The following is a 72,089-nucleotide window of genomic DNA, read 5'->3' on the forward strand; positions in this document are numbered from 1 at the left end:
CTTTCCTTTCGATAAAAATAAGAGATAGATATTAAATAACACATTACATCGTCTCGAATTATATACTTGAACCCGTTGTACGGGGCATTATTATTGATCTCCCTCTTTTTTCATTAACCTCAACGAAAATGGTTTGCAAAGGTATGGAATAATATCTTAAATCATCCAAGATTTATTGAAAAAACATATGAGGTGGGTATACAGAACAAAAACTATCTAATATTATCCAAAGGCACATTCGTAGGACATAAAGATATATACACAAAAATCTGTCAGAAGTTAAATCTTCACAAGAAATGTGTTTTGTTGAGGAAAACATCAGGTTGTTTTTACAAGAAATGCATTACTTCGTGGAAATGAGGAAATAAGCTACCTGTTTGTTTTGCTTTTTTTCTTTTATGAGAAGAAAAAAATATGCTTGTCATTGATAACTCTGTGTTGTAGTTATTTTACTGGCTAGTGTGGGTTAATACTAATACTATAGATTGTTATATCAGTAATTCACATTTTTATGTTGATAGTGTATTTGACATACACGAGGCATATATTTATAATTAGGTTATTTTTAATTAGTTCGCGTAATGTATATATATATAGACATTGTGAATACCTTATCGAATTTTGTCGTGATCTTTTTATTTTTTTATTTTGTACTACTATTAATCCCTATTGAGAAGAAAATGGGAAAACAACCTTCCCTTTTAGTTATCACCGAATTTCTGTCTAATATTTGATCTGATTCTTATTTTAATATATAAAATCCTATTATATATTTTATTATCTTTCTATTCATAGATAAAAACTCAAGGTTCATACAAAGCCTTGGTTGGTAACCTACCAACAACTAAATTTTCTCAAATTTATGATTATTCTATAAACCATTTGATGATGAAGATTAATTACTTTTCTAAATTTTTTTATCAATTTAAAAGATGTTAATGATTAAAAAACCCAAAATTTTATATGATTAAGTGATTTTTTAGTTTTGTAATTTATCATACACATTTTAACTATTACTTTCTCTTAGAAAAACAATTTATTCAAAATATTTTTCTTACGATATTGTGTTTATTGAATTGTGCGTTTGTTTCACGAGTCTCTAAATGATTTCCTATCATAATGACAATGATTCCTGGCTATCACACATATCTAGTGATTAACTATTTTCTCCAATTCAAGTAAAACAGGATAGAAAGATATGCATGGTCCAAACTTGTCAATACCAAATTTTTTATCAATCAAAAAGATTACCTTTTAAAAAATATGTTAAAACAAGTGCAAAGAAATGAAGCAAGAGGGAGGATTCATGAATAATGTTATTCACATCCCATCTCAAAATATTTGCGTCAATTTTTCTCTAAAGCTCGAACGACAACGATTTTTAAGCTAATATTTTGATGATATGTTTTTCTTACAAAACCCTACATTCCATTATGAAAATGAACAAAATCCGAAATGTTTAACGTCGACATCTATCACTTTGAATATCAACAATGGAAATTAAGATTGGTGGGTGATTTTGTTGTACCAAGTAAAATTGGGACATAACTTATTGCTCCAGGGAGGTTTACCGAGTAAAATCAAAAAATTTGAATGAGTATATGATCGCAACCAGTAAAACAGTGGATACGACCACATTGAGAGGCATTTTTTTGGAAAATAAATGTGTTTAGAAAAAGAACTGTCGAATGAGATTTGAACTTCATCTATTGATCTCTTCTTTTATTTTATAAATTCATTGTCCACCTCATTTATTGGTCTTTCTAGTTCGAGAGATACTAAAAGAGTAATTGGATACATTTGTTATAAGGAAGTTTACGTAATCAGAATTAAAAACAATTTATTTTACAAAAGGTTTTTTTTTTTTTTTTTGGTTTTAGAAGTCACTCTGAAATTGAGTGTCTAAACTGACTTACAATTTAGAGGAATTTTTTTCAACTGGTCACATGATCGACTCTCTACATCTACATCTAATTCTCCATCGAATAACATTTATACTTAAATTATAGAAATTTCCAAATTCTTAGTCTTAAGGTTCAACTACTACTTCTGAGGAAAAACTAGGATTGGATGAAAAAAGTGAAAGGACACACTCACCATTACCAAAGTTTGAAGCACCATGGCTAGTGATTTCATTTCAAGAAGAAAGTAATCAACAAAATAAATCATTTTTATAACATTTGTGAACCAAACAGCAAAACATGTAAAAAAATGTATACCTGAATTGAGTAGTATAGTAAGATGTTTTATTGGAAACCATCTCATCAAGGATGGTTAGTTATTTGTTGTTGTGATGAAATATGTCATAAGCATTGATGATTAAGTATATATATGGTAGTTCGAACGTCACTAGAAATCTCTATAAAGAAATAATATGGAGTTAAATTTCTAACAAAACGACCAATAAATTGGGTCTCAAAATACTCTATTGTTTCTGATGGTTTTTTGGTCAACGTCATTTTTCGTACATAACAAACTTTTGAACATCGTTCTTCAACATATAGCCCGTTGTGGCTCTCTTTTTGGTTAGGAAGCCATCAGTTCCCAGGTGAGCCAATATTTTATGGCATTCCCAGATTTGACGATGTACTTTTCTGCAGCGGAACATGGGTGAGTAGGAGGTAACTAATAAGAGGGTTTGAATGAATCAATAAACTCCGCAGTCTTTTCACCGAGGCCCAATAGGATTTTGAATACTGGGACCGAATCTGTGAGTACTCTTGAAGGATTTTAATCATAAGGGTGTAGAACCAGCATACTCATGGATTTCAACTACTCTTAGGAAAATAAGACCGAGAAATTCAGTTTTATTATGTTGGTATACGTTCGCATCTCTTGTGGAGTCACGCATTCTTATTTATCGAATAAATGTGAAATGTGATGAAGAAGAAGAAACCATCTTCTCAATCTCAATAATAATAGTAGTTTCTAAAGATGGAGAATAGGTAGTTTATGGAGATGATGAAGAAGAAGAAGAGATCAACTTCTTAGCAGTAGCAGTATCTGAAGATGATGGAGATGGAAGTGAATAAACCTCTTGCAGTTTTATGAAGCCAAAGAAAAACATGTAATTTTTTATCTGCTAACCTACCTCCTAACCGAGAGATCGAGTGGAAAATGATCATTTTAATAAATATGGTTGATATGAATTATTCATCTCCCTATTTATAACATATACCCAATAATATTTTTTAGAAGTCGCTTAATTTTTTGAGAATTCATTTTTCAAGCTACTTCAGTTTAAAATGAGTTTCCTATTCCCGTCCAGTAGACAAGTTTCTAACTTGAGTATCAAATTAATCATCAAAATTTAAGTGCGATTATAGTCTTCTGTTATGAGGGTGGATGATAGACACATTTTCGTGTCTGATATGATCTCAATTGTATGTATTTTTAATGCTCAATTTTGTATTTATTATGGTTTTTTATGTCTTTGTAGGTGTTTTTGAAGGAATAAGCATTTGCGGTGAAATTGGCTCGAAAAGTGGTATTTGCGCTTGTGAGAGAAAATCACTAAAGGCACCCCAATTTGGATAAGGGGCACACAACTGTTAAGGGGCACTCCACTGTTATTTTCACCCCAGATGTGCTATTTACACCCAGTGACTAAATGGAGTCCAGCGCTGCATAAGGGGACACCCTTTCTTCACCAACTCAAATCGAATTTGGCGGGAAGATTTTATACTCGTCTGTGTCGCGTCTGCATACTGCATGAATTTTCTGGATCGAGTTGATGAGTTGTTGTCAGATTTTTCTCGCTGGAAAGGATTGGTTTGGGCTTGTTTAATCCAAACAAGATTGGTAATTGGATTGGGTTCGAAAAAAGAGAAGACTTCTACAGAATCTCGACGAAACAGGGAAGGATAAGAAACTCAGGTTTATGTTGTTGAGGCCGTGAGACTTTGGAGCCTTGGAGGATTTTTAATCGGATTGGCTTCTTTGCCTGGACCTAAATCAACCTGTTATCGTTAGACAGGATATTCAGTGGGAATGGATGCGAAAAAAGAAGAAGATGATAATCACTGATTCTCGACAGGGCAGTGAGGATATCTCGGGATCTCTTTGGTTATATTTTTGGAGTTTACGTGTACTTGGGAGAAGATATACTCTTTTATACCAAATCTGGAAAGTTTATATACCACAGCAGACGCGTAGGAGAAAAGAAAAGGAAATATTGTCGTGACTTGGAAGAGAAGGAAAAGAAGAGATTTCGCGAGATTTTATAGCCCTGTTACGTATAAAAAGGGTTGTTTGGAGTCACAACGAGGGAATCGGGAGTTAGGGGTCTGGTCAGAGGCCAGAGAATCCAAGAAAGAAGACTTGCAGAGAAGCTCTCTGCTGCTGTTGAAGCAGGAGGAAGAAGACGAAGCTGAAGAACATTGGAAAGACGAGGACAGTCGCAGAGGCAGTCTTTTTCAATCATCATAATAGAAGTATCGTTGTTCAACAATAATAGATAACATATATCATAAGCTTGTCATCTTTTCTCTGTAACAATTCAACCCGTTGTAACAGTTGTTTGTAACACCGTTGCAGCGTTGCAAACTGTCTGCTTTATTAGTTTTCTCTTTTTTTTCACCTATTTGAGCTATGAACAACTATTTTGAGCACGTGAATAATACGAGGAGCCAAACCCCAACACTGGGATGACGGAGGAAGCCATATTTCATGTGTGTGGTAATTATATTTAATTCTTTCATGACTTTTTGTATGGATTATTAATTGTTTTATGGTTTTTATTGAACGGTTGTGATTTCAATTGATGGTTTATACTTAGGTTAAGTCTTTTGATATCCCATACTTTAGATTTACAGTCGTTGCTTTTCAAAAATCTACCTTGGCAAAGAAACAGAGTCCATATTCTATTTGAGCTATAATTATCTAGAATAACTATATGAATCGCATGAATGGTTTATTGGTGGAATCCTGAGTCCCAGTATCTCGTAACATTAAGTGAAACCAAAATTAAGTCTGAAATCAAATCTTTACAAGTCTTTGAACGAACTTCTACTTATCACTTTCAAAACTACATCAATTTTTGTCTATCATTAAACTTGTCCAGTAGACAAGTTTCTAACTTGAATATCAATTTAATCATCAAAATTTAAGTGCGATTATAGTCTTCTGTTATGAGGGTGGAGGAATGAGTTTGTCATATATTCATGTATTGTAGTGAAGGAGAGCCAGTTTTCCAGTTGAATACCAGGTATGTGTTTGCGGAAATGCCTCAACATCTCTTTCTTCTTCTCTTCATTTCCACCAGTTTTCAGCCACTTTCGTTGGATTGCTATGTTAGGGCTTTGTTTTCTATGATATATAATTAGGCGTAATAGCTGACTGTGTTTTCAAAAAGAAATTAAGGAGTTGTTTTTGTTTCTACCTAGAAATATTTCCATGGATAAAATGAGGCAGTGTGTGGTTTGGATGGAAACCTATGTTAGGGATTTGGCTCGACCATAGACAATAAAGATTAGTCCTACATGGTATAGACATAATTCTAGGCGGAGACTAATAAGGTGTAGAATCTTCTACATGATACCGAAGACTTTTAGATTAAAACCCCATACTTGCTGTCAAAGTTGTTGAAAGTGGGGACAATATCAGTACTGTGTAACGTCCGTAGGATCATTTAATTGGTATCAGATCTAGGGCTACTAAAAGATCAAATTGTCATGGATCTCAACCCTAACAGATGTCGTGCAGAAGGTGGAGTAGTGCGGAACACTTTACCTCCGGTGGAATATTGCAAGCCGAAACCGGGGCTCATGGTGGAGTTAGATCGTCTCCCTCTCTAACTCAGGTGGAGCAAGATCGAAGTGGCATCCAAGGACCAAAGAGAGCATATTGAATGTAACCAGGTTTGATGATAGTATACGGATGGTGATCATGTATGGTAAATCGATTTTGCATGTATTACACCTAAGTGGTGTCATTAAATGTGGAGTTGTAATTATGAAGGAGCAATGTGTACCTCAAGATGTTGCATAACGGTGATCGTAGGACGATAGTTTGTGAGATGGCTCTTGATCTTTCCAAGGTTTAGGATTCGGGGGATGGAATGGTGTTTAAGAAGCAGACGGATTATGCTCATATTCTTACAAATACAGACTATCACGGTCATCTACCTAACCAACCTTTGTTCATGGTCATCTACCTAACCAACCTTGGTTATGAAATGTTGTTACTGTTTGGGTAGATCTAGTTGTGAAAATATGTATTACTGGATAATTCATGGGTAGATACAAAGAGTGTGAAATGTACAAGTTACTAAATAGGTAAGAGGCTCCAATGTATATAACAGACCTCACTGTTTAAAAAGTAACTATAGAAACGATGGATCCCACAATTTATTATTTTTTATTTACCTTTTTCTTATATCAAATCTCAATAAAATTTCTTTTTTCAAGGTTAAATGAAATTCCTCACAAAAATCGTGGTTGAGAAGGTCATAATAGCAAAAGCCATTGGAAAATTTATTTTATACATCAGAAGAATCAGTTTTTTTTATTGATATATAGACTGGGGGGAAAAGAATGGCCGAAAGAAAAGAATCAATTAGTTAGTCATCAAAGTTTCATTTGATTCAACAACCAGAACTAAACGAGGATATATAGCTCAGAGACATCGAACAAAAATTCTTTCATTTTCATCAACCTTACGAGGAGCGCATTCAAGGTTTACTCGAACTATGACCCAACATAAAATGAGAGATTTAGTTTCGGCTCATCAGGATAGGGGATGGGAAAATGGAGATCTTCATCATTTGTGCATCACTCGTATAAATGCAATAATTCGTGAGAATATGATATCCAATAGTTATAATCGATTAATACATGATCTGAACAAGAGAAGTTACTTGTTAATCGCAAAATAATTGCACTAATAGCTATATCAAATAGGAATTGTCTTTACATTATTTCCAACGAGATCACTAATAAGAGGATTGTAAGGAATCCACCAGAATGATCTAAACGTAGTTCCCATGAGAGAACTCTCGGAGGGTAAGGTACTACAAATTACTATATATAATAAAGTGCTTAATCTATTCACTCTTCTAGATAATATTTTTCCTTATTCATTAATAAATCGACTAATTAAACTCATGTTTCTATAATGGATTTGATCCCCGATATAATTGGTGTCGAACTCCTACGAAAAGATCGCTTGGATTTTTCCATTGTTTATTCTTTATCCCGAAACTCCTATTTCTGAATTTGAATTCATTATAATCCTACTTAAATGCGATTTGAATTCATTATTCTTTTAATTGATTATTATTAGTATAAGAAGTATGTATAATTTGATAGCCATATTCATATTCGTTATGTAGATGTTTTAAAATATCCGTTATATAATTTGAGAGAAAAATCATTTCTAAATTTTACAAAATTTATACATAAGGTATAGTCGTAAAAATTACTCTTCTCTCCTACTTGCCTTAAAAATTATGCAAACTATAACCAGGTCATCTAATTTGGGACGGAAGGAGTATTGTTTTAGCGAAGTTATTAACGTAAGATTACTTTAATGGAGTTCTACTGACTCAACTATCTTAACCAGAAAATATTGAACTGAGACGAATTTATCAAAGCCCATTGGGCTCCGTTCAATCATTTTGAGCCCTAGTAGTACTCCATTTGAGAAAGCCCCTCTGAAAAAGTATTTAGGGGCACTTTTAAGACAACACCGATTTCTTGTGTGTGGTGTTTGTGACTGGATGCCACACATATCACATATGGTTGAAGTTCGACTGCTACCTTCTCCAGAAGACTCTCATCATGACCACACTGTCTAAGTTTTTCCAGCCATGCGGACATCTCGAAGACTATTGTGCATTGTCAAAAAAAAGTCAGTGACTACTTATTGTGTAACGTTGTACATGAAGTTGAAGGTAATTCAACCACGACGACGACTAAATGGAGTAGATGCTAGAGTAGTGCTTACTATGTCGTCTCAATATTCTGAAATGAAGCAGAAGCAGCAAGTTGCAGGTGAGCTAACTAATCTATAACGCGTTATTTTTGTCTTGGAAGTTGCTGCGAGATGGGGTCTTAGTGATGTTTTAATGTTTGGTGGCACTTCGTTTTCTGTACGTTTGTTGAGATGCAAAAGACTCCCACCCTCATTTTTCCTTGATTACTTACTATATTATATTATCATGTTTGTCCAAATGTTAGTAAGATTAGTTGTTAGTGGTTGTCCCTTGATTTATCCATGTTAATTATTTTTAGTTTGGTGAGATGTACTATTCCTCCTTTGTTTAGTTTGGTTTGATCATATTCATATAACATACATGCAGGATGTTTGTTTTTTTGTGTCTCATCATGAATTAGCAGTTCGTTGTTGTTGAGCTCATGATAAACTTCTTCTTTGGCACGTACATTTTGCCTATTTTTTAAACGGAAAATATGTCATTTGTCCAGATATTTTTAAAATATGATTTTAATGGACGAGTAAAAATTAGTATGGATGAAATGGAAACCAAAAAATAGCAAGGATGAAACTGGATTCATCATGGCTTTAACTTAAAAAATTGCGAGGATGAAACTGGATGTATCCTGATGTAAATTAAAAATAAGAAAAAGTATTTGAAAATGGGTAGAATGAAACTGTTTACATCCTTGGTTATTTTTACATTTTTGTCCATTTAAACAGTATCAAAATCTAAATGCCTTTTCCCCTATGAATTGTTGATTTTGGTCTTTTGAACAAATTTTGTGTTTTTTAAATCCGTTAACCCATATCTTACTAAGTCAATATGCATTGATTATTTGAGCGAAACATATTAGTCTAAGTCATACGTCCTGCTAATCTAACAATTAGGGCAACCTCTTAAATTTTATGGCAGTGCTAATCTAGCATGCTAGTCGCAGAATAAAATAATATCTTAGCCGTCAGATTAAAAAATAAATCTAGATGCGTTGAACCATTTCGTGAAATGGTGATTTTTCTGGCGCTGAACCATTCAGTGTAATTATCTTGCTACTAATTTATATGCGAGCAAATGCTAAGAGAGAGAAGTAGTGTTAACAAATAGACAACATTTTTTTTTGAATTGCAACATTTTTTGGCTAATCAAGCCCATAATACTTAGTCTGATGCATATAGCAAAAACTCTAAAACTCCCCGACTTGCATGTTGGTGGCCACATTGCGTGTTCTTCCTTCTGACTTTTCTAATGATTTGCATTCAACCTAATTGGTCCCGTGATTAGAATGCCATGTAATAGCAAGTGTTATAGTGGAAGAATTTCATCTTCCATCTTCCACGCCACCTCAACATTTGGAATCGTGGATGGAAGTGCAAGTGTAGTGATGGAATAGTAGAAACGCAATTCAGAATAGCGTTTTATGCTATTAAAATTAGCGCCTGTTTTCTCAGCCATTAAATCTTCAACAGCTCGTTTTAGATTTATGGATTAAAAAAAAACGCTATTCTGAATAGCGCTTTACGCTATTTAGATTAGTGTTGGGCGCTATTTTTAGTTGGCGTTTTTTATCTTCTAGCGCGTTATTCTGAATAGCGTTATACACTAATCTGATTAGCGCGCTTCCATGGATTCCACGGACCATCCGACAAAATCATGAAACATGGCTTGAAAAAACTGTGAAAGACCCAGCTTGGAAGCCACTAGACTTGACATTGCACAACTTTTCCACATTTGGATTAGGTTAGATTCCATCATAAGTCTTGCTCTAAATTTACATATCAAAATGCACCAAAAAAGAAAAATGATGTGCACTGTATAGCGAATTTAGATATAATGAGAGATGGATATTTTTAATTGGGGCCTAACCTCCTTATTCCTTTTCTTCTTCTTTTTTTTTTTTCTTTTTATAAGAAAAAAAAGAAAGAGTTTCTTATTCCATTCTTTTGTAAAGCTTTTGGTTGTGTGGTGTCTCTATCTGTGTGTGTTCCATGGATGTCTAACTTAAGGAAAGGGCATCGACAAAATAATGATGCAAGTCTTTGTTTGACCATATCCTTCCAAAATTACTCTTAAATGCTCATTCATTGTATCTAAAGTAAGTTTGTTAGGCACCACCTGCTAGATTTTAGAGAAATATTAGGCACTAAAATTAAGTTTTAGATGAAATAAAAAGTCAATCAACCTTGCTAAGTGAAGCAACACAGTTTTACTCATGGCTTCTGCTTTAGGAGTAAAGCTAGAATTTTGTGGAGAATGCAAATCGGTGAGGAACGATAGACAAGATAATCATTTCAAGTAATCTTTACATTGTAACTAAGTATTTGTTGGAACTTCCACGAAGGTATTCAACATTTGTAATGGATTTCGTCACAGTGAAATTGAATTTGTGCGACACAAAATACAAATAGAGACATTACAAGCATTATTGTGCATGTGTCTTATGAGTTTAAACCACTAGAAATTCTGCATGTGTCTTATGAGTTTAATTTACTTACTCTCTTGTTATTTATTGGTGATGGTTACGTATCATATCCTTTTTTTTTTTTTTTTTTTTTTTTTTTTTGCTAAGAAACAAACTTTTCATTGACAAAGAAGGAAGTTACAAGCATTCACAATCTGTTCCCTCTCAAGATAGTTCAAAAAAGGAGGGCATAAAAACCAAGTTTCTTTAACACATAACTTCCTACCCCGACGTGCAAGCCGGCCTGCAAACTTATTCAAAGTACGCCTAATATATACAAGCTTAAAAACAAAACTACTAGAAAGAAGGCAACAACAGTCTTGTAGAATATCACTGCATCTCCATTCGGCCGAGTGACTGTCTCCATTCACAAAATCTACCACTTACAGGCAATCACTAACAAGAAGAACTTACGTATCATATCCCAAGATCTTAGAATTTACGCGGTTTATTGTGTTAACGAATTGAGGTGCACCTAAATTTTAGATTTAGGGCCTACATATCAAAGTTGCTTAATGATAATATATTACCGTCAAAATAGTTCAAAGCGACCAAAATTTGGCTCTTTATTTTTTTGCCACTAAAATTACTGGTGTCAAGATATTACAATGGTAGTATTATATGATGACCATATCAATAATTTTAGCTGAAAACTTGTCAAAATACCAAAAGTTTTATCGGTCAAAAAAAGTTGTCTTTTAAAAAAGATATTAAAACCAATGCAAAAAAAAGAAGCAAGAGGAGGATTCATGAATGATTTTGTTCACATCCTGCCTCAAAAGATGTATCAATTTTTCTCTAAAATTCGAACGTTAACGATTTTGAAGCCATTATTTTTATGTTATGTTCTTCTTACAAAACTCTAAAGTCCAATAAAAAATGAACACAATCCAATATTTTTAACGCCGACATCTATCATTTTGAATACCAACTGTGGAAATTAAGATTGGTGAGTGATTAGGTTAATTGTGTCTAGTAAAATTAGGCCTTAGTTTATTGCTACAGGGAGGTGTACCGAGTAACCTTGAAAATTTTGAATGGGTGTGGTCGTAACCAGTAAATGAGTAGATACGACCACATTAAAAGGTGTTTTTTCGGAAAATAATTTTAGAATCATTAATGTATAACAAATGGAATACAGAAAAAAAAGAAATAGTTGAATGAGATTTGATCTTCGTCCCTTGACCTCTTCCTTTATTTAATAGAAGCACTGGCCACCTCAATTCCTGATCTTTCTAGTACGAGAGATACTAGAAAGAGTGTTTGGATACCAGAATTAGAAGGCAATTCCAACAATAAAACTTAAAAACAATTTGTTTCACAAAAAGGTTAACTTTTTTGGTTTTAGAAGTTATCCTTAAATTGCGTGTCTAAACTGACTTATAGGTCAAGGGCATTCTTTTCAACTAGTCACAAGATCGACTCTTTATGTCTACCTAATTCTCCATCAAATCACATTTATATTAAATTAGAGAAATTCCCAACATATATCCAACTGTGGCTCTCTTTTTGGTCAGGGAGTCACCAGTTCCCAAACGATGCCAATTTTTTCTAATATTCTAAGATTTGACAATGTACCTTTCTGCTGATGGGCATGAGTGAGTTGGAGGTAACCTCTAATAAAAGGGTTTGATTAAATCAATAAAATCCTTGATCTGTTAACCATGGCCCGATGAGATTTTGAATACTTGGACTGAACAAGTGAGTACTCTTAAAGGCTTGTCATCATAAAGATTTTGAACCGACATACTCGTCGATTTCAATTACTCTTAAGAAAATAAGACTGAGAAATACAGTTTTTGTTCAATTGGTATACGAGTCACGTACACACATTTATGAAAGAAAGATGATGATGAATAAGAAATCACCTTCTCAATCTCAACAATAGTAGTAGTTTCTGAAGAAGAAGTAGTTTATGAATATGAAGAAGAAGAAACCTACTTAGTAGTATTTGAAGAAGAAGTCAACTTCTTAGCAGTAGCAGTATGTGAAGATGAAGATGAAGCAATAAACCTCTTGCAATTATATATATAAATAAGCCAAAGAAGAAACATGTAATTTCTATCTACTAACCTACCTCCTAACTGAGAGATCAAGTGGAAAAGGGCCATTGCAGTAAGTCTAGTTGAGATGAATTATTCATCTCCCTACTTCATACGCTTAAGAAGAAGATTATCTTATAAACAAAAACAAAAAAATAAAATCCAACAAGAAAAGATTCAAAAATACTGGTAAGAAGAAGAAGATGTAAAAAGGATAGAGTAACATATTTCTTTTCGTTTTGTACCAATAAGAGATAGATATTGTATATATCAGTAATTCACATTTTTATGTTGATCCTGTTTTTAACATACACGAAACATATATTTATAATGAGGTTACTTTTAGTTAGTTCACATTGTAAATATATTTAGATAATATGAAAACCTTACCGAATTTTGTGGTAGTCTTTTTATGTTTTTATTTTGTACCACTAATACACTTATAAGTATGACTCTGCTTGTATTATCCCTCAAAAATCTATCAATCTTTTTATGTTTTTATTTTATACCCCAATTTGAAGAAAAAAACCCGAAGATGTGAATATGTCTTCTCACTTGTTGTCGTTGCAGAACAAGGAGTATCAGAACATGAAAATAAATTGATGAAAAAATGACTAACTAACAAAACAAAGAAAACTTCAATCAAAGCAATCACCAAACCATCATAACCAACAGTAGTACAATCGAGCACCAACGTAATGCAAACTCAACAAACAAGAAAACCGAAATTCAATTGAGATGGATAGAGATTACTAGCATTGTTTTGATATTCAAATTATTAAGTTGAAAAAACCAACCGAAATTCAAATCGGACATAAAGAAACTTATATTTGAAGATTCAAACACATAAAAAATAAACTCAAATGTTTAGAATCTCGATTAAAACTAGAAAAATATGCATCAATAAACATACTGCTTGTTTCTCATATTACTAAGAACTATCAAGATAAGGATACAACTAGTTGTTTAAAAAATTAGATGAAAAGATGATAAGCATATGAATTACACAATATGGAAAAACCGCCTTCCCTTTTAGTTACCACGAAATTGCTTTTTAAAACTTGATATGATTCTTATTTTAATATATGAAACCCTATAATATATTTTCTCAAGTTTATGAATATTCTATAAATCATAATAATGATTAGAAAACCCAATATTTTTTTGTATATCATCATAATGATTATTATATATACGAAGTTAATTACTTTCCAATTTATTTTTCTTCTGAATTTAAAAAATGTTAATGATTAAAAAAATCCAAACTTTTGTAAGATTAAATGGTTTTTATTTTTTGGACTTTATCACACACATTCAAACTATTACTTTCCGTTAGGGATAACAATGTATTCAAAATATTTTTCTTATGTTATTGTGTTTATTGAGTTCTAGATTTTTTACCTGAGTTTTTAAAAAGATTTCCTACCATAATAACAATGTTTAAATATCTCACATATTTAGAGATTAACTATTTTCTCTAATTCAATATTTGACGATTTTCACATCTAGTTCGAAATAGTGTTGTACAATCTAAAATTTGAAGAAAGAAGATGGAGTGAAAAATGAATAAAACAAGATAGAAGGATATGTATGGATTTTGAAACTTAATAGAAGAACGAGGTAGGTTCACAAATAAAATGTGAATCAATTTATGTTTTTCTTTCATGTATATCGTGTCATGTCATGTCTACTGACTCAATATATGTAGCGGATAAAAGAAATTGTCAAATACATTCTAGTGCGACCATTTTTTTTTTTTAAAGTTCATACTTTGACATGAGCAAAATTCGATGGGGATGTCGGATAAATGCGGAAAATGAATTTTAGATTAAAAAACGGGCGGAGCCTATATTGCAATCAAAAAGTAACGAAAAATAAATCAACTTAAAGGAAAAGATTTACATGCCGCAAATGTGGAACAATAGACAAGATAATTGTTTCGAATAATTGTTACATTGTAACTAAGTATCTGTTGGAACTTCAACAGTTGTAATGAATTTCATAAAAGTGAAATTGAGTTGGTGCAACACAAAATACAAATAAACAATACATATACATAATAGATATATACGATATATATAGTGCCCCAGGACCAGACGGCTACACTAGCAGATTCTTCAAAGTTTTTTGGGAAACAACCGGGACACAACTAATTGATATGGTACGCAGCTTTTTTAACTCCCTTAACATACACCTACTCATGAATCACACTAACCTCACCCTTATCCCTGAAGTAGATCACCCTTCTAAACCCTCTCAATACATACCAATAGGACTATGCAATGTCACTTACAAAATTATCTCCAAAATCTTAGTCAACCGCTTAATACCTCTTCTCCCCTTCCTCATAAGCCCCTACCAAAGTGCCTTTGTGCCCCAAAGATCCATTCATGATAAAAAAAGTAATCGCCGGTGAGATTTTCCATTATATAAAATCCTCTAGCCGGACCAAGGACCCAAAATTGGATATCAAGCTAGACATACAAAAAGCCTATGACTCCTTAGATTGGGGATTCATCAAACGAGCTTTTACCAAAATGGGTTTCCCACAACTTTTTGTGGACTGCATCATGCTATGCATCACCACAGTAACATACTCAGTCAACATCAACCGCACTCCGCACGGGTATATCACCCCCACTAGAGGAATTAAGCAAGGTGATCCCCTCTCTTCTTATATCTTTATTATCTGTGCGGAAATCCTCTCAACAAATTTGGGAAACCTGGAAGCGCAAAAAAAAGTAGAGGGACCGTGCATCTCTCAAAAATCCCCCCCAATACTGCATCTCATGTATGCAGATGATCTCCTAATAACATATAAAGCAACAACAAAGGGCACAAACCAACTCAAGCACTTATTGCAAGCTTATAGTACCTCAGTGGGTCAACATATCAATACCTCAAAATCGACAATAATCCATCACTCAAATCTCAACAACATCAAGTAATCGAACTTCAACAAACCTTCGGCATGTCAACAACATCAAACCCACCCACATACCTAGGAGTACAATTTAAACAAGGAAGAACATCTCAGCATATTTTTGCGCCCCTTCTTCAGCGACTAGCTCGAAAAGCAAAAGGTTGGATGACGAAATGCCAAAATCAGGCAGGAAGATCAGTTCTCATTAAAACTTCTCTCACACATGCAACCAATCATCTTATGAAAACGCAAATACTTCCATCTCATATCCACCAAAAAATGGACCGCATAACTAGAGACTTATTTTGGGGACACGACTCAACCATAAGGAAACTTCATCTGATAAGATTTGATAAACTCATCAATCCTAAATAAAAAGGAGAATTGGGAATTCGAAGAAGCAAAGAGCATAACAAGGCCATACTTATGAAGAGAATCTGGAACATACATGAGAAATCAAACTCTATAGTGGCTTCGTTGTACAACGAGAAATACATTAAAAACCAACAAATCCTCCAAAACATCCCTCCTCCTCCCTCATCCACAAGCCCCCTATGGAGGAATCTAGATTCCTTCATCCCAACCATGAAAAAACATCTATTTCACCAGATAGGAAATGGATCCACCACCCCAATCCAAGCAAATTGTATCCCTCAGTTCGAAAATAACATAGACCCAACACTTTTCTACTACATAAAATCAGTAGTTGATATCATTGACCCATTAACCCGGTCTTGGAACCACGAAAAGCGGAGCATCCTCATGAGAACCTTCACCTTCCACATGAGAACCAGCCAGATAGAATAATCTATCCCTTCACAAAATCAGGAAAATACACGACAACTTCAGGATACAAATGCCTAACAGACATTTCAAATCAATTGCAGCACAATCCACCACCCCCTCCAACCAACTTCCTATGGACGCTCCCCTGTCCACCAAAAGTACAGCTTTTCTTGTGGAAAGTACTTAACGAAGGCTTGCCAACCCTCCAACTACTCAATCACATCCGCCTCGCCCTCCAATATTTACCCCCAATGCAATTCTGACCCTGAATCTGCAAAGCATATCCTGCTACATTTTCCGATTGCTATGGATTCGTGGAACCTACTACTTCCCCGGATATCTAGTCCACAGAGCACCCACCAAGGAATACCCACTTCAATAAACCCACAGACATTTATATCCCTACTTCTTCAGGCTAAAATCGGTAACCAAACCACCACCACATTTTGCTTTCTCTTCTGGTCACTTTGGCTAGCTAGAAATGACGTTGTATACAACCAAAAGCAAACAAACCCAACAAAAATAATCCAAATGGCTACCCGCCTAAAACAGGAATACACCTGGGATCAACAGAACCTCCAACTGGTACTACCAGAAATGCAATCTTCTACAAACATTCTGCATCAGATTCCCAAGTCAATCAAAATTTTAGTAGGATGGAGTAAACCCCACCGGGACTGGAAAATAAACACAGATGGAGCATCTAGAGGACATCCAGGACTGGAATGAGAGGGAATTGTTTTCCGAAACGAAATGCTATCGCAATCTTAGCAATTGCAAAACCATTAGGGATAACAACATCGCTCACTGCCGAAACTTGGGCCATACTCATAGCGTCAAGAACAGCTACAGACCGAGAATGGCCAAAGGTGCAATTCAAAACGGACTCGAAAAATATTCTTAGGTTTTTAACCTCGACACCCGAACCACCTTGGTATTTAAAAAATATGATGGCAGAAATTAAGCTTAGATTGTCCCAAATTCCGCATTGCACCGTAAACCATATTTACAGAGAAGAAAATCAGGCGTCAGACGGGTTAGCAAACAAAGCGGCAGATGACAACACAACGGGAAATCTATCCACAACAATCTGGGACCACAAGACTCCATCGTGTATTGGTCATATTGTAGTGGCAGACTCTATGGGTACAATGTACCCTCGTGTTATTTATTCCTAACTTTAATAAAATTTCATGCTTAAAAAATAAAATAAAATATATATATATAGTGTTAAACCAGCAGAAATTGTGCATGTGTTTTAGAATTTTATTTACTTTGTCGTTTGTTTTTTATTGGGGATGTTTGGTTTACTTATTATATCCCAAGATCTTTGGATTTTCGCAGTTTATTGTGTTAACGAACTGAGCTGCACCTAAATTTTAGATTTAGGGATCAAATATCAAAGTTGCCTAATAATAATACATATAAGATCAAAATATTTCAAAGAGACCAAATTTGGCTCTTCAGTTTTTTCCATTAAATTGCTGGTGTCAATTTATTAAATGGTAGAATTATTTGGTGACCATACCAATAATTTCAGCTCAAAACTTGTCAATACCGAAGTTTTTTTGATAGAAAAAAATACGGATGGATCATTTGTCCAAATATTTTTAAAACATGGTTTTAATGTACGAGTAAAAATTATTATGGGTAAAATAGACAACACAAAAATAGCAAGGATGAAACTGGATTCATCCTGACTTAAACTTAAAAAATAGCGAGGATGAAACTGGATGCATCCTATTGTAAATTAAAAATTAGAAACTGTTTACATCCCGGCTATTTTTACGTTTTTGTCCATTTAAACAGTATAAAAATCCAGATGTCTTTTTCACCCAGGACTTGTTGATTTTGAAATTTTTAACCAATTTTCTGAGAAAAATATTACTCTTTAAAAAAATGTTAAAACCAATGCAAAGAAATGAAGCAAGAGGGAGGATTCATGAATAATCTTACACATATCCCATCTTAAAAGATTTGCATCAATTTTTTCTCTAAAGCTAGAACCACAATGATTTTGAAGCTAATATTTTGGTGATATATTCTTCTTACAAAACTCTACATTTCATTAACAACCTGCACACAATCCAAAATGTTCAACGCCGACATCTGTGATTTTGAATGGTAATTAAAATTAATGGTGTCACCAAAACTGGGAATCCCCAAAAAAATTGTTTTTGGGAAGTTATTAATTTATGATTAGTTTAACAAAGTTCACCATAATTGATGGCTTGACTATCTTAACCAGAAAATGTTGAAGTGAGACACATTTGTCAAAGCCCATTGGGCTCTGTTCATTCATTTTGATCCCTAGTAGTAGTCCAGTAGTCCATTTGAGAAAGCCCCTCTGAAAAAGCATTTTGGGGCACTTTTAAGACAATACCGATTCCTTTTGTGTGGTGTATGTGATTGTATGCCACACATATGGTTGTTGCTACCTTCTCCACAGTTGCAGAATATGTATGAGATTACGGTTGCTAAACCTCTGTGAAGTACGCGCAATTTTTTTTATTTTTTTTACGCGCAATCAATTAAAGAGCTGGCCTTGCCACTGGAATTTCCTAAGAAGACTCTCACCATGCCGCATTAGCCAGACCGACATCTCGAGGACTATTGTGCATTTTCAGAAGAAGCCAGTGACTACTTATTTGTATTGTTGTACATGAAGTTGAAGGTAATTCAACCACGGCGACGACTAAATCCAGTAGACGCTAAAGTAGTGCTTACTATATCGTCTCAATTTTCTAAAATGAAGAAGAAGCAGCAAGTTGCAGGTAAGCTAACTAATCTAGAACGCGCTGTTTTGGTCGCGGAAGTTGCTGCGAGATGGGGTCTTAGTGATGTTTTAATGTTTGGTGGCACTTCTTTTTCTGTACGTTTGTTGAGATGCAAAAGACTCCCACCCTCATTTTTCCTTGATTACTTACTATATTATATTATCATGTTTGTCCAAATTTCAGTAAGATTAGTTGTTAGTGGTTGTCCCTTGATTTATCCATGTTAATTAGGTTTAGTTTGGTGAGACTTATTATTTCTCCTTTGTTTAGTTTGGTTTGATCATATTCATATATCATGCATGTAGGATGTTTGTTCTTTTGTGTCTCATCATGGATTAGCAGTCCGTTGTTGTTGAGCTCATGATAAACTTCTTCTTGGCACGTACATTTTGCCTATTTTTAAATCCGTTAACCCGTTTCTTACCAAGTCAATATGAGCCAAACATAGAGCTATCTTAGTGTTACGTATAACAAAAAATCAAAAACCCTAATAGCCCGTTTGGATATTAGAAACTCAAATGTTTTTTCTTCCTTTATAAGAAAAAATCAAGAGTAGAAATTATAAGCAGAAACATTTTGCTTTACAAAAAATTAATTTCTTTTTATTTTTAGAAGTCATTCTTAAATTGTGTGCATAAACTAATTTTTAATTCTTTTTGCTTCTAAAAATCGAAAAACAACTTTTGGATGAGTATCTAAACAATCTATAAAAGTCCCCCACTTGCATATTGACCGCCACGTAGCATGTTTTCTATCCTGATTTATCAAATGACCTGCATTCAACCCGATTGGTTCCTATTAAAAGGTGATAAGAGTGTCGTGCAAAACAGGGTATCAAATTGCACCAAAAATGAGGTACACTCTGTAGCGAATCTAGATACAACGAGAGATATTTTTAATTGGGACCAACCTATGATAAAACTTGTCCCAGGAGGAACTTATTCCGATCTTTTGTAAAGCTTTTGCTTGTGTGGCGTCTCCATCTATGTGTGTTCTACGTATGTTTAAGTGTGGGATAGATAGGGATTTAAAGCTTGGATCACCATCAAGGAATGGTTATTGACAAAATAATGATGCAAATCTTTGTTTGACCGATCCTTCCAAAATGACTCATACATGCTCATTCATTGTACTTGCAATTTTGTGTCGGATCGAAAGCTTACTCTTATGGACGAGGATGTCAAAACGAATGCATATGTTTCACCTTTTCCTTGTCCAAGTCTTGACCACAAACCTCAAAAGGTTTGTTATGTACCACCACTTAGATTTTAGAGAAATATTGAGCACCACAATTAAGTATTAGGTGAAAGAAAACATCGACCTTGCCGGTTGTTCGATCTAGAGCTTAAGTGGATTAGGACCTTGTTTGTTTTTTCCTGGTTCATCTGATTGGTCTGGATCTGACTGAAATTATCCGACTCATTTAGATCTGATTCAATATGTTTGTTTTGATGCAAATCTGATTCAAAAATATGAGTCATCGGTTTGTTCTCATAAATTAGGGATATTTTATTACCCAACTCAAATGGGTCCGAGACAGGAATTAGGTCTGATTTAGATTCGCGAGTCATATCTGGCAGACCGAGTCACATCTAGACCCTGAATTCGTAAAAAATAAACATGTTCTCGAGGTAATTATTATGATGCCTAAATCTTGAAGAGTGGTGATGCATGCCACATGAAAATTAAATAACATATTGCTGGGTAACTATATGTGATGATGTGATTAGCTGTGTAACATTATTCTTTTACATGTCGCCAGGTAGATCACATCAAAATCTATTTTCCAAGAAGTTCCTAAAAGTAAAAATTCAAAATGCACACAAGTTGACTTGCTATGTTCCTTACGTTAGTCCCTTGTTTCTTCACCCGTGAAAGATTGTGTGTGCACATGGTATTACCATTGTTGGCTTGATTACAAAGTCAACGACCAAATCAAGCGTGTTTGACATTGTCATCATCTTTTTTTTTGCTATTTTCGAAATTTCTCGACTAATAAGAAAAACAACAACTTCATTGGAACTGTTTTTAGTCCTTCTAGTAGACTTAAATATCGTGCAGATAATTTTCCGGTGGCGAAACTGAGAATTGATATACTCAGCAAGTGTACACATGCATGGAATACGGATATCTTCGTGTACATATCTACATATCTATCTTCAACTAACCCTTTAACTTATAATTATACTATCAATAATAAATCAACGAAATATCTCAAATCTATAAATTAATTATAAACAAGCTTATAAAAGTAGTTACATTACATATATGCTGCTGCATTGAGAATTAGTCATCGCTTAAGTAAAGTTGGATGATGATCATCCAATTATGTTTGTCCAAATTTTAGTCAGATTAGTTGTTAGTGTTTGTCTCTTCATGTTAATTATTTTTAGTTTGGTGAGATGTATTATTTTCACTTTGTTTAATTTGGTTTGATCATATTCATACATCATACATGTAGGATGTTTGCTCTTTTGTGTCTCATCATGGATTAGCAGGCCGTTGTTGTTGAGCTCATCATGATAAACTTCTCCTTGGCACGTACGTTTTGCCTATTTTTAAATCTCTTAACCATATCTTGCTAAGTCCATAGGCATGATTACTTGCTGCTAGCCAAGTGGAACGTATAACAAAAACTCCAAGAACACCCCACTTGCATGTTGACGTTCACGTAGCGTGTTTTCCACCCTTATTTTCCAAAGGATTTGCATTTGTTCCAATTCATTTCTGCAAAACTGCAAAATGCACTAAAATTGACGTACATCTGTGGCGAATCTAGATATAACGAGAGATAGATACTTCTAGGTTGAGGCCAAACCTAGTTAGGATAAAACTTCCCTCAACAAGAACTTACTCCGATCTTTTGCAAAAAGTTTTGCTTTTCTGGTGTCTTTTTCTTTGTGTGTTTATTATGTACGTTCAAGTGTGGGATAGATAGGGATTTGAAGCTTGGATCGTCATTAAGGAAAGGGCGTAGGTAGACAATATAACGACGCAGTCTTTGTTTGACCTGAATCGATCTGATCCTTCCAAAATGACTCATAAATGCTCATTCATTTGTACTTGCATTTTTGTGTCTGCCCGAAAGTTAATTCTTATGGACGAGGAGCCAAAACGACTGCATGCATTTCACCTTTTTGTTGTCCAATTCTTAACCACACCCTCAAATGTTTCTTAAGGTAGCATCTCTTGATTTTGAAAGAAGTAGGCAGCACTCACGTCAAATTTTGGATGACATGAAGCTCAAATGTAAAATGACAAATCATTCTTTAGTAACTCCCTGACTTAAGTTGATGGTGGCATATGTTTGCCATCCAAAATCGGGGGTTATGAAACGGGAACACTCATTAAAATGAAAGAGTTTAATCACAAAAATTTAGTCTGTCTCAATATTAAAATCGAATTTAAAAGTTTAAACCTCAAACTTACAAGCCCAGGCAGATAAGAAAAGAAAGAGAAAAATTCCCCACTTCGATATTGACAAGTATCAAACTGATATTGACGAATTTCAAACTCCGATCACCGGAATCATCACCCAATGATATCACCACTGTACCGAAATGACATCTACGATAACGGTGTTAATTTTAAACCAGACAATAAAATTGTTTTCTTACATTTGCATTAAGTTCAAATCTCAAACGTAAATCTATTTCATCGTCTCAAAATTTCAAAATGTGCACGAGTTGACTTGCTATGCTTTTCCACCCGTGAAAGATTGTGTGTGCACGTGGTATTGCCATTGTCGGTTTGATTACCATTGTGCACATGGTATTTATTGCCCAATCAACCTCTACTGAACTTATCTTTAGCAAAACTTTCCCCTGCATGCCTAGCTAATAATAACAACCCTGTTATAGGGGCGACATGTTCCACTAGAGGGGCGGTAAGTGTGATAGCAATGTCCTTTTTATTGGTTAGGGGGTGGTTTATAGGGGTGTAAATTGACTAGATTACCCTTTTCAAATTTTAACCTAATGGAATCAGAAAAATCAAAAAACTTTTTTGATTTTTTCATCTTCTCTTCTCTTCTCCTCCTCCATTAAAATTGAAATTTCATCGTCCTCGATTAATCAGCGATTTGAAAAATTGATAATCGTTGATTGAAAACTATATTTCGAAAAGACCCAGTTAGGGTTTAGTTTATTGTGTTTGATTTAAGTTAGTTTTGGATCAAAACTGAAATTGAAATTTTTGTGTTGCATGTGAGTTACGGTTGGTAATAACTCCAACTGGAACCGTAACTATAGATTTGGTTGATGTTATGGTTCATTTAACTCAAATACCAACCGTAAGTTCTTGATTTTGAGATGTAATGTTCAGTTACGAATTTTTTTTGCTACCGTAAATTACTTACGGTTGGTCTCGTTACTTAAGTTACGAACCGTCAGTTGTCCTGGATGTTTCATTTTCTTTTTACGGTTTGTAACTGAATCACTGTTATCAACCGTATTTGAGTTACGACTTGTAACTCAAATAACCTTACCAACCGTAAGTTAGTTACGGTTGATCTCGATTCATTAGTTACCAACCGTAATTTGTTACGGTTGCTATATGTTGTCATTCTACCAACCGTAACTGGTATTACGATTGGGTTTTCCCCAAATTGTACCAGTTACGGTTGGTATTCGATACTTTTGGAACCGTAACTGAGAGTTACAGTTGGTAGCGAGCTAAATTCCAACCGTAAGTTTTTCGGAAATGTTAAAAGTTTCGATTTTTTTACGTACTTTAGATAATTTTGAGCGACAAAAAGCTAATGGGAACTAATTTAGAGATTCACCCATCTCAAATTTGTCACTGGCATTACTCATTTTGGTTGAGTGAATCAAAATCTAGGGTTTCACAAATATCACAAAAGTTTTTCTTTTCTTATACTCTAATTTTTTTTTAAACTCTAAAAATCTGATTTTGATTTGGTTTAGAGTTAATATAAGCGAAATTTGATTATCAACACTAAATTATGTAAGGGTTAATTAGTCATTTTCAGTTTTTTTTTTATAAGAAACACTTCAAATTACCGTGTAATTACACTTTTTATCCCATCCCCTGGAATCCGCCGCCCCTTTAACATGATTGAATAATAAAATCAAAACTTGAAGCAGCTATTTTCATCTACTTAGAGCATCCACAGTGGGCGAGGAAAACTAAAAATTTGGGTTGATTTTCTAACGCAGCGGGACGGAGTAAAGATCAAAACCCAGCCCACGATCAAAACCCAGACCATATTTAGTCGCGACCAAATCCCAAATCCTAATATAGTCGGGCGTAAATTTAAAATCCGTTTGTTGTCAGGCGTAAACTTAAATTGCGTTTGTTAACGGGCGTAAACCAAATTTACGTATGTTGGTGGGGCGGAATTTAAATTTACGTTTGTTGCGGGCGTAACATAAATTTACGCCTGATGAGACGGACAGCAGAATTCCACGCGTTGCCAGGCGGACACCAAAATTCCGCCTCTATGGGGCGGACACCAAAATTCCGTACAATGAGCTGTTGTTACTTTATCATTATTACCAGAGAAACCCACTGGTGAAGCATCATCTTCACCATCATCACTTCTACCGTTGAGTCATCTGACTAGTTATGTACCTGCTGCAACATGGAGCCAAAACGGCAGTAGTCCAGCTAGTAGTGGAGGGTCAGGCGGATCAGGTGGTGGTTCTGCTTCACTATCAACATCAACATCATCATCATCAACAGATCGGACGGTTGTGATTCCACAGCCAGTAAGACCAGTAGGATCATGTGTAACTGTGAAGTGTATAACTGAAACATTCGGTGATCAAGAGATAGGGTTAGGGTTTTTAGGAAGAACTGACGAAGAAAAAAAGATTAATCTAGAGAAAGACGCGTGTCCTGGATTCATATCTGACAGTTTGAATAGAGTGAGATGGACCAACGAAGCGTACAGAAAACTAGTGAATCAAGATGGGTTCGGTTATGGCGGAGAACAGAGACCGGAAATGGTGTGGTTGGTAACGAAAGATAACGAATCTTTACCGTCGAGATGTGAAGGGTTTGTTTGTAGGGTTAGATTACAGTATACGTGTAAGAAGGAGAGGCACTCGTTGATTGTACCTTGTGATGTTTGGAAAATGAACGACAATGGTGGTGGTTTTGCATGGAGGTTAGATGTTAAAGCTGCTTTGAGCTTAGGTCGTTAATGATGCTTCACATCTGGTAATAATGATAAAGTAACACCAGCTGCTTCACCAGATGATGCTTCAGCAGATGTCCGTCCGTACAATTCATCACGCGGACACCAGATGTTCGCCCGTCTGATCTCACACGTGATGTGTGACCGTGTTTAACTCAGGCGGAATTTATTTTTACGTTTCTTCGAGCGGTCATTTGAAATCCGTCTGATCAACGGGCGGAATTTAAGATTCCTCCCCATACGAAACATAATTTATATTTACGCTCGATAACAGACGTGATTTATATTTACGCCCGTTTGAAACGTAATTTATAATTCCGCGCAGAAATGAAACGTAACTAATACTTCCGCCCGTCTTCATGCGTAAAATTGTTTTACGCGCGACCAAATTTGGTCTTCTCCCCATAACGTCACAATACAGATTAAACTCATATTTAGTCTTTTTTTTTGGTCTTTGATCTTTGAGTTTAGTCGTACCATTGCGGTCGCTCTTATGGTCTACTACACATCTATCTTCAACTAACCCTTTTTCTAGTCAAAAAATATCTAACCTATAAACAAGCTTACAAGAGTAGTTACATTAAGAACTAGTCATTGTTTAAGTAAAGTTTGATTATCACCATCCAATCCAATAACTTAATCTATTACATCCAAAAGGTCAATGATGTTTGCTAGATCCACTTCCCCCCTTAACTTATATGATAGCCATCCCACGGTTCTCCATAATCCACATCCCATGGTCCCATACTTACTCCATCATCATCATGATACAGATATGCTTCAACAACTCCACTGTTCCAAAATTCGATTTTTCTTTTCCAATAAATAAATAAATAAAAAAAATCAGAAAACAAAAATAATAAATAAAGTCGAATCTGTCTGTGTACCATTCTTAAAACAACAGCCAGCCGGCGGTAGTGGATCCTTGAATTATCACTTTATTTTCCTTTCCAGCCTGCTGTGTGTGCCATACAATTGGTAACTTCCAAGCAACCATGATCACCCATATTCTGTTGAAATCTCAGCAGCCCATCATTTTATCGTGCTGGAGTCAGTCTATCCAGACTTATTCAATCCTCCGCCACCGTCTTTGATTTCCCACACATTATTTTGTTTTAAACATTGACTTCTTCTTCCGAATTGACTCAATCCTCATCATCATCATCATCACCAGCAGACTTCTAACAAACTTCCTTCACTCCATCTCCATCTTCACCATCATAGAATAAAAGCCACTTTCACAGAAAACCAAATTAATATCCAACCTTATTCTTTAACCAATTTATCACTTACTCTTCAAGAATCATATTCTTCCCAACTTTTCTCTCTAATCATCTCACCTTTCTTTTTTCAATTACTTATCCGCTCTGTTTGTAATCAATTTTCTCGATTCATTTTAGTTTATTTTCTTCGTGTTAATGGCGGTATCACCGAGTTTTTTCCCGCCAAGGAAGCGTCGACCATCACCAGGTTCATTCATTTCACCAAACTTATCAGATTTAAAACTAGTCCGTTCTCTTCTACTTTTATCACAAGAAATTTCAATCATAAAACCATTAAATTATCTTCAGAAACGCTCGTCGACATCAATAATACGGAAATCAAAGCTTCTGGTAATCTTATTCGAGGAAATTCTGAGAAACGAGATACAATTCTTACCTCGTTCAGCAATCCTCTGTTTCGAGGAAATTTATATCGTTTTACAGAGAATTAAAAGCTTATTAGAAGATTCCAGTAATGGTAGTAAGATGTGGTTATTGATTCAGAACGAATCGGTTTCGAATTCGTTTCATGAACTGACGGTGGAATTGTCAACGCTGCTGGATATATTTCCGGCGACGGAGTTTCCGAATTTGAGCGAAGATGTCAAAGAATTAGTGTTGTTGATCAGAAAACAGTGTTGGGAGAGGAAATGTTTCGTTGATCCGACGGATAAGAATCTCCGGTACGATGTGATTAAGCTTCTTGATCAGATTAAGAAGGAGATAATCCCTGATTACTCCGAGCTTCTTCGGGTTTTCGGGAGATTAGGATTGATTGATTCTGGTTCTTGCAAAGAAGAAATCGAGAGCTTAGAAGATGAAGTGAGTAATCACAATCAAGTTTGCGAGAAATCGACGGTTGAGATTATCGCGTTGATCGGTTTAGTCCGGTACGGCAAGTGTGTGCTGTTTGGGGCGTCGACGCCGAGGTATGAATTGGCATCGTCGTCGAGTTTTTCAGAGGTTGTGTTTCCGGAGGATTTCCGGTGTCCGATTTCACTTGATTTGATGAAAGATCCGGTGGTGGTGGCGACGGGCCAGACGTATGATCGGAATTCAATTGGTCATTGGATTGATTCCGGGCACGAGACGTGTCCGAAAACAGGCCAGAATTTGATTCATATGAATCTCATACCAAATAAAGCTATGAAGAATTTGATTGCTTTGTGGTGCCGCGAAAATAAAATTCCGTTCGAGTCGACGGAGCCGAATGATAAAATTAACATGACTACGATTAATAAAGCGGCAATGGAAGCGACGCGGATGACGGCGGTGTTTCTGGTTGATAAGCTTGCGGCATCTCAGCTACCGGAGACAGCGAATCGTATCATTTTCGAGCTTCGTGTTCTCTCCAAGACTAGTTCGGATAACCGGGCATGTATCGCTGAAGCCGGAGCTATCCCGAAACTAGTACAGTATTTGGCTTCGGAGAATCCGCAGCTGCAAGTGAATGCTGTTACTACGATTCTTAACCTTTCGATTTTCGAAGGAAATAAGCGCAAGATAATGGAATCCAGCGAGACGTTGGAGGGAGTAATCGAGGTGTTAAGATCAGGCAAGACGTGGGAAGCCAAGGAGAATGCCGCCGCAACGATATTCAGCTTGTCAGCGTTGCACGAGTACAGGAAGAAGCTATGGAGGAAGTCGCGAGTCGTAAAGGGATTGGTTGAGCTTGCGAAACTGGGTCCGGTTAGCGCTAAGAAGGATGCATTGGTTGCAATATTGAATTTAGCAGGAGATAGGGATGCAGTTGGCAGGTTGATTGAAGGTGGTGTAGTGGAAATGGCCGTGGAAGTCGCCGAGGCCGTACCTGAAGAAGCCGTTGCGATATTGGCAACGGTTGCTAAAAGAGGTGGAGCCTTGGCAGTTGCAGGAGCTAAAGGCGCGGTGCGGAAACTGGCAGAAGTTTTAAGAGACGGGCCAGAGACTGCCAAGGAAAGTGCAGCTGCAGGGCTTGTTTCAGTTTGCAGGAGAGGAGGTACAGAGGTGTTGGCGACATTGGTTGCAACGCCTGGAATTGAAAGAACAATTTGGGAAGTGATGGGAATGGGAACAATGAGAGCAAGAAGGAAAGGAGCTTCGTTGCTGAGGATTCTTCGGCGGTGGTCTGTCACGGTTGAAGATCAAACGGCGGTTGCATACTCGACCAACCACGTAAGCACATTAAGCATTGTCCAAACTTGAAATTTGTTGCATCAGGGGTGAATTTTTATCTGTAAATAACAGTTCAAACCGATCTTTTGTTCTTCTGCTTTGATTTGTTGTGAACTGCTTCCCTATTCTTTTCCTTCAAAATGTAAATAGGAAGCAGTTTTGATACATAAAGAAGAAGAAAAACGTTTTGTTTCGCCATTCAGTGTTTGTATATCACATACCAAATTACATATCTTTTAGTTACATCTGCAGCATACTTAAATTAGCATATACTAGAGAACATACACCATTCCGACCTCCAGAAGGGATGCAGTCGGAACCCGGAGTGCCACATCCGGTCCTCTGCAGTTTTGCCTTAGGAAATTGTATCCAACATTGATTGCAAATCTCTTCAAGAAAGATGATCCTTGTCTTGCCTTTACATATGACTTCCCTAAAATGAAAGCAGTGCCAGCCTCTTGCGCTGCGCGCAACTCTTCTAGCTCTTCCAGTACACTGTCACTTGTTTCGTGCCGTCTGTCAGATTCATCATCAACTGCAAACCTCACCCTTCTTTCACTTCTGTCAATAGCAACAATAGTTTCCACTCCTGTCATTTCAGTCATACTCTCAATGGTTTCGAATCCGGCTGATACGCTCCCCAGCCCAACACTGCCATCAACCTCGTACGCAGGCGGACCCGAGAAATCCGCTGTCCCAATTACTGTCAGTCTACACTCACCAGATCCTGACATTTCACTGGTGAATGAATCAGGTCCACGGCTGTCAGATGCATCAAACCGAATGAATGCAGCCAGATTTTTTACCAGCTCAGATTCAAATGAGTCCACATCCTGGTGAACATCTCGGTATCCAAGACGGACAATGCACCTGTAAGATCGATGAGCTTGGGGACCAACACGTCCTACTAAATACCTTTCTGCATTTGGCACATAAGGTACAGGTACAGCTTTGACACATACAAAGACGAGCACCCGGTGGAAAGCAGGGAGGTTAGTGATGAAGCGGGAGAAATTTGCAGGGATTCCAGAGACGAGGTCGCTGTAAACCAGGCCAATGCCAGGGACGCGAGCTATGCCTAAGCTCGGTTCCAAGGCTAAGAGCCATTCCAAGGATACTTTGTTCTGAAGGTCAAACTCATACTTTTTAATGGTTGCGTAATGCCAAACAAACATGATTGTCATCAATATGAAGGCTAAGATAATAGGAACCCAAGCACCTTCCAGGAACTTGATAAGGGAAGCTGAGAAATAAAGAATTTCGATGGAGCCAAAGAAGATAAGAAAGGCAAGTGCAATTATAGGAGGTTTGCGCCAACATAAGACTATCACCAAGGACGTAAGACACGTCGTTACCAGCATCACTGTCATTACTGCTAGCCCTGCAATTTAATACAAAAATACATATGACTTGCTGCAAAAAGTTTTGATGACGGATGCAAGAAAGAAAATCAGATCTCTTGTGATTCTTGACTGTTTCTAATGTTGAGACGGTCAATTTGTTGCAAAGACTAAGCTCAATAGATGACAAGTTGTTTGCTTGCTAGAAGTTGCTCAGTCCACATTTCTACCATGAAAAAGTCAGAACCCTTAAGGTCATGGAGATTACGATCCCTGCCAACTTGCGGCGAAGACTAAAAATTATTTTCTTACTAGTGAAATATTCAGGAAATGCTCAGTTGAGAGAAGCAGTTGTAATAGAGAACCCCATAAATTGGTCATACCTGATGCATTTCCCATGTGTTTTGTGTCCCTGAATCCAACAGCTACGGCGATGCAGAGAACCATTAGCATCCAGTTGATCTCGGGGATGTAAATCTGGCCATGAATTTTTTCAGATGTGTGAACAACTTTGACCCTTGGAAAGCAACCTAGAGACTGGCTCTGGTTAATAATCGAGAATGTACCGCTGATAATTGCCTGACTTCCCACTACCGCAGCAAAGATGCCTATTATAACCACAGGTAACCGCACATTCTCTGCAATTCAACCCCTCATTCATAAAATTACGGGTACTTTTTAGGACATATCCATGTATTCGGGATGTAAGAACAGAAAGAATTGTAAGTCTGTACCTGGAACAGTTATGAAAAATCCGAGATGATCGTTTAATTGGTGATGCTTCGACAAATAGGCGGCTTGACCCATGTATTCCAGAATCAGTGCAGGATAAACCATAAATGTGAAGGCAATCTACAGGCCCAAAAGAGTTGCATACTTGTGTCAGACAAAATTACAGATACTAATGCATCCTGCAAAGACAACGTACCTGGACTGCGGTATACGGGAAATGACCAAGATCAGCAAACATTGCTTCCGAGCCTGCAACCATGGAGAAAAGGTAACATTGTGCGTCACTGGTTCAAACGATTAGTGACCATGTCACCTATCTTTGAAATTTCTAGAAATTACCTGTTATGCACAGTAGAATTCCACCCAGAGACATCCATCCTCTTTTCTTTGTTTTCTTCAAGAAGGTGTACATGTAATATGGGGATAAAGCTTTATAAATTTGTGGATTCCATCGACAAATGTTGTACACGCCAAGGGTAGTGATACACAGCAACCAAGTCAAGACAATTGGTGCAAATAGGAAGCCAACCCGATGTGTGCCATAGTGTTGCAACGCGAATAGACATACTAATACGAAGCAAGTGATGGGAACCACAGCATCTGTATTTCAGGATATAACCACAAGCAATTGCAATAATACATTACATTACTGCACTTTAATGTCAATGTACTCAATATATGGATATCATCTCATTTTTAAGCCAAGTGACTTACATAGATGATGCTCCTTCGACATGGAAAACCCAAGTCCTGAAACTGCTGAGAAAACTGGATAAGAAGAAAAAGTGGAGTTTTAGCACCAAACTGTTATTGGATAATGAGAAAAAAAAGGGAAAGCTTGACGTGGAATACCTGAAATTGCAGGCGTGAGCACCCCGTCTCCAATTACCATACAGGTACCAAGCAGGACCAAAACCAGCAAACCAGTATGCAAACTCCTGTGTTTCTCCAGCAAACCTTTCACCCTGGAGACATTTTCTATCTCCAAAGGACAATCTAGTTTATAAGTAGAAAGCGCTTCATCTGCAATTTGCCTGTTGGGAAGTAGGCATACTCTTGCGTGCCGACATATCAAGGAATACAAAGCAAAAGTTCCACCTGCAACCAAAAAAACAGTTTGTAAATTACAAATTAGATCAAAATTTTGCAAGGCACATAAGAGAGACATGTTGAGGTAAATTCAGCGTTTACCCTCTCCATTGTCATCCGCTCGAAGAACTACAAAAACATACTTGAATAGAGGGACTAGAGTTAAAGTCCAGAAGACAAAACAAAGAACACCGTAAATCTCTTCATTCGTCTCAGAATGTTCAATGTCATCAGCGAACGTGCTCCTAAAAACATACAGCGGAGAAATGCTCAAGTCACCATACATCACTCCAAGACTTTGGTATGACAACAGCAAAATTGTCTTCCATGAATCCTTCTGAAAAAACACAAATTCGCAAACGGAACCAAGTTAAATGAAGCCAGAAAATCTCATAACATATCCATCGAGAAAGAAAGAAAGTACTAAATTGAGCATACCTTAGCAGAAATCCCATGCCTTGTGAAATTCTGATCCATAATTCTCAGCTCATCAATGTCCAATGAAGGATATTTCGTTCTTCCGGCTATCTTCAGATCTACAGTGACATGATCAAATCCTTATACAACCCAATTTCCCACCACAGGTACCAGTTACTAATTCACTTTAATACAGCTCAGGAAATATCCTACCTGAGCACAACAATATCGAATTCTACGTGGAATTCTGAGTGATTGACAACATATGTCATAAACAATACATACAAAACCGGCTAAATTATTGAAGCAAAGAATAGACGTCACCAAATTACAAGTTAAAAGTTGAAAAAATGAGTAGTCTTTTTCAGCTGCATAACTAGTTTTTGTTAGAGAGTGTGCTCTGGAATTAAAATAAAACAAAATCAGGACAATCAGTTACGTCCATATATGATTAGACATAACGATGAGGTACCTGAATGGTCCCTGATCACGACAAGCACAAACAAGAATATGATTCGATAACAATTATGGCGATTTGATTCTCCTTATCAGTAATTACTAGAATATATATGTTTATTAAAGTTGGAAAATACCTGATCAGTGACCGGAATATGTTCACAAAAGTTCTGAAGAGATGTTGTAGTTATCTAGAGTTTATCACACATTTCATATCAAGATATCAAGAAAGATGAATTGGAGTTGAGTGTAAGTGGGACACAAAAAGAATTTTACCTTGTAGAGTACAAAACTGAACGTGTCATTTCCTTGAAAGGTGCTGCACTTGGGAATTAATCAAATCATGGGGTATAGCAGCTGCAGGAAAGTATTGTGGAGAGTGAGCTCATGAATACAGTAAAGTAGTGACCAACACTTTTTCCCATACCTACCGCACTTTGTGCATCTGAATAAATAAATTTGCAGAGAATTAAAATAAACTCACAAAATTGGATGTAAAACTGAGTTCCCAGCTTTTCCGTCACCATGAAGCAAAACTGATAAAATCTGACCCATGTTTTGTAATAGAAAATCAAATCTCTGCATTTCTGTGTTTGGTGATGAGCACTCTGGGTTTTCAAGACAAAGAAATACTTGTCAAATCTCCAGAAATGAGCTTCCAGTCTCCAGAGAAACGAAACAACACAAAACTTGGGATTGGGATTGTAACATGATTGTTGGGACAGGGAAATTTAACAAAAATCACCAACATGAGATAGCCTGGTTTGGGTTACAGACAAAGAGGAACATTACAAAAGGGATTTGAAGAGACAACACAAATCGCAGCTTAATTGGAAGACCAAACTAGTTCTTTCACTGAATTTCAATTCATTTGGTTTAAGCAAATCAAAATTCAGCAATACTATTACATAGATAAGAATGTAAAATTATAGATTTGCAGTAACAAAACATAAATTAATTTTAGAATCATATCTTCTTCATCTCTTGTTCCAGTTCCGCTTTCTTCCAGAATCAGTTGAAAATTCCAAATACAAAAACTCAATCAGCTCCAGATTCATATGAATCTTCTAGTACAAAAAATCCAACAGCTACAGAGGGAGAGTAAGTTCATCAACATTCTTACCAAATCTGTTCTTCACTGCAATCAAATTGTACAAATCTGTTCCAAAGGATCCGAAGAAAGAATTACAGCCAATCCATAACTCATACTGATTTTGTGAGAGGAGAAATCATTATGCTGCTTGTTGATCATGGTGTTGAAATATCTATCTTGCATGATGATTTTGATGGACGAAGAATGTTAGGTTTTTCTTCCTTTGATCCTCGTCGACATGGTGGTTTCTCACTCTCACTGCCTACAACCAACAATAAATATATCCACCTAATTCCCCAAAAACCTAGATGGCGTTGTTTAGGGTGATCGATCACGGGCAGAGCCACGTTTGTAGAGCACGGGGTGCAAATAAAAAAAAAAAAGTTATAAGGGGTGTTCTAAAAGGTGGAGATGACTAGTTTACCCTTTCACCTAATTAATATTATAACTAATCTACAACTCTTCTTCCTCTATTCTACAATTTTTTTTTCTTCTCTTCTTCATCAATTTATGGTCATCTAAACTAATAGAATCATCAAATATTCATTGTCGTCGATTCATTGAATTTTCATCGTTGATTAATCAATCTTTGGTAAACAAACCCGTCCATAAGTAATTTCCCACAAACCCATTATCTTTAATTCGTTTTTGATTGAAATTAGAAGCAGCAGTCATCAAAATAGGTTGGATATAGAGGTTACAGACTTACAGTAGTAAGTTCGGTTAAGATAATTTTGAAAAAAACCTAGCTTACAAACACGAAGAACACTTCGGCTAAGATATTTTTTTTGTTCCTAACCGAACGCCTGGGTTCGGTTGAGTCGCAACAAAAAATTCAAAATTGAACTCTTCTCTGTATAGCCAAATGTTGAGTTCGATTAAATCGCAAAAATAAATTCCTAACCGAACTTTACTCTGAAAACCTATATAATGAGTTCGGTAAAGTCGCAATTTTTTCCGACGTTGCTTTTAAATATACTGAGAATGCCGGAACCATTATATCCGGCGTTGCTTTTAAATATACTGAGAATGCCGGAAGCATCTCAAAATTGGTCTTCAGTTCCAGTGCAGTTAGACTGTGCCGGGACTGTGATCGAGCATGCTGGAACTGCATACCGGCATAGTATTAAATTTTTATTTTTTGGAACTAATACATTTTCTTTTCGTTCGATCCTTAGGTTGTGACATATATTGATCCAACAAGTGCAAACCGCTCGGTCGGGATACGTCGGAATACTATAAAATACCTCCGGTATGTTACCAAAAATTTCTTTTCACCTAGTATCTTGAATATTACCAATGGATTTCTGGTAATGAACCTTATAATTGCTTGGGCTAAAGAGACTGCTATTAAGAACATGTGTGTGTTGGTGAAGAGTACGCAAGGTTCAAAAAGACGTTTTGAGATGGTTTGCGAGAGAAGTGGGAAATACAAGGAGAAGAATAGCCACAAGAGAAAGGATTATGTATATCCAAAGAAGACTAATAGGGTATACAAGACTCATACGAGGAAGGATAATTGCCCCTTTAAGCTTATATTCCATTTAAATGACAAGAACAATGAATGGGATTGTGAGGTTTCGTTCGGCCGTCAGAACCACCGGGATCCGAAAGATTTTGTTGGTCACTCCCTAGTGGGTCATCATAACTGATCAAGATGACGCATTAATGAATGCAATATCCGACGTCTTCCCGGATGCACAAAATTTTCTATGTACATACCATATACGTCAAAATGTGATAAAAACTTGGCATGCCTTGTTTGAACCCACAAATGAGGATATTAAGAAGATAATGATTGTTCAACTAGAGGAAGATGTTTGCAAGAAAAAACTATCACCTGAAGAAGAAGAAGATGTGAGAGGCACGATCAAAGAGCGAGTGGACAAAGAAAACGAGGAAAATAATAAAAAAGTGGTTGGAATTTCTAAGATATTGGGAGAAAGTTTATTGGTATCTTACCGAGGATATGTATGAAAAAAATTTGGAAAATTTTATTGCCGATTGGAATGAAGTTTATCCGACTGCCGTCTGGTAATGTCGGACTCAATGGTTGGATAAGTTCAAGGAAAAATTTGTGCGTGGATGGACAAACCGGTATAGACACTACAGGAATGAAGCAACTAGTATAGCGGAGGCCGCTCATGGGAGATTTAAAGATTTAATCCGGTCCGGCCAAGGAAACGTGGTTACGGTCACCGAGGCAATGGAGCAATACTTTAAGAGTGATATCGATAGGTTCAAGAAGGATTTTGAGAAAAGCTAAATAGAAAGGATAACTTCATATTTACCATGTGTGAAGTTGCAATGGGCAATAAAACATATGATAAGAAAAATGATATGGGAGATACACTACGGCAAACCGGGTGTGTATTTGTCCCGACATGTATTCATTGAGGATTCCGTGTCGTCATATGCTTGTGAAGTATGAAGAAGTGATACATATTGAGGTTATCGATCCGTTTTGGAAGCAACTATCTTTCGACCCTCCCCCTACGGAAGATCCTGAACAATCACCTTGGGATACGAACGAAGTAAAGGAATTCTACGAAGCTTACTCATGTGGAAACTCGGTTAGCCGGAAAGTCTTGTTGATCCAACTAAGGCTAATTACACGCCCATGGACAACACAAAGTGAAGATCCAACAATGGGAGATCCTCTCGGTAGACCACAAACCAAAATAGCAAGGAGAAAACAAAGGAAAGAATTGAAAGAAATAAGTCAACATGAAGATGAACTCCGTGCAAGTAAGAAACAGATCTAACCGGATGTGAGATTTCGGAAGCAAGGTTCGCGGAAGCGCCGTTTCCAAAGAAAAGGGGTAGGAAGAGGAAGGAACCGTTATCAAGTCAACAACAAACGACAGATTCCGTATCCACACCTACAGTCTATGTAGCGTAGGTTCCAAAGAAAAGGGGTAGGCCGCCAAAGGTACCAACATCGAGCTACCAAGAAAAACAAGGTGAGCATTCCGTATCCACACCTATAGTCAATGTAGCGGAGGTTACAAAGAAAAGGGGTAGGTCGCCAAAGGTACCAACATCGAGCTACCAGGAACAACAAGGTGAGCATTCCGTATCCACACCTATAGTCGATGTAGCGGAGGTTCCAAAGAAAAGGGGTAGGCCTCCAAAGGTACCAACATTGAGATACCAAGAACAACAAGGTGAGCATTCTGAAGCCCCACCCATAGTCGATGTAGCGGAGGTTCCAAAGAAAAGGGGTAGGCCGCCAAAGGTACCAACATTGAGCTACCAAGAACAACAAGGTGAGCATTATGAAGCCCCACCCATAGTAAGTGATAGAAAATGTAAGCGACCTATATCTAGTAAACAACAACAGCATGGTAAAAACTCCGTAGGCACGACCAAAGTTGATGTAGTTTCGGTTCCAAGGTGAAGGGGTAGGCCAAGGAAGTACGGACTCCCAACACATACTGAAGACATTGGAAATGTAGAGATTGCAGAGGATGGATTGGATATAATTAAGCTAAAAGTTGGTGATATGAAGATGTTTAAGGATTCCAAAACAGGTAAGACTTATAGACATTACCATACCAAAATACAGTCTCACGTAGAGCAACTTCTTGAGGTTATTCGCGAGTATATTGTGTATATGGATGATGTCTATGGAGATGGAAATTGTGGCTATCATGCCGTGACCGAACAATTAGGAATCTTCGAGACGACGATTAGTAAAGGAATGACACCATGCTGATATGTTAGAAATAGGATGGCCGAACAACTTTTGAAAAAGACGAGCTTTGATGAGCAATTGGTAGGTCAAGGAGAGGGGTTTGATGATATATATTCTCAAGTGTTAGGACCCGAGTAGGAGATGAAGTTTCTTCCTTCTGAATATTGGATGAGAATGCCGCTTTGTGGCTAACTAGTAGCGGAAAAGCGGGCATCTAGTAGCGGATACATTTAATTATGTTGTTCATTATTTTACCCCCACCGTGGAAGTAACATTTACACCAAAGTGACAAAAATGTGAAGGATCCCTTAATAAGAGAAGAGTGTTTTGGCGTTCATGAACGATAATCATTTCGTTATTCTAAAACTCAAGAAAAATTGTCCATTGACACCTGTTTGTGGGATGGTTAAAAACAAGGATCTAGATCCCAATATATGGAAGGGATGGATGGCATTGTATGGGGAGAATCACCAATTTTGGGATGTGTTGGCCTTATCAAAAAAACCTCTCTAAGAGGACGAGATGCAACTTCATATGTATGGAAGCGATGATGAGTAATTTGGATATATGTGGTTCACTAATACGCAACATTTTGTTTTCTTTTTGGAAGAGTGAATTGTAAACATTAAATCATATTTTGATGCCAATGACGGCATGGTTATGTTTCATTATGACAATGCCGGGACTTAGGTGCTGGCGTATAACTTACCTTTTGAAACAGTGTCGGAAAATCCTGAAAAGCATCCAGAGATATTAGTAAATGTGCCGGTATTGGATATAGCATAAAAACAGTGTCGGTAGTCAGATTGGCGGCATGGTTGGCAAAAATACATCCAATGCCGAAACTCTGCAATTTTTGCGATTTTGAAAATTCTGAGTGCCAGCATTGATATTTCCCCTTTCGAACATGCCGGTACTTGAGAAAAACTTGGAAATCTGTTAAGTTTTGGCACTTTCAAACTCTGTAAAATAGGTAATTTGACACTGGTTTATCAACATAATAAATCAAATAACAACACTAGATTGTATAAAAGGATAAACTCCAATTTAAGAGGTTCCAAACCTAAAACAAATCGAACATAAACCAAATCAAGCAAATAGTTTATCAAGACACACAAACAAACATAAACAACACTAGATTGTTCAAGACACACAAACAAACATAAACAAACATAAACCAACACTAGATTGTTCAAGACCAAACTAACACTATAGAAGAAACACACGATCACTTGGTCCTTGGCTTCTTATGTGCCGTCTTCTTCTTTTTGCCCCATAATTCTTTTTCCTCTGGATCTTCAATTTTGTCAAGTTTTTCCTCGACTTTCTCCATTTATTTTGGGGGTTAACACATCTCCGTTCTTGTTTCTTTCTTAGAGAACTTTGACAAACTTCCTATCCGCTGACGCTGTTGTCATATTTTTAAAAATATAATTAGTTTGTGTAGACTTATATAAGTTCATAGATATAGGTGGAAAGAATAGGAAATGAACAAGAAGTACATACCAACAACGCAAGGATCTTTTGTAGTACGGGTACAATAAGTTCAGCCGCAGTTGCGCAGGGAGGTGATGCTTGTGGAGGAACTTCTATATTAGCCGCGCGTACAACATAAGGATGCGAGTACTTAATCAGGATAATAAGAACAATAAATCTATTGGATTCCCACGACAAAATATTGGGAATATTCCAGCAATACTGAGGATCAAATTATTTGTTTGGAAATTATCCCAAAAAGCATTCCCGACTAATTCAACACTTGGAGCACATAATACAAACATAAATAAAGAGTGTCCAATGTGTAATTCTTAGGAGCAAGAAAAAGAACAACATCTAAATCGTTTTTTCACTTTTATAAGAGTTATTTGGTTCGATCTTTCGTATGAAGTAGTGAACACAAGAATTCGGTCGGACTCCATAAAAAATTGGATAAAAGAGTGGATCAAGGAACCAAATTTCATGCAATGGACAGATAAAATCGCAACCATATCCTGGTTTATTTGGAAGCATAGATGTTTAGTAGTTTTTGAAAAAATATCTCCGAATCCGAATAACCTTATAGATCAAATCAAAAAATTCTTGTTTCATAACTCTCAAGCAAAAATCCAAAAGACAACAATGATCCAAAAAAATAATGTCCCCACGGAAAAACGGTCGGACGTAATTTTGGACCGGATAATATTTATCGATGTGGCTATAAAAAAAGAAAATTCTTTTATGGGATATGCGTTTTTACTCTATTCCGTAGACAACGAATCTTTCATGCACAATTCAGCGGTATCGGAGTGGGCTACTTCAGCTTTTCATGCAGAATCAAAAGCACTGCTAAAAGCATCTACTTGGTTAAGTGAAAATATATTATATAATGCCTCAATAGCTACAGATTGCAAAATTATGGCGGAGATGATCAATAAGTCCTGCAAAGACTCTCCTTGGAGTGCAAAAAACACCTTACAGGAAAAACTATCTCAATACTGGAAAAATTACCACAAGCTCAGATAAATTATATAAAAGGAAATAATCCCTGCGGCGAACTACTTTGCAAAAGAAGCTCGTCTAAAACATCTTTAGCACGTGTCGGTCCAAATTTAGCAAAGTTATTTAAATTTAGTATTTATTTCCAATGTTTTTGATAAAAAAACGATCTTATTAATCTTTTGTACTACATTTTCTGATTAATACATAATTTAATCTTTCCATCGAAGACAAAATCAACCACCTCATATTATGTACGTACGTTATCTTAATAGATAAAATCAAGTAATATAATTTTCATGTCAGAAAATAATACACTTCTGCTTATATGATTAAGAGGTGGGAGTTCGGATAAAAAATATTCCGTATGCATGGTCTTATATGATTAAGAGTTAGGAGTTCGAATGGAAAATATCCTGTGTACATGGTCTGGCCACCAAATAGAGTTGTTACCGTGAACATAGGTTCCAAAAAATAAAAACTGTGAGGTATGCCATTTGTCCCCTCATACCATATATCACAGGTTCGGCCTTATTCTTCTTTTTGGTTATTAACATTTAAGTTTCTCATATGTTGTTAGTCGCATTCTTCGTAACATAATTAAAGTCATTTTTATTACTAAGATGATGTTAGTTCTTTTACTCCATGCTAGAGAATACCGTAACTTATTTAATTACCATTTTAGAAATAACTTCGCTATAATATGATCCTATAATCGTTTTTCTGGTTTGAGAATTTTGAAATTTGGTTTATTTTAATCAAGAATAAAATAAAATAAAAAAATTTCCATTATTGGACCGACAGATTGTTAGCATAGCGTGAATTGGCGGTATATGATCGTGAAATTAAACTAGGAAATTTGTTTGATGATTAAGTGGCATTATTAAATTTATATTAAAAGAACCGATCGATCGGTATTTTTTTGAAATATCAGTGATACATACATATGGATATCCGATAATATTGCATTATTGATCGTATCGGACCGATCAATCGATGATATTGGCAAGGATGTCTGAGCACAAACCAGATCACATGACCATCTGTCTAGTGTAGTGATAAAGTCTTCCGATGACAATGGCCACTGTTGGGTAGGTTTGGGCCTACTACTAGGCCTGTCTCTATGAACAAGCCCGGTCACCAGGGTATATGTACTACAAAAGCATCAAAATTCACAGCATTTTTCCATCTTTCACTATCTATTGACTGCTCAGCCTGATGCGAATCTATTCACAAAACCTAGTTGGATTTTTAAATTCGTCAGGTAAATCTCTTATTTACTCTCTTTACTACTTTGATTTATATTTAACGGCTTTTTTCCATCTGATGAATATGGGTTTCAGTTAAATCTTACCCATATATGTTGTATGTATAAAGTGTTTGTTAAAATGAAGCAAAGAAAACCTAGAATGATGATGTTATTGTTTGGGTCATTTTAATTAAGGGTTTCATTTTTAGATTCATGGATTTCATTTGGTCTGAACTTCTAATTCAAAGATTCTTAATTTTTTTGTTGAGGAATTTTGAGAATTAGTAACAAAGAAGTTTGAGTTTGAAAAATTGGGGAAACAAGTTAGGGTTTGAGATGGCAATGATAGCATATACTACTGTAGAGTGTGTGAGAGTTGTGTGTGTGCAAGGTCTGTAAATGTGCCATGAGCACGTGCCAGTGCAATAGAGAATTGAGACGAATGTGAGAGCTATAGAAACTCGTCTTTGTGTCTGTAAGAATCTATCTTTCTTATAATCATAATTGATTCAAATCGTTGCAATGTAAACATCAGTATTTCTGTGTTACTATGGTATCAGACTTAGAAATCAATTTTCGAGGGTACCGATCTTAGCATGTTTCTTCATCAAAACCACCAATACTTCATCTTCAATAATCATCACCACCATTAATCCATCATCTTCTGCTCCTGCTACTGTAAATCGAAATTCGAAGGTTGATTTGATTGAAATATCTCAGATTTGCGACTAATTTGACGGATCTATGTGTTTCTATCTACATCAACAACATCAATAGGTAATTTTCTTCATCCACCTCCATTAGTGGTGTTTTCTGGTAGGAATGAGGGTTTTGATTTGGTTTGATACCCATGCTACGTCGACAAACAGGATTAAGTATGATTTTTAGATTTGAAATTTGGTTGAATTACTTGAGCTCTTGATGCTTTTGGTTACCATTTTCATTTGGAGATGGATTCATTTACCTCAACTTGTCCAATTCAAGTCTATGTTGGTAGTCTCCATTTATATGTTTGGATCACTTCAAATTTAAACTCATATGTTCAATTTCTACATCACTGCCTCAACAAAATTCGATTTCATCTTCAAATTCTGTTTTCATCATAACTTGGTTGATTTTGACCTATTTTTGTTATCAAGATCTGCTAATACTGATTCCTGAATCTAGTTGGTCTGACCATGCCTATTTCTGCTACAATAGTTAGTTAGGAAGAATCTTAATTTTGTTCCACCGGGTAGTGGAGAGAATTTCTCCTTAAATTCAGTAGGACATTGAGTTTGACAACCTCATTGTTGCTTGGTACGGTCCTCAGTACGGTGTTGAAGTATCTTGTGTGTGTAATGATGGAACTAAGGATGCTGTTTCCGAATCGGAATTGGTGCGGTACTTGTTGGTACAATTGGCACCCCGAGTGCAGCAGAATCACATGATCACAAAGGGAAATTGGTGATTTGAACCAAACATGAGAGAAATAATAAAAAATAGACAGAAGATAAAGAAGCACACAACCACAATACAAGATATACATGGTTCACCTTTACAGGCTACATCCACGGCCAACACCACCAGAAAAACTTCCATTAAATCAAAGACCATTACATGCTCTTTCCACAACTCAAGCCAAGACCGAAGAGTTAACAAGACATAACCGAGAACACCATTGAAGATACCATAGAAACCAACTCTCTAACCATTCTTCAAACCATCCTCATGTCTTCTCTTCTACATCTTCTTTACAGCTGCTAGTAACAGAGGAGAAACATGGAAACACTAGAAACTAGGTTTAGGGCAAAGCCCCAAACCCTAAACACTAGAACACCAAAATCTTCTCTCTAAAAGTTTTTCTCTCACACCGATATTGACCTTCACGGTAGCAAACGATCCTTCCTACCAAAGAGACCAAAATCCTATGCACAAGGATTTACCACTCTTCTAGGTTGGATATCTACAAACACACAATTCTAGTCCTATATATAGAGAACACAAATTTGACCACCAAGTATTAGTCTCCTACTAGGAAACTAAACTCCTTCCAAATATATTTCCTACTCCAATTAGGAAATCCACCTCAATGTGGAAACGGGTCTAAAATAGGAAATCCACCGTTTTCCTAACAGTACTGGTATACAAATCGAAGTTCTCTTTGTTGAGCTCGTGTACACCTAGTATGCAACCTGGTTTTCAGCTTGCATATGTGTTCAATGTGCAACCTGTTGTTCTTCTATTTTTCATGTTCTTCGAATAATTCAGTTGAAGTTTCAGCTTCAATGGTGCCTTTTTATTCCTATTTCTTATGTGAGTGAATAATCCAAAGTGCTATGGCCTTATGGAGAATAATTAAAGAATAATAATATGGTTGAAGACTTTGCTTCTTCACGGTGCACTGCTGCAGAAACTGCCTAGGGGAATAACAGTATGGCTTTGTCTATTTGCATTCTTATGATGCTCATGGTGCTGGCAATCAATTGCATTAGTTGGATACTTTAGTGCAAGTGTGTGTGCTTGTTTCTTCTTTTTATATGGCATACCTTGGCAAGAACTCAGAATAAAGTAAGTTGCAGAGTAATTCTTTTTAGAAGTGGTCAACTAACACTACTGAGCAAACTGTTGCATCAATAATCTGTTTGCTGGTGCTTGAAGCTACTTCATGGGATTGTGACCATCCAATTGTTATTATTCAGATTTTTTGGTTGGTCTTAGCAGATTATATTTATGTTGTTATGAGGTTGGAGGTGTTTGCTGGGGTTAAGATATGTTTTGGGTTTGGTGCTGAGTGTTTGGTATCTAGTTTCAACAACAACAACAGCTCTCTCTCAGGACAAAGCTGTTTCTCATGTTCTTCAAGTGTTACTGCCAATTTCTGCACCAACTGGTCTTGTTCTGTATCCCTTATCTCCTACTGCATCACACATTTCTACTGTCCTGCTACAATCACTGCTGCAACAACTACTACATCAACTATTTTTCCACTACCTGCATACTTCTGATTTCACATGCTGCTTGGTATCATCTCACAGGTATACCTACTGCAACAATTATAGCTGTCCATTCTATTCAATGACTCCTAATACAACACCTCCTGCATCAACTGAACTACCAACTGCAACAACTACTACTGCATCTTTTGGCCTATTGTTTTATGTTGTATGCTGCTTTGGTCCTTGTCAGAAATGTGCTTCATATTGTCTACTCCAACTGGAGATTCCACACCACCTGCAATGGATATATTTTCCTACTATTCAACTGTGTATCTATGTTTGTGCTGGTTTGTGTGAGAGTTGTGTGTGTGCAAGGTGCAATCTCAAGCTGTTTTCTTCAACCCATCTTGAGCTTGAGGGAGGGTGATAGCATATACTGCTGTAGAGTGTGTGAGAGTTGTGTGTGTGCAAGGTCTGTAAATGTGCCATGAGCACTGCGAGTGCAATAGAGAATTGAGACGAATGTGAGAGCTATATAAACTCGTCTCTGTGCCTGTAAGAATCTATCTTTCTTATAATCATAATTGATTCAAATCGTTGCAATGTAGACATCAGGAATCCTGTGTTACTAGGCAAGAGGCAGAGTATATGATAGTACGAACTTGAATTTCAGCATATTTAGTCTGCTTTTTGTATTGGGTGGTTGAAGTTGTGGTCCTATTTGTATGTTCAACAGCTTATACTTTACTTTTTAAGTAATACTGTCCTAGCTAGTTAGAACTTGCATGCTTGTTGGATATTAGTTCTTAGTTTAAAAGTTTCAAATAATGATGAAAGAATCTTATTGTTCGATTGCATCTGCTTCTCATGTGCATATTGACAGAAAACGATGCACCAGGTGTTTACTATTGCTGGTAGATAGCAAAGATGATTTAAGAAAGATAGGCTTTTGTTTTTCCTCCAGAAGAGCTCAACTGAATGGAACTCCAGTGTACAATTAAGTTAGTAGTTTCTGCTCCCTCCCTTTAGATGTTGCACTCTCATTCTCTATTGATTTCTGTTCATTGCACAACCATGGTTTAACTCTATCGGTGCTATTTTTGATGTGTTTTTCTTTTGTGTCATGTGGTTATTCTCCATGTGCATTATTGCAGTTCTTTCTGAATTAGTTGCTTGGTGCATTTTCAACTTTGATGGTTTTATGCTTGAGCTATCATACAGCGTCAGTCATGACTTTATGATTCTCATATCTGAACTTATGTGCAATAGGCATTAGTTTTTTTCTCTGTTTCCTAACTTTTCGTACTAAAAGCTTTGGAGCAATTTTAAAACCAATGTTGCTATTTAATCCTTTCTACTGCGATTGGCAGTTGTACTTACTACTAAGCTGCAGTTCCCCCAGATAAATATGAGCAGTAATATGCCTGATTTTCAGTGTTTGTAGAATTTTTAAGCTCTTATTAACTAATATTAGAACGATGATTAGTTTTAGAAAGCTACGAAAGGCAACTATCTTCCAGTAGTCAGTGAGTGAAGTAAACTTGAAGATGTTTGGTAGTACAAATACAATACCAAACAAGTCAAAATCTACTAAAGGAAGATCTTTACTTTGTTAACACCTTCCACATGGACACTGATACAAGTAATTGGCTTCCACAGGCTGCAGAAAATAAAAACAACAAGATCCACACTGGACGATACAACTATCTTCCCTTTCCCGTTCTTCTTCTGTTGTGTTCGTCTCATCCTTTTTCTTTATGGCTATGGCTACTGAAGAACATCCTCGATTATTACCAGAGTATCCAGAGGTACAAAGTCACAAAACCCCCTCATCTTATCTTATCAATTTCAGTTCAATCAAAAAAAACAATTGTACTAATTTGTTGTATGTTTGCAGATGTCACAAAACCCAGATGCACCACCTAAAAAGGTAAAGGTGGAACACCAAGGAAGAAAGACGAATCACTACCAGAATATGCAGAGGTACAAAGTCAGAAAACCCCTCATTTTATGTTATCAATTTCAGTTCAGTCAAAAACTAGTGTACTAATTTGTTTTGTTTTTATTTTGGATTTTGCAGATGATATTTGCAGCAATTACAGCTTTAGATAAAGCAGCAGGTTCAAACAAAACAAGTATTTCAAACTACTTAAAATCAACATATGGAGATCTACTACCAGCAGAGCATAAAGATCTATTAACTCAACAACTGAACAAACTTAAAAAGTGTGGGGAGCTAGTTTTTGTGAAGAATAACTACATGCTTCCAACAAACCCAAATGCACCACCTAAAAGAGGTATGGGTAGACCACCAAAGAAGAAGGGAGGTCCAGGTAGACCTAAAACCGAATACTGGTTCTAAGTAGCAATATCTGTTGGGTGATGGCATTTTATAGAATTCCAACTTCATTCTATTAATTAGTGATTTTTTACACTTACAAATGCAGAGTTCATTACCAGTATGTATAGACTCTTTAGTTTTAACGGTCAAAAAAATTATTCTCACAACTGCAGAGTTCATTACAAGTATTTATAGAGTTCTTTTCATCTACTTTTTTTGGTTTTGAAGATTTTCTTCAATTTTACTTGCGGATGCTTAAAATTTGAGTTTCTGGACTTCCTGGTCTTGTTATCTTGTAAGACTGATGATACCCATCCGCATTGTTAGGATTTTTGTTCAATTCTAAGAACAATTCCTATTGAGTTTATGTTGAACCTTGTTTTCAATTGATTGTTGATCTTCAATTTCTTCTTCACGCGTTAAATGCAACTCTCGAGTTTGCTGTTTGGTTTATTTTCTTTTCGGTTCACTTCCTGATAACTGATTCTGCTTCCTTATCATTCTGCCTTCGTTTTTCAGTTCCAATTTGGTTGTTCCGGTGTGTCTCTTCTTGTTCTAGGGCATTTTCTTGCATCCCTTTGGATTTCTGATCATTTCTGCGATTTCTTTCAATTTTTTTTCATCATCACTGTTCTTGATCTGACTTCTGTCAATTTCTTGACATTTTCTTGAATTTCTGCGATTTTGAAGTTGTTTCTTTCAATTTCTTGATTCCATTCACCACATCAGTCCGATTATGCTTCTTCAAGTTCCTAATGACCTGGTGCCCTTATTAGTCGTATTTTATACATTTGGATTTGCAATATGAACTATAGTTACTTGTTTGCGGGGTGCAGTTTAATTGGTTCTAGTTGGCAATGGCGTGCAGTTTTTCCATGGTGTTGGTCCAGTTCTTTGAATATGAGTGTGTTGTTGCGCTGATTCTTTATGTTCAGTTTGTTCAATGGTACTGCTAGCTCTGATGAATGTGGACTGGTTGGAGCATCTGGTTATATATTCACCTGCTAATTTTTCTACTATGTGTTGGTGATTCATCTCTACTGGATGCTACTTGCTTCATTGCAAGCTTTGGTTCCATGATGTTGGTTTATCTCTGAATTTCTCTTGCACCTTTCACCTAGTACTTCCTCAAGTGATGCTATTGAATCTACTGTGATGGGTCTGAGCTGTTTTATATGAGCTCGGATGTGTCAGCTGAATGTGCTGTGTGGAGTTGGTGGACTATCCACTTTTTAATCTCTGCGCAAAGGGTTCTTATGGACTGCTAGTTGTGTGTCAATGTTTGCTATTGTGTTCTCATCGTATGGTAGTGTGCGGTTGTTGGTGATCCTTTTGAGTGTTGGTGTTAAATCAGATTGAAGCTTGGTACTGCTGGCATAGTTTGTTTAGTTCTTATCTTATGGCAGGTGTAATGGAGTAACTACTCTATTGGTGTGATGGATTCTGTTATCGCTAACCAACTTGTGAGTTATCATGTGTTTAATACTTGGTTCTTTAAACATTCGGGAGAGAAGACTAGTAAGTAATATGCAGATCAGGGATAGCCTATGCACTCTTTACGTATTTTGCATTTTAACTCTCACAACTACAATACCCTCATTGACTGACCAGACTAGATGGCTTGGCTTAAAGTTACTTAGTAGAACACTCTCATCTGCATTTCATTTTGTTTAGTTGGAAGCCATCTATCTAAGTCAAAATAACAAGAAGATCTGTAATCTAATTTTTTAAGAGAACAGTCTCTCTAATCAAAGGAAAACAACAACTAGAACTTCATTCCAATATTTAGGCACATCTCATTTTCTTTAACGAAACACAACATTCATTGTTTCAATAATGAAAATGTAAAATTAAAGAATCATCTAGTACTGCTGCTATTACACTTGCTGCTGTGCCTGACCAATTTCTAGTAGTAAGATAAAACAACCACTTTGTTCATGTTCAAGAAGAGTTTTCTTCAGTATGTTCATGAAAAAGACAAGATCCGAAAACTCATTAGAAAATGTCACTTCCCACACAAAAACTCCATCAATTGCTCCTGCACACAGATAGAGTATGAATTTTGTTATGGTTGTTTCTTACACAAGAAAGAACGTTATTAGGGTATTTTTATTCATCGCCGCCACTTTGGTTACTCACTCCTCCTGCTACCACTAGCAACAAGATCTAAAGCCACTTCTAAATAGCACTTGTCCTTTCAACTGATGGTTGAAATGAAACCGTTTTGATTGTTCAATTGAATTTTAATCATCTGATCTAGCGGATGTATTGGTTTACTGGCTGTAACTCCTGACTAATATACGTGATGACGGTGGAGAGTTTATTGTTGAAAGCTTGGAGGGAATTCAACGGAATAGAGCTCAACTATTTCTACATTCTGAAGCAAGAAGCCTTCCGGATATACCAACAAACGGCAGAACAAATGTGTGGTAAATCTATATATACTCCCCGCTAAGTTACCTACACTTGTACTTTAACCTGTTTGAGACAGAACGAACTAGTGCATGTTGGAGATGGCCTGGTTTGGATTGATGGAACATATAAATTACGGACACCCATCAAATTTATAATCATGTTTTTGTAACCACAATTTGATGTTGGTGGAGTTGCCGAGACTCAATCGAAGTAAACGAAAAAAAGCAAATTAAGCAGCAACATAACATGAGGCTCAGAAGACGTGCTCTCGCAACAACAATAGAATAAAATGTATAAGTAAAGAAGACAGACACTAAACAATTGCAGGAAAATAGCAAAAAACATAATTGTTAAACAAGAATAGACCACGATATAGTTCCAACAACACCTTGTTCATTCTGGATGTACAAAAGATTCAAAAAATCAAAGAAACTATCATATATTTACTCAAAGAAACTATCATATATTTAATCACGGACACTTATCATTATAGCCGGGACCTCCATAATAAAAACTGAAACCATTTGTATCATAATCATGGTTGTGAATCTTCAAATCATAGCAGTTTGGATTCGAAATTTTTTTATAAAAATTTCTAGGATCTTTGGTCACATTATCCTCGTGAACTACTTTAACCCAGCTGAAATAACTTGATATTTTCAGCTCACCTTCAGAGGGAAAATGACCGCTACCCATTTGTGTTGAAGTATGTCTTCCTTTGCTTCTCCCATTATAAATTTCTCCACCCCAAGCGACTGTTGTTGCTGTCTTTGATAATGTTGTGAAGAGAGAACTAGGATAATAACCGACCGCAATACCTTGTAACTGTACCCACCAGTGCCCATTGGTTTGGTCCTGCCAAATTATCAATGTTTATTTTGGATTCAAATTGATTAATAAATAAGGTTATAAATCGATCACTTCTATTTTCTTACCTTGTAAATACTGAAGGAAGCATCTTTTTGATCACCATTAAGAGTGGACACCTCGGTGAAATCGCCGCCAACACAGATATCTGATGTTGTTTGCACAAATCCATCACACATGAGGTTGTAGCAACCCGTGTTGTTGTATTCGTCCGCCTAAAATGAGAAAAAGTAAATTACAAAACTGATTCGAAATTTCCCAAAGACCCAACATGCAATTTTTTCATTCGGATCTTTCATCAACAAATATAAATATTAGATAGTCTCTCATTACATAACAATATATATAATTTGACCTTATTGAGAAAATAATACTAAATAATATATATATATATATATATATATATATATATATATATATATATATATATATATATATATTTAGACATGTCGACATGCCATTGTATACAACTAAAACAAAATATTTACCGTCCAGTATATGAAAAATCTGGTAAGGTTGTCCTCGTACACCTAATTAAAAAAGAAGAAAAGTTAATGTTTGCACACTAAAGGACACAAATTTGTTTATATTTCAAATTTGAACGACAACTTACTGTCCAGCCAGCTTCAACGGTATTGCGTTTGTTGAAATCACCGGCTGCAACCCAAATTTGGGATATACTCATTTCATATGCTTCAGTAACTGGTGTCCAAAGATTTATTTTTGCTTGTGCTCCTAGAAAATTCCCATTCACACTAACTGTAGCATACTATAACAATATAGATACCCGATTATATATATATACACATGCACGAAAGATAAATTAATGACCTGATTATATATATATACACATGCACGAAAGATAAATTAATGACAATGATATGAATTAAATATACCTCGTGGTTCTCAGATATGTCGTATTTTTTTGATATATCATGAGTCTCATACGACGAGGCTGTTAGATGATTACGTTTACCCAGGGGTAAGGGTTTGTAATTTTTCCCCTTCCTTCGAATAGGGACTGTTCCATCGGGACATGATCCATACTTATTCCAAGTTTGCATAACTGGAAGTGTCTCAAAATTATCTGATTTCATTCTGTTTGGATACGAACTTGGTGTCATCTGTTTCATAAAAAAAAATAAAAAAAATAATAATAATAAATTTTATGAGATTAAAAATATATATATTTGTGTATCCCAATATTTTCACTTAAAAACGACCCATTTTTATTGGCCTAGTTCCGCATATCTACTTCCAAAATCCTAGGAAAAGGTTCTGGAACATTCTAAGCTGCATTATATAAATAATGGGAAGATAAACCCTAAAAAGGTATGTCTCCAAACTCTAAAAACTCTGGTGGAAAACTCTATGCTAACTTGAGCGTCGGAGGGTTTTTTGCAGGTACCCCCATTCCATTTATCAGGAGGACAAGATGGAGCATCAACTTCAATTGAGATTGTTTGTGGTGAAGATAAATTTTTTCCCAAATAATATATTATGAGAACAACAACTACTATACCTGTATTGTATGATTATGAAGCAACGGGTGATTAAGACTAGGTTGTCTATAAATATCATAACAATCAATAATCTCGTTAGTTCCAACCTACAAGAAAAAAATTTAACAAAATTACTACTTACGATAAAAATTAACGAGCACTTTCAGATGCACGAGATTAATTGCGTATCTACAATTTAATTAGTGCAACTAAGAGCATTATGCTTCACCTTGATTGTTTTAACTATTGCTTTGTCTTTTATAGCATTCTTAATTGTTTTTCCTTCGATTGAATCTTCATTAATGAAGATCGTTAATATGAGAAGCCACCTTGCTAAGTCTATAAATTTCGACATTATTAGTAACCAATGAAACACACAGATGCACACGAAAGGTTAATGAGAAAAAGAAAGATCATAAGGTACTTATATGGATGCACACGGTAGGTTAATGTATGATTTCCCTTCGTATGCATTATTTTTTTTATTTTTTTTAAGCAATATACGTTTTTATATGGTAAGCATTATTTTGTGGGGGAACATATCTAATCATTTCCATTTATGTATTATTTGTTTCTTTCATTCCGGAAAGAAACTACAAATGAAAAATCCAGCTAAAAATCTTATCTGTGGGCAATATTCCATATTATTTATTCCTGCATTAATATTTCAACTCTATATATATAAGCGGTTTTACTTAAAGCCGATCCCAATGATTTGAACATATATATTATTACCAATTTTGGCATTATTTCTTGCAGAATGTATTGTGAAAATTATTCTCTTCCATTAATTTAGTTCATTAATTATAAATGTAAATGTCTTCCATTAATTTAGTTGTTTAACTGTAAATAAAGGGTCTGGATCCCCTGTCTCCTATCCCTGTGTGCCATCATGTCCCTCCAACTAGGTGTTGACATGTGGCGTCATTGTCTTCCCTTATATTTACTTTCGGATATCTAGTTAATTTGAGAAAGAAAATCTGAAATATATACGGGATAATATATATGCGCTTCTTTTTTACGGCATGAAACCATTTGGAAACCTACACTTCCTTTTCAATCAAAGTTTATCTATAGAGTAAGTATTATCTTTCAATAGCTTGGTGCACTCATTAAACCAAAAATGTAATAACAATGCTTTTGAGCCATAATCAAACTAAAAAAACTAAAAAGATTTTAAACCCTATAAAATTTGTGGTTTTATAGGATTTACAAATGGATGTTAATCATTTAGAAGATGATCACCGAAATTTTAATCATGTAGAAGATGATCACCAAACTTAACCTTGTTATGTTTTTATTTAATGTACCTCACTGTTTCATAGCAATTAGGGGAAAGATGAACAACGGTAGAAGAAAAAATGAAGAACAAGAAGATGTAGGTTAGGAATAATTTCCAAAGATTTTGACAGAACTGATGAGTTTTGAACTATATTAATTCATTTTCCTATATTTACTCAATTTGATAGCCGGTTTAATAATACTGAGTTTAAGATAATCAAATAATGACACATGGAAAATTTATATTGGTGGGACATGGGGAGACACGAAACAAGGAGACAGGAGATACGGAGCCGTAAATAAACGCGTCAGGGTTATGATGTGGTCGGCCACGTATTTAAAGTATATGGCCCTCTTCTTGTACTTACACGTAATAAAAAATAAGTTTTAACTAAATTAATATGTTACTTTTTCTCCCTAAAAGTATTAAAACTACTTTATCCTAAAAATTAGCCCCTCCAAAATCTCCTGAAAGCAAAAAAGCTGGAACTTTCAAAGAGGTGGAAAAAAAGAAGAAGAGGGGCACATACTTCTACGATGTGACCCGACCACATCGTAGCTGCTCCGAAATAAAAGTGTTGTATTTTGTGTCTTGAATACAAGTGTTAGTTTTGTATGGGCCTTATTCCTTTAGAGCCCAGGTGATAAACTTTTGTTGCACCAAAATTAGAAGACTAGGAGGATAAATGGAAAACCTATTTTCTTTTATTGTTAAGAGAAACTCATGTAATAGAGAGAGAAAGGGAGGCACCAAAAAAGGGGCTAGGGTTCTTAAGAGGGGATTAAGGGAAATACCTTGTAACCTTGTTTAATTATGGTGGAATCATTTGGTTGTCTTCGCAAGTGGATGTAGATCATCTTGATCGAACCGTTACAAATCATTGTGTTGTGTGTGCTTGACTTTATTTTGATTTCATTTCCATTTTCAATTTTTGATTGATTGTGCTTGATCGTGCCACTTGTTATAACAATAAGTGGTGCAGAGTATAAAAATGGAATAATAGAAAGATCATAAGGATACAATTTAACTCTAATTATGTACTACAATGTCCAAAATAGGCTAACGAATTCCTAATCACTTTCGGTCGTATGGAGCTGAAAATACATCAAGAGTACGTAATAAGCTATAGGATACGTAGTTTAAAGTACGGGCACCAACAGCATACCTTCTAAACTAGGCAGGCGCCAAATAACCACTATTCAACGAGACTTACTACATCATCTTCTAACGAGAAAGCAACTGCGGGTGTGATTGATTTCCCAAAATATTCCGAATGTGTGATTGACCACGAAAAAATCCCTGTTTTCAAAAAAGGCACATTTTTTGGAAGATTTTAGAGATCCTGGTTTTTCTTTGTTGGGATACCAACACCAATTCTATTTCTGATTCAGTAGTTTAGTTAGTTTAGGAATTGTTTATGCTTTCAGTATTTACTTAGGACTAGACTCTTCAAGTCCTATAAATACTCTTCTGACATTATTGTTTCAGGCGTTCAATTTATTGCATGCAATTAAGTTTTACTTATTTGGTTGAGGTGGCTGATCTCCAATCAACGGATCAACAATTATTATGATTGTTTTAGTATTAGGGTTTTGTGTACAGTATTTTGTTCAACGCATTTTTGGTGCTGAATTATGAAATTAAGTTTCCAGGATATTTTCTTAAAATGTCGAAAGAAACCAGTGCCATCTCAAGGCAATGAAGATGGTGATCGTACTAAATTTGCTCAAACGTTCAAGTACTTGATTCTTTTTTTCGGTGTTGGCAAAGGGAATTCCCTTTATATTGATTGAGAGACACCTCAATGAAGCAGACTACGCGCTTGCCAGTGCAGTTTCATCTTTTAGTAGTCACATGCATATTGTTTATGCCTGTAATTGCATGTACAGAAGAAGAAACTGAATGACTTGAATCCGATAGAGTTTTGTAACCCTCTGGAGTAGCCATGAAACTTTATGCCAAACTGAAAGCACACCTGGTCGGCTCCAGAAGGCATTAAGTCCATCAAACCTTTAATTTAAGTTCGCGGTTTTTGCTTTGTACTGGTAACTCACGTCGAACCTGGTAACCCCTGTTAGTGTTAGAGCTTTGTGTATTTGGGGGAAGTCGATTTTGAGCCCACGTATTGTTTGTATGACAGACAATCATGACATGAATTTGGTGCCAAAATTTTGTTAAAAAGAACCGAAAATGACTAATCGAGAAAAATTCAGAGACTTTTCCTAGTGTGCTTGTTGGAGTGGTAGTTGGACCGGTAGACTGTCCTCCTGGTTGCGTCTGCTCACTATGTTCTCCCACAAGTATCAAATTTGTTAAATACCTTCAACATTAAGATTAAATCCATTTACAAAAACACTACAATTCATGAATGACAAAAAACGTTTTACAAATCATCTGCATTTCAAAATAACAAGAAGATCTGTAATCTATATTTTTAAGAGAGCAGTCTCTCTTATTAGAGGAAAACAAAAACTAGAACTTGATTTAAATGTTTAAGGAACATCGCATTTTCTTTAATGCAACACAACATTCATTGATTCAATAATGAAAATGTAAAACTAAAGATCTGAAAACATTTTTCTGGTAACGAAACTTCTCCCAATTAGCATTTTAGAATAAGAAAAAGTATCATCTAGTTGCTTCTGTGCCTCCCCCATTTCAAGTAGTAAGACAAAGCAACCACTTCCTTCATGTTCAATATTTGCATAGTAGTAAGACAATGCAACCACTTCCTTCATGTTCAATATTTGCATGAAAAAGACCAGATCAGAAAACTCATTAAAACTCTGTCAATGGCTCCTGCAGAGAGTGAGAGTATGGATTTTGTCACGCATTGATTGACTGACCGTAGCTCCTAATCTTTATACACGATTGACGGTTGGCATTTTATTGGAATACACATGGAAGGTGTTGGAATCTTTGATGGAATTGAACGGAATGCAGCCTTGAGGGGGTTACCAACGACGGCTGCTAAAGTACATGGAGCACAAGTATTTTTCTTGGTTCAACATTCTGGAAGCGAGAAGCCTTCCGGACAAACCTACAAATGGTAGAACATTCTATACTCCCCGCTAACCTACCTACACTTGGACTTTCATTTATTTACAGTCCCCAAGAGCATAAGAAAGAGTTTCACCAAGTTTTAGGACATAATGCATATTGGAGATGGCCTGGCGTATAATCATGGTTTTGTGACCACAATTTAATGTTGTTGGATTGGAGTTGCCGCGATTGAATCAAATAAGGCAGCAACATAACATAAGACTAAGAAAACGTACTCTCGCGATAATAATAAAATAAAACTCAAGTGTAAGTAAAGCAGAGAAACAACTAAACAAATGCAGGAAAATAGCAAAAAACATCATTATTAGCCAACCAAATTTAGGTTAATGTATAAGACAAATCCCAAACTTTCTGTGACAATAATAAACAAGAATGGAAGTAATAAACTAGCGTCATAAGGACCGATTACGGTTTGGTACCAACTAGAATTGACCGCATTGACCGATTGTGCCTTAAAAATAAAAAATATAAAAATTGAACTTTCCACCTGAAAAGACGAAGGTACCCAAATATACCTCAATCTAAAACTTTTCCACCTATAAGTCCTTTCTCCGAAAGTGATTGTCTATGGACTGAGTCGAGATAATAAAACTAATCGGCATTCACAGTTTGTGTGATCGTCTATGGATACGAAATCGAGACAATACAATAATCAAAGTGTGACTACTTGATAATAGGTTCGGACTTAACCAAACACTATTGGATTGTTATCAAGTAATAAGGAATTAACGTTTGTATAATTTATTTTAAATTATAATAAGACAAATATAATTGCGGAAAATAAAAGTAAATGACACATCAAGATTTTGTTAACGAAGAAACCGCAAATGCAGAAAACCCCCGGGATCTAGTCTAAAATTGAATACTCTCAGAGTTAAACTGCTATACAAAATCTAGACCAACTTCGTGTAGTTGAGACCAAGCAACTAAACCTATAGTTTAGCTAGTTCCCGCAGTATCCCTGCGCCTCCAACTTGTAATAAGTCACGCACTTGGAACAATTCCTTTGGTTTGTATTCCAAACAGTAAAGGAACAACAAATCTGTTCGGTAACAACTCTTTTCCAACAAAGTGATATGAGTTTGACAAATGATCTTCTATTTATTCCATAAACTCCTTTGTCGGGTTCTAGATCAATCTAATTAACAACTACCAAAGTAATTGTTTAGATTTATGCAAATCAATAATAGGATCTATCAATATGCTAAATACTGAATGCCGATCTACGCAACTAATCAATCCAATCTACCACGAAGATAAACCGATTATAGTTGGATCCCAGCCGATCAAGTTTTGTGTACACCAAAGATTATGAACTCAAATAAGAAATCTTCTTTGTCTTAAAATCTTCTTTAATCTTCAATCAGCACCTACACACAACACAACTTGAATCTCTTATGATCAATCACACACAGAACGGAGTCTGTTAACGTTGGATTATCACAAGACGTCTTTAGATCTAAAAAAAGTTCTAAAGATCCCCGACGAAACTTCGATCTAGTTTGAGTGAATCTTAGAGTTAAAAGATTCTCAATTTATTTCGGTTTGGGATTCTCCTTTTAGTTATTAAGGAATATCTTTGAACAATGAAATGTAAGAATTACTGCACGTGTTCAACGTATGTCGAAATCTTTTTTTTGTAAATCCTTTTTCATATTCACAATCTTGGAACCGATTTTCCACACTTCCAAAGAGAGTTTAGAACTGGTTCATCTGATTTTCCAAGAACTATATGTGATTTATCAATATCAAATATCAAATCACAAATCATGGGTTTACGGTTCTACCCAAAACAAGTTTCGGTTCTACCTCCATGTGGCTACTAGGATCGGTTACATTGGTTTCCAAAACATTGTTAACTAAGTATCAGGATCGGTTACACTAGTTTCCAAAGATTTGTTAACTAAGTACCATGATCGGTTACCACATCTTATGGTAATTACTTGGGATCGGTTGCACAAGTTATAGGATCGGTTACACCAATTTCTAAAACTTGTTAACCTACTACAAGGATAGATTACACCTTCTTGTGATTAGTCACACCAACTTATTAGGATCGGTTAGCCAATGACTATGATCGGTCACACCAATTACAAATATCGATCATACCATCTCAGGTGATTACTTAAGATTAGTTTCACTAATAAAAGTCATACCAATTCATAAGTCAGGAATTGTAAATAGTTTTACCAAGATACATAATAAATTATGAACGGTTATACTAATCACACATATTGGTAATCCAAAGATTTGCATTAAATAACAATACCAATAAGCCTAGCGATTTCCCTTTCGATTCACAAAACAAGTTTATGAATGTAGTTCCTTTAAACGAATGTAAACATTGTTTCCTAGGATGAAATCTTCACCTTTACACATACATAATCACAATAGCATTCATACGATTATGTCGATGTCTTATATACGAAGTTCAAAAGATAGACGTTATACTTCATCTTATAATTCTTTAATACTATGTCTAACTAGAGTATAATCATTCATAGCTTCACATTTATGTTTTCAATATAGCACGACTTGAAAGGTACGTTAGGAATGAAACAGTTCAAGTCAAAATAGTACTAACCTAAAGAAGAAGGATGATGTTGTCATTGTATCTCTTTACATCTTCACATTCGTCAAGTCTTCAAGTAATACTTGTATGTCTCATATACTAATAACTTTATAGTTTAACCTATACGAAGTTGACTCTAGCAATTAATCAAGCGACTCTTAAAATGAGTTTTGATTCACTAAAATATGACAACCAAACTTGACATACCAACGCTTGGTGGTTTCAACTGAGCTACACTTTAACAATCTCCCCCTGTCAATTTTAGTGACAAAAATCTTACATCATATGGATAAACAAATTACAAGAATTCATTACATATACGCTTGTTTCCAAGTTTTAACAACACAATAACATGCATATATTCAATCCATAAATATCGTTGTTGACATTATAATAACAAAGCTAATACCCCCCCTAAAGGTGAGATATGTAGATTTCCAATCCGCACATCATTGTTATTTTCTTGTAGTTCAAATAACCACAATCATCATATGATATGTTTCTCCCCCTTAGTCAATGCTTTACTCGTTAGATATAACGTTTAAGCACCATTGTCCTTTCCTTTAGTGAATATGAATCACTTGTTTACTCCATATATTTCTCCCCCTTTTTGTCACAAAATGACAAAGGTACGAGCAAACAAAGGACAAACACGAAAGGATCTTAAAATTTTTAAAAACTTGTACAACCTATAAGAGTTAAGCACGAAGGTTTCACATACCATTTTAGATAACCAATATCAAAACCGAAACAACCAAGTAATTTTGTTTTGATATGTTATCAAGAAAAAAATTGCCCGAAGCAATTTTCCCAAATAGTATAGAAAATTATCAATTGACTAAGCACCTTAGTTCTTTTGCTAAACCGATTGTATGAATACAATCGCTTGTTTCGATAAGATCAAAATAAATATCATGAATAACTTTATTTTTCTCATCAGGTTATAATTATTCAAATAATAACTTAGACCTTCTTCACTTTAAACAAGACAAGTATTAGGTTAGTTGACTAGTATTTCTTGTTAAGGAATTCAGTTAGACTTGAATAACCGAATCCTACACTTTGATAAGTCTAACTAAGATCATAATTAATTTAGTTTCTCTTATCCGGAATCGAATTGGACTAAACAAATGATCACGTATTTTTGTTAAGCCATAAACAATCCATACAAATCAAATAAATCAACTTGCATAATTATTTTTCTTAATCGGAAGCAATTGAAACAAACATAGACATTATAGCACCGCAATTGCACCGAAATTTCGTTAAGTCTAAGCAATTGATACCAAACAATAAAGAAAGATAACAATAGTTTTTATCAACCGGAAACAATTAAGTCACACTCATACATCCATATACACGTAATGGAATAAAAATCAATTGTACCGAAATTTGTTAAGCAAAAGCAAAATATATGCAATAAAATCAGGCTTTTCTTAAACAGGAAAACGAATAACTAACAAATTAGTTACCTCAAATTCCGCATCCTCTACTCCCCAATGGATATATCATTAAGCGCAAGTTCAAGTTAGAACTCTCCCCCATTGTGTTATCATCCTCTCGCAAGACAAAAGAACAACAACAAAAGCAACCTTTACCATAGAAAGGTTGAATCGGTTTTAACTTATGCATAGCAAAAGTTGAAAACCCCGAAGCACATATGCTTTTATGCTAAACACAATCGTTCAACATATTGTGACTTTTTCACACATGAGTTTCAATCGGAACCCCTAATGATCCTTTGATAAAGCCTACCAACATGGGCTAGAACTCAATCCCGCTAAATCAAAAAGCCACCCAAACCATAAGGGTTCACACAATATGAGATCGAATATTAAGGTTATGAAAAATGAAATCAGACATCCATAAACACATAACAATAATATAAAGCATTCAAGCACAGGCTATGTAATCGAAAAACTATCACACGAAAAATTATAAAATAATAATTTTATTCATTAATAATAAAGATGGTTTTATCCAAAATAGACCTTATACAATTATTGATAAATCAAAAACTGATGTCTATTTTCCACAACTTAATCCTTCGTATCAATGCTGGATGAAGGCAGGTTATTACTTTCAGTCTTCATCTTGTGAATTTCCTCAAGTAGATAACTTTGTTGTTTGACCAGAATTTCTTGCAGTTGAGAAATTTTCGTGAAGGATTTTGCAAGAACATGTAATTCTGTCTTTGATTGAACACAAAAGTGTGTCAATGCTTCAATACACTGATCTTTCTTCAGCATATTCTCTCTTTCATTCTTGATAATCCAATCTCTCTTTTTGATTTTACTCTTTTGATTTCTCAATATCCAGAGACGATGCAGACTTATTCTTAAAGTGATCTTTCTGATCTAGCATCTTATCAAGAGAAGATATTGGATCCAGACTCATAGTTCGGACAAGGGGATGACCAAAGAAGGAGAAGAATCTTTTTATAATTTTCATACTTCCGAAAATATAATATTCCTAAGAATATCTCAAATATTTTCAATTACTAGATTTTATTCCCATAATCTACACATGAGTTCCTTGATTTTTCTTCTTCCTCACACAAAAATTGGTACACGTGGTGAGGAAAGAATTCTAATACCGATCAGGTGGTATTAGCATGAGATTTTCTCTCATTATGGAATTTTGGACAACCAGAGTGTCCTTGATCTAGTGTCGTATGAACGATTCTCTTTTTGGTACCTCGAACTATCGAAGCATCTTCAGATTGACTGGGGTTGCATATGCAACTTCTAGCAATTCTTCTTTTGAGTCAGTTTTGCATCGTGTATTATTTTTTCCTTTATCATTAGATGATTTAATTACATCGGAAGACATGTACATTTTTAAAAAGGTTAAATCACTAATGAAAGAGGAAGGAATAAGATTGACAGCTAATGCAATATTAGCTGTTTCCTAACTAATGCAATATTAGTTGTTTCATCTTCTTCTGAATCATATGAATCAGAGGTCTCATCTAGAGTTACAACCAATGCCTTGCTTCTATTGTATTTCTTAAGATTGGGAAAGTCTTTAGCCATATTAACAAACCCTTTACACTTGAAGCACAGTGGCTGGTATTCATCATCTTCTTCATGATCTTTCTTGGAAGGAACTCGATCATGTGGACGAGAAGATCGATGAGTATCCTTTATGAATCTCTTATTTCTTTTCTTTAAGAGATCTCGAAACTGTCTGGTGATTAATGATACTGACAGTTCAATTTCATCATCAGAAATTTCTGCATTCTGTTCATCTGAATCATCCAACTGTCTATTTTTTTCCATTGGAGCTTTTGGAATTTTTGCATCTTTAAAAGAAATCCCTTTATTTTGAATAGACTGTGATTCATGATCAAAAATCTTTAACTTTCCAACGAGTGTGCTTCATGAGAGTGTTGAAAGATCATTTGCTTCTATGATTGCATGCTACTTAGATTCGTATCTAGATGGCAACGATCTGAGAATTTTGCATACTATATCTTTTTCAGAAATAGTCTTTCCAAGTGAGAAATAATCATTGATTATCTCAGAAAGTTTAATATGAAACTCTTCAGAAGTATCGTATTCATCCATTCGAGGGTTTTCCCATTCGGACGTAAGAGTTTGAACCCTAGCTTCTTTCTCTAATGTATTTCCTTCGAATACGATCTGAAGATTATCCCAAGCTTCTTTCGAAGTTTGACATGTTGATGCATGATGTTGTAGGTCACGGCTTACAGCATGTACAATAGCATTCAAACCATCTGAATTCTGCATAGAAAAATCCTTTTCTTCTTTTGAATAATCAACTAAGCGTTTAAACTCAAATTCTGAATTTTCTACTTTCGAGCGATTATAACCATCGACTACTAATAGCCATGTATTAAAGTCTCGTGATTGAAGAAAAGATCTCATAAAATATTTTCACCATAGATAGTTTGTTCCGTCAAATCTTGGTGGTACGTTAAATGAAGTCGATTCATCAGAACTCGAGTTCATTTCTTATAGGTTGGATCGCATCAAACAAAGATTGTTAGATCTTTTCGTGTTTGCCTGCTCTGATACCAATTGAAAAGATGAGGGTACCCAAATATACCTCAATCTAAAACTTTTCCACCTATAAGTCCTTTCTCCGAAAGTGATTGTCTATGGACTGAGTCGAGACAATACACCTAATCGGTCTTCACAATTTGTGTGATCGTCTATGGATATGAGATCGAGACAATACAACAATCAAAGTGTGGTTACTTGATAATAGGTTCGGACTTAACCAAACACTATAGGATTGTTATCAAGTAATAAGGAATTAACGTTAGTGTAATTTACTTTAAATTATAATAAGACAATTATAATTGCGGAAAATAAAAGTAAATGACACATCAAGATTTTGTTAAAGAGGAAACCGCAAATGCAGAAAAACCCCGGGACCTAGTCCAGAATTGAATACTCTCAGAATTAAACCGATATACAAAATCTAGACCAAATTCGTATAGTTGAGACCAAGCAACTAAACCTATAGTTCACCTAGTTCCCTCAGTATCCATGCGCCTCCAACTTGTAATAAGTCACACACTTGGAACAATTTCTTTGGTTAGTATTACAAACAGTAAAGGAAGAACAAATTTGTTCGGTAACAACTCTTTTTAAACAAAGTGATATGAGTTTGACAAAGGATCTTCTGTTTATTCCATAAACTCCTTTGTCGGGTTCTAGATCAATCTAATTAACAACCACCAAATTAATTGTTTAGATTTATGCAAATCAATAATAGGATCTATGAAGATGCTAAATATTGAATGTCGATCTATGCAACTAATCAATCCAATCTACCACAATGATAAACCGATTATAGTTGGATCCCAGCTGATCAAGTTTTGCGTACACCAAAGATTATGGACTCAAATAAGAAATCTTGTGTTGTCTTCAAATCTTCTTTAATCTTCAATCTGCACCTGCACACAACACAACTTGAATCTCTTGTGACCAATCACACACAGAACGGAGTCTGTTAACGTTGGATTATCACAAGGCGTCTTTAGATCTAAAAAAAGTTCTAAAGATCCCCGTCGAAACTTCGATCTAGTTTGAGTGAATCTTATATCAGAAGAGAAGATTCTCAAGCATAAACAAACTAGATGCAATCAAAGTTCAACTACCACTTATTCAATCAAATCAATAGAAAACTAATAATAAACTGCAATTATCTAGTTTCCCACCAACGGTACTAATAGAGCTTCTTAATCCCAAAGAAGTCTTTAAACCGAGCGGCCGTAAGAGATTTCTCCTAATTAGGGTAATTTCCTCTCCGAATAGGGGGATCCACCAGTAACAACACAACTAGGTAGTTTTGTTGGCTCTAACGATTAGTTTTCTCGAAATGCAAACTTGAGTATTTATAGACAAAGGAAGTTTGGACACCAAGGATTTCCAAAACCGAATTATTCTTAAGATATGCAATAAATGCCCCAAATCAGTTTTCATAATTCCTGGAAATGCTTTATCCAAATATCTACCGAAATCTCACTAGAAAATCTCCAATTAGTAAATGCACATTACTAATTATTATTTTCCAGAGATATGCATTTAATTGCTGTTAATGAAAAGCATAAAAAAAAAAAACTAAAAACCTTAATTAAAAGATTTTCGATTTATTTCGGTTTGGGATTCTCCTTTAGTTATTAAGGAATATATTTGAACAATAAAAGGTAAGAATTACTGCACGTGTTCAAAGTATGTCGACATCTTTTCTTTGTAAATCATTTTTCATATTTACAATCTTGGAACCGATTTGCCACACTTCCAAAGCGAGTTTAGAACTGGTTCATCTGATTTCCAAGAACTATATGCGATTGATCAATATCAAATCACAAATCATGGGTTTATGGTTCTACCCAAAACAAGTTTCGGTTCTACCTCCATGTGGCTACTAGGATCAGTTACACTAGTTTCCAAAACTTTGTTAAATAAGTACCAGGATCGGTTACACTAGTTTCCAAAACTTTGTTAACTAAGTACTAGGATCGGTTACCACATCTTTTGTTAATTACTTGTGATCGGTTGCACAAGTTATAGGATCGGTTACACGAATTTCTAAAACTTGTTAACCTACTACAAGGATCGATTACACCTTCTTATGATTAGTCACACCAACTTACTAGGATTGGTTACCCAATGACTAGGATCGGCCACACCAATTACAAATATCGATCATACCATCTCAGGTGATTACTTAAGATTAGTTTCACTAATAAAAGGCATACCAATTGATAAGTCAGGCATTATAAATAGTTTTTACCAAGATACATAATAAATTATGAACGGTTATACTAATCACAGATATTGGTAATCCCAAGATTTGCAATGAATAACAATACCAATAAGCCTAGAGATTTCCCTTTCGATTCAAAAAACAAGTTTATGAATGTACTTCCTTTAAACGAATGTAAATATTGTTTTCTAGGATGAAATCTACACCTTTACCTATACATAATCACAATAGCATTCATACGATTATGTCGATGTCTTATATACGAAGTTCAAAAGATATACGTTATACTTCGTATTATAATTCCTTAATAATATTCTAACTAGAGTATAATCATTCATAGCTTCACAGTTATGTTTTCAATATTGCTAACCTCAGGAATGAAACAGTTTGAAGTCAAAATATTACTAACTTCAAGAGGAAGGATGATGTTGTCGTTGTATCTCTTTACGTCTTCACATTCTTCAAGTCTTCAAGTAATATTTGTATGTCTCATATCCTAATAACTTTCTAGTTTAACCTATACGAAGTTGACTCTAGTAATTAATCAAGCGAGTCTTAAAATGAGTTCTGATTCACTAAAATATGACAACCAAACTTGACATACCAACGCTTGGTGGATTCAACCGAGCTATGCTCTAACACCACCAACTGGAATCAATCGATTGATATGGTTGCACATTTTGACCAATTATTGTTTACAAAATCAATAAGAAACTAACATTTTCTAAGGCTTGAAAGAACGCTATCGTAATCGGTTGACAAATGTAATATTATATCAACTGATGCCTGTATTATACAAAATATATGTTGAATCATGCATAAACCCATTGTACCATAAACCCATTACAAACCATAATTAAAACCCATAAGTTCATTGTACCATAAACTCAGTGTACCATAATTAAGATCCATCATCCAAGTAGGTTCTACGATTACCGTCCCTGAAATCCATGAGTTCGAGAGATATAGATGAGTGAGTTTTGAGTTTTGTTAGGTTGGAAAACTGGAAAGGAATTCCATATTGCTGATAAAAATAGTTTCCTCTAAGGTCAACATACTCAAGATGACTCATTTTGAAAAGCGAAAGAGAGATTTTACCTCGTAGAGCAGTGATGTAGTAATTTTCAGTATCTTTGTTTCAAAGGTCGATTTTGATAACAAGTAAAGAGACGCTGGAACATCTAATTCCATGCCAACCACAGCAGTTTGTGCTGCCTTGCCATGAAGAAAATAGATTCGTAGGGTCTTCCAAAGATGACTTGAAGTTCAGTAGAGCCCTTCTTTCCTTCTCTTGACAGCCTCGAGAGGCAAGTGGAAGATGAGTGATGCTGATCAGTAATAAGAACATGAAATTGAGATGAAGTAGAAGAAGAAAAAGATGAAATGATGTAATTTGAGTATGCTTATTGAACGAATTCATGTCTAACCACATTCAATTTGATTATATAAAAAAATGGGTGTAACTTGATCAATGGAAAATGTAACTTTCCATTTTCTTTAGTCAAAAAATGGGTTTAACCGATCAACAACACAAGTGATCACAAATTAGTAGGGATATCATTTTCTTTAACCAAACCAACACATATCAAGTGATACTTACATAAATCAAAATGTGATAAACGAGATTTGCAATTTTGAAAATATTTGGTAGTAAACAAATTTCATTATTCCTACTACTACCAATACACTTGATATGCCCTATTCTCAAGCTTCATTTTCTAGTGATCTTGCTATGCCAAGAGTCCATCATTTACCATTATGTTTTGTATGATTCTCTTTAAGCAATAAATCTGTAAGTTTTCTATTAACTCTAACAATTCTTGCTGCGACAACATCCATGAATACCCAATACCCACACCACCATTTCTCTTTATTTATAAGCAAACCGAAAAACAAACCCCAAAACCAACTATAAATTCTAGTGCAACATCACCATTAAACAATACATTTTCTTTTGGATTATATTGAGGTGGAGATCCCGGAGGCAGCTTAGGTTCCGGAGGAATAAGTCTGTAGTTCCATACCCCAAATATACTGAAGTTTTGGAGCTTTTTTGTAATGCAACTTGGCATGCTTCCTGATATATTATTATAGCTTAACCGTAGTTCTCGAAGAGGAAAAATATCACATATTGATTTTGGAATAGATTTTCTAAAAATTATTGTAAGACATATCAAGAAAATGTTGGTTTCTAAGATTGGATATTGAAGGCTGGAAACTGTAACTGAGAAAGGTTGTAGACCGAAGAAGCTAATGATCCTTGAATTGAACAACCAGAGAGATCAAGATCCCTGATATTGGAAAGATATGAAATGTGTTCACCAAAGTTCTTTCGGGAAGATGTGGCCTCACATAAATTAACATTCATCAACTTTTGTTGGAGTCTTGCAACAATAGAAGAAATGCCAGATGTATCAAACAATAAATATAAAGAACCGTATCAAACAACTCTACCACGAACAAATTGATGAGGGCAGAATCACAGGTTCAACAAGCTGTCCTTAACACATTAGTTCGCGGATATACTCTGAAGTAATGCTAAACCCCAACGTGTGAAGATGTATCTAGGATAAGACTGCCCGATATAACTTGAGTTAGCACAACGCAAGTTACCCACTCTTGAACTCAGCAACAGGGATGGAAGTAAAATGACGCGCAAAAAACAACAAGAAGAAGAAAAGTAGACCTAGAGATAGTCGCTGCTTATGTGTTTTGAAAACAAAATTTCGAGTCATATTTATAGGATGAGATACTTGCAAATCAAGTTAGGTTTTGGTTTTCTTCAAAAATCAAGTAAAACTCGTAAAAGGAATTTCCCACAAATAAAACTCTTAAGAAAATATTTTTGGAATTAATTTCCTAAAGAAAAATTCGCCAAAAATAAATACGAGTAGAAGAGGAACTTGGTGCATGGTATACGCGCATGGGCATGGGTCGAAACATGTATTTTTCGCCCCACCCTCTCCATGTTTTTTTCGACCCACCCGCTCCACCCACATTGTTTTACAACATATCCATGAGCACATGGTTATATAGTGGAGCACCTCTTTAGTTTTCCACAATGTGGGACTAAAGGTTCCATTTCATTCACTCAAAAATGAGTGAGTACCTTAGACCCTTAGGTCATGAGATCAAACCACACCAAGACCAAAAATACATTTATTAAATAACTCATTTTCTCCAACAACTTTAATACATGTAAATTAACTAACTGTCTCATCCATTTCATAGACGAGATTATGGGAGGTTCTGTAGGCGAGCCAGATAAATTAAGGTATTCTAAAAAAGATAGGTTGGTGAATTGTGTTGCAATTGAACCCGAAAACCTTGAGTTGGAGAGAGATCAATATGAGTGAGTTTTGTTAGCTTTGCAAACTGAGGTCACCTCACCAATATAGTTCCGACCGGACATCTATATGTAGTGCCACAGCTGAGCAGTCACTAGTCACCACCAGGCGCAAATCTTCAGCTGTGTGCGAGTTTTATGTACCCATAGTTGTTGTAACAAGTTGTAACTATCATGTATTCTCGTCAGTATTATTTAGCTTAAGATTAAATATCTCTTTTACTCTTTGTATCTTGTATGCATATAAATATGTAATGAAACATAAACAGTCTACACAATTGTGAGACTCTACATAACCAATTCTAAAATCTAAGAGATTCCACTCCAAGTGGCTTGGTGAAGAGATCGGCTAATTGAGTTGCCGATGGAATGTGAGTTGGTTTTATGAGAACAGATTGAAGTTTTTCTCGGATAAAATAACAATCAATTTCGATGTGTTTATTTCGTTCGTGAAAAACTGGATTTTCAGAGATGTGAATAGCAGGATGATTGTCACGATATACTGGAATGGGATTCGGAAGAGTAACACGAAGATCAGTAAACAATAAATGCAACCATTGCAGTTTAGAAGTTAACCTTGCTAAAGCTCGGTATTCTGCCTCAGCAGAAGATAATGAGATAGTTGGTTGTTTCTTAGATTTCCAAGAGATAGGACTATCCCCTAGCATTGTGAAATACCTTGTCGTGGAATGACGAGTAGTCGGGAAACCTGCCCAAATCAGTATAACCAGCAAGAGACAGTGAGCTACTTGCAGAAAGAAAAATGTCATGGCTGACAGTGCCTTTAAGATAGCGATCCACGCGATGTGCATCTTCCAAGTGAACAGAACATGGTTGCTGCACAAATTGGCTCAAATAATTCACATAATATGTGATATCAGGGAGAGCCACCCGAAGATAAAGAAGTCTACCAATTAGAAGACGACACCTGAAGTTGGGAGAAGCTTAAGGTGCTGTTCCATAGGAGAAGGAGAAATCTTAGCACCTAAAAGACTAAAATCATTAACAATGTCAAGGATATATTTACGTTGACAAATAAAAATACCTTTAGAAGAGCGCGAAACTTCAATGCCTAGAAAATACTGTAAACGACCAAGATTTTTGAGTGAAAATTTGGACTCAAGTTTATGTTTCATCTCCTGAATATCCAAGTCATTATTACCTGTAATAATTATATCATCGACATAAACTAAAACATAAATAGAAACTGTACCCCTCTACAAAACGTACTTACCCCTGCCCACCAGCTCCTCCTTCACTACGACCACCACCATCCCGAGATCCAGTTAACTAAATCACGTTTAAAATTCTCAAAATCGATCACGAATTTAATCGATTTATCAGTCATTTCTTCAGAACATAAAGAGCTGCTTTTCCATCTTAACAACGAAAATAAAATCCCTAATATAAGTTCAGAAAGCCTAAGAATCCCCAAACTGATATAAAACCTAACCCCCAACAACAATACAAAAACAAAATCCTCATTTCTTTCTTTTGATTTTCACCGGTTAGTACAAAAAAAAAATCCAATTGGTGAAGAAACGATTTTAGGGAACCCTGGGAGATTCAGCAGTAGGTGAAAATATTGAAGCACAATACCCCAATTCTCTGTACAAAGTTGGTGCAAAACCAAAGAATCAATTCTCTCTGTAAAATTCGAGTTGGAACTTCGAGCAGGTAGTGAGAACGAAAATCTTTAAGGTTGAAACTACAAATTACTGAAATCCTTCGCCTGATTCGTTTTCATCTTTCAAACCCTTCATCTAAAAAAACAAAATACTTAAATCCATGACTTTAATTTCAAAAATCCACAAGCAATTTCTTATAAGTTTTGAAGTTAGGGTTAGGTTACATGAAATTTAGGATTTTTTAAAACAGGGATATGTTTAGCTGTATATGAGAGAAAAGAGTAATTCAGAGAGTGAATGAAAATCAAAGAGGAGTTGGTAGTGGTTTACTGCATTATTTTGATTACACTTGCAGAAATCAAATGGATTCGGTGATGGAGAGGGGACGAAGGTATCAAATAGTGATGGAAGGTTTCGTTATATTAGGTTGTTTAAAAATAATTATTTAGTTATGGTATATACGTGCACTACACGTGCATAATTAACTGTCCAGTCACGACTGTTATAACAAACATGGGGTTTCACAAATTATTGATTTGTATAGGGGGTAATGTAAAATATGTATTTATTTTGAGGGGGAAACACAAAATCCCCCTTAATCAAATAAGTTGTCGTTAAAATGTATTCTCCCCGGTAAGCAATTGGAAGATTTGCCTGAAACCGTAATGCCCTAGCCACCTTAAGCAAGTGACGATATTTTCGTTCAACTACTCCATTTTGCTGAGGAGTAGATACACAACTTCGCTGATGGTGAATGCCCTTGTCAGCAAACCAAGTCTGAATATCACGAGATATAGATTCTGTCCTATTATCAGAATGGAAACGTTACAAGACAAGTAAAACAGGAATTGTGTCGCCAGTAGAAATATGAGTAATATTGTGTAGAAACAAAAGTAGTGAAAAATTTGATAAATTTAAAAGTTTCACACTTCATATGAATGAGATAAGCCCATGTACAACGAGAGAAATCATCAACTATGGTCAAGAAATATCTTGCGCCAGTAAGGGAGGGTGTCGAGAATGGACCCCAAATATCACAGTGTATGAGTTCAAAACAATGTTTAGAAGAAATTGCATTTTCTATTAAACGATAATCTGCTGTGTTTGGCCAGAGGACATACATCATAGAAAGTAGAAATACTAGAATGAATGTAATCAAACGTACGACATAAAAACTTAAAACGGTCTATGCTAGGATGACCTAACCGACAATGCCAAATGTCTAAAGATGGTTTATTTCAGAGAGTTTGGTCCCTCTTTGTTGGTTGTTGTTGAACTTGAAGTTCATACAAGCCGGAGAAATAACTACCCTAACCAATCACTTGATTCGTGAGTCGGTCCTGAAAGAAACAAGAGTTATTGAAAAAGTAAGCCATACAGTTTAACTGTTGAGTTAATTGACTTACAGAGATGAGATTAAATCTAAAATTTGGAATGTGATGCACATTCGAGAGTTTAAGAGTAGGAGAGAAAACAACTTCGCTAATGTGTTTAACAACAGAAAATGAGCAGTCTGGCGATTGCATTTGAGTGAGTGATTTGACAGGTGAAAAACAGGTAAAAAATTGTAAAGAGTTGCAAATATGGTGTGTTGCACCACTATCTATGAACCACAGATCAATAAAAGCAGTGGTTAGAAACTTACCTCCAAAGTTTGCTCGAGGTTCTATTAGTGCAACTTCAGCTGGAGAATTTATAAGACTAAGAAGTCGTGCATATTGATCAGCAGAAAGTGCAGGAATGGCTGGTTGAATGGCCTGAGCATCATGAGACAAGGCTGTAGCAGCAGCAACAGACAACAGTTGACGAGGTACTGGTCGAGGCAGGAAAACCATGGAGACGATAACACTTCTCACGGACATGGCCATGACGATTGCAATAGTCGTAATGGGTATGATATCGCTTGTTTTGACTGGCAGAAGGACGAGGTGATGGTGGGAAATGCCGATTATTTTTTAGTGCAGCTGAATCGACAGCAGGCATGGGAGTTGCAGTGATGTTCTGCTGCTCTTCTTCTTGCTGAACAAGGTTAAAAATTCTCAAAGCAGTGGGAAATGGTTCCATGGTCAAGATCTGGATGCGCTAATTTGAGAATCTGTCGTGGACACCTTGTAGAAACTCCATTGCACAATCACGTTCCAACCGTTCCATCATTGATTTTCTAGCACCACATATGCAAGCATCAGTGGTTACAACTAGTGAATCATACTGGTCCTAGAGAGTCTTGATTTTGGTGTAGTAAAGCGAGACAGGCATGGACTCTTGACGAATAAAAGCAATAGCAGACTTAAGACGAATCAGTATTGGAGCATTAGAAATACAGAATCTTACCTTAAGATCTTTCCAGATTGCATGAGATGATGCTGCATACAAACAACTGGCTCTAATATCTGGGTGGAATGTGTTAAGAAGCCAGCTTTCTACCAAATCATCACATCTTTTCCAACACCTGTGGGTGAGATCATCAGCAGGTGGAGGTAACGAGCCATCAACAAAACTCAGTTTTCCTTTCGCATTCAGTGCCTTAGTAATACCACGTACCCAAGAACCTTAGTTATCTCCCTGGAGAAGTGGAGAGAAAAGTACAGTCGCGGGATTATAACTAGGGTGAATGACATAGGGATCTAGAATCAATCTATGATTTTCAGTGGATTGATTTTTCCTGGTTGTGATGGGTTGGAGAAGGTGGAGAAGATGCATCGGATCCAGCCATTGTGAGAAGATCAGAGATTAAGCGGAAAAGAAAATATTAGGGTTCCTAGGATCTACAAGGAAGATACCATCTTAGATTTTAGAATTGGTTATGTAGAGTCTCACAATTGTGTAGAGTGTTTATGTTTCATTACGTATTTATATGCATACAAGATAC

General features: G+C 35.8%; 4 protein-coding genes and 1 long non-coding RNA gene across 9 annotated transcripts; 4 read left to right on the forward strand and 1 right to left on the reverse strand.

The window, feature by feature from the left end:
* Window positions 1-18,804: 18,804 nt before the first annotated feature.
* On the forward strand, window positions 18,805-25,086 carry LOC113360226. Its single transcript, XM_026603758.1, has 2 exons — window positions 18,805-18,916; window positions 24,440-25,086. Exons 1-2 carry the CDS (start codon window positions 18,805-18,807, stop codon window positions 25,084-25,086), a joined length of 759 nt encoding a protein of 252 aa, XP_026459543.1.
* A 906-nt stretch (window positions 25,087-25,992) lies between these two features.
* Window positions 25,993-28,694, forward strand: LOC113357825 (U-box domain-containing protein 16-like). The gene has a single exon (XM_026601311.1). The coding sequence runs from the start codon at window positions 26,498-26,500 to the stop codon at window positions 28,523-28,525; it is 2,028 nt and encodes a 675-aa protein (XP_026457096.1). The 5' UTR covers window positions 25,993-26,497; the 3' UTR covers window positions 28,526-28,694.
* On the reverse strand, window positions 28,639-33,954 carry LOC113357823 (potassium transporter 2-like). Of its 5 annotated transcripts, none has more exons than XM_026601307.1 (12): window positions 33,653-33,954; window positions 33,014-33,137; window positions 32,806-32,886; window positions 32,095-32,192; window positions 31,759-31,993; window positions 31,420-31,665; window positions 31,282-31,335; window positions 30,907-31,167; window positions 30,764-30,816; window positions 30,570-30,687; window positions 30,219-30,473; window positions 28,768-29,876 (listed from the first exon to the last, which is right to left on the reverse strand). In XM_026601307.1, exons 4-12 carry the CDS (start codon window positions 32,131-32,133, stop codon window positions 28,768-28,770), a joined length of 2,370 nt encoding a protein of 789 aa, XP_026457092.1. In that variant the 5' UTR covers window positions 32,134-32,192; window positions 32,806-32,886; window positions 33,014-33,137; window positions 33,653-33,954. The 5 variants fall into 5 exon arrangements, with proteins under 5 accessions (XP_026457093.1, XP_026457092.1, XP_026457091.1 ...); XM_026601306.1 differs by having other exon boundaries at window positions 33,014-33,531; XM_026601308.1 differs by having other exon boundaries at window positions 28,639-29,876; window positions 33,014-33,954.
* Window positions 33,955-41,065: 7,111 nt separating this feature from the next.
* Window positions 41,066-44,555, forward strand: LOC113357826. The gene is made up of 2 exons (XR_003363931.1): window positions 41,066-41,820; window positions 43,747-44,555. It is a non-coding gene; the product is annotated as an uncharacterized LOC113357826 (long non-coding RNA).
* Window positions 44,556-45,724: 1,169 nt separating this feature from the next.
* On the forward strand, window positions 45,725-46,323 carry LOC113360227 (HMG-Y-related protein A-like). The gene is made up of 3 exons (XM_026603759.1): window positions 45,725-45,769; window positions 45,859-45,891; window positions 46,042-46,323. The coding sequence occupies exons 1-3, from the start codon at window positions 45,725-45,727 to the stop codon at window positions 46,321-46,323; spliced, it is 360 nt and encodes a 119-aa protein (XP_026459544.1).
* Window positions 46,324-72,089: the final 25,766 nt, after the last annotated feature.

The sequence above is a fragment of the Papaver somniferum genome, chromosome 3 (genome assembly GCF_003573695.1).
Source record: "Papaver somniferum cultivar HN1 chromosome 3, ASM357369v1, whole genome shotgun sequence".
NCBI lineage: Eukaryota > Viridiplantae > Streptophyta > Magnoliopsida > Ranunculales > Papaveraceae > Papaver > Papaver somniferum.

Coding starts and splice junctions, on each gene's coding strand:
- LOC113360226 (XM_026603758.1), top strand. CDS start 18,805: ATGAAGTTGAAGGTAATTCAACCACGGCGACGACTAAATCCAGTAGAC. Junction 18,917..24,439: donor GAAGAAGCAGCAAGTTGCAG/GTAAGCTAACTA, acceptor CATTATTACCAG/AGAAACCCACTGGTGAAGCA.
- LOC113357825 (XM_026601311.1), top strand. CDS start 26,498: ATGGCGGTATCACCGAGTTTTTTCCCGCCAAGGAAGCGTCGACCATCA.
- LOC113357823 (XM_026601308.1), bottom strand. CDS start 32,133: ATGGATCAGAATTTCACAAGGCATGGGATTTCTGCTAAG. Junction 30,474..30,569: donor ATTTTTCATAACTGTTCCAG/GTACAGACTTAC, acceptor GTTGAATTGCAG/AGAATGTGCGGTTACCTGTG. Junction 29,877..30,218: donor ACACATGGGAAATGCATCAG/GTATGACCAATT, acceptor ATTAAATTGCAG/GGCTAGCAGTAATGACAGTG.
- LOC113360227 (XM_026603759.1), top strand. CDS start 45,725: ATGGCTACTGAAGAACATCCTCGATTATTACCAGAGTATCCAGAG. Junction 45,770..45,858: donor TATTACCAGAGTATCCAGAG/GTACAAAGTCAC, acceptor GTATGTTTGCAG/ATGTCACAAAACCCAGATGC. Junction 45,892..46,041: donor CAGATGCACCACCTAAAAAG/GTAAAGGTGGAA, acceptor TGGATTTTGCAG/ATGATATTTGCAGCAATTAC.